At 37.2% G+C, this 72,089-nt stretch overlaps 2 protein-coding genes across 4 annotated transcripts; both read left to right on the top strand.

Moving 5' to 3' along the window:
- The first annotated feature begins 12,346 nt into the window (after positions 1–12,346).
- On the top strand, positions 12,347–26,297 carry IFI44L (interferon induced protein 44 like). Its single transcript, XM_043460882.1, has 9 exons — positions 12,347–12,456; positions 14,641–15,197; positions 15,696–15,744; positions 16,460–16,655; positions 19,646–19,798; positions 20,819–20,990; positions 24,673–24,773; positions 25,054–25,228; positions 25,383–26,297. The coding sequence occupies exons 2-8, from the start codon at positions 14,651–14,653 to the stop codon at positions 25,222–25,224; spliced, it is 1,389 nt and encodes a 462-aa protein (XP_043316817.1). The 5' UTR covers positions 12,347–12,456; positions 14,641–14,650; the 3' UTR covers positions 25,225–25,228; positions 25,383–26,297.
- Positions 26,298–34,738: 8,441 nt separating this feature from the next.
- Positions 34,739–51,709, top strand: IFI44 (interferon induced protein 44). 3 transcript variants are annotated; one of them, XM_043460881.1, is made up of 10 exons: positions 34,740–34,857; positions 35,095–35,191; positions 35,522–35,546; positions 38,234–38,270; positions 39,206–39,401; positions 39,563–39,709; positions 46,046–46,217; positions 47,453–47,553; positions 49,635–49,809; positions 51,407–51,709. In XM_043460881.1, the coding sequence occupies exons 2-10, from the start codon at positions 35,105–35,107 to the stop codon at positions 51,424–51,426; spliced, it is 960 nt and encodes a 319-aa protein (XP_043316816.1). In that variant the 5' UTR covers positions 34,740–34,857; positions 35,095–35,104; the 3' UTR covers positions 51,427–51,709. The 3 variants fall into 3 exon arrangements, with proteins under 3 accessions (XP_043316815.1, XP_043316816.1, XP_043316814.1); XM_043460879.1 differs by having other exon boundaries at positions 35,095–35,546; XM_043460880.1 differs by lacking the exons at positions 47,453–47,553; positions 51,407–51,709 and having other exon boundaries at positions 34,739–34,857; positions 35,095–35,546.
- The last annotated feature ends 20,380 nt before the right edge of the window (positions 51,710–72,089 follow it).

The raw sequence follows: 72,089 nt of genomic DNA, 5'->3' as shown, positions 1-72,089 counted from the left end.
CATGGTTGGTTGCGGGGCGGAGGAATGAATCATTGAACATTATCTAAATTCAGCCTGGGAAATGCATTCTACTGGAGTTTCTAAAAATCAGCTCACAGAGCAAGAGAAGAGAGAGAAAGAAGAGAGAAGACAGAATAAAGGGATGAACAAGCTGTGAAGTGACAGGCATTCCTAAGAAGCTCCTTTATACTAGTATGTCTAACAGGCAACTGAAAAAAACTACACATAACTATTTAACATCTAAGTTGGTACACTCAAAGTGGAACTTTTGGATCCATGGGCCAAATTTGATTTTTCCTGTTTCCCTTTGGCTCAGAAAATGACACCTTCATATGGTCAATTGCTTAAGCCAAAAATTTAGATTTTTTTTTTGTTCTTTGTTTCTCTCTTTCTGCCAGTCCCAGGTAGAATCCATCAGCAAGGCCTCCTGGCTTTACCTCCAAAATATTCTTCCTCCCTCTTCATTTACTACCATCCTGATCATCACCACCCTAGGTCCATCCATCATAACTCACTTGGATGTGTCACCTACTTTTGCTACCTTCCCTTGCCATCTGTCTTCTTCTCAGCATACATAGTGATGCTTTCAGACTATCCCCGGATCATATCTTCCTTCCGCTGAAAACCTTCACTGGCTCCCTATTATACTTGGAATGAAACAGTAACTCCCTGATGGGGTTGATTGATCCACACCAGCTCTGATCCTTGCCAACCGTACTGGCCTCATCTCAAACTTCTGCTGTTGCTCTCTGTACATTACTCTGATCTTCTTTCTCTCTTTCTCATCATGCTTGTCACTGCCTCAGATTGTTCTTTGATTGCTATTTTCTGTTCCTGCAACTCTTTTCTGGGTCATTTTTGTGGCTGGTTCTTCACAATTCAGGTCTTAACTCAAATGGTACTTCTTTAAAGAGGTCTTTCCTGTCTAAAGGAAGGCTTATGTAAAGTAACTCCCTGTAACCTACTACTACCTAAGTTTTCTTTTGTCAGCTTACCAGAATTTTTGCTATTCTGACATTAGCTTGCTTATTCATTTGTTCAATTACTTATTTTCCATTTTTCTCCCACTGAAAACAGAGCCTGAAGGCAGGAACTTGTCACATCTCAGCTTCTAGAAAGTGCTGAGCACCTTACTAGCATTTCATATATACTCAGTGAATGAATGATTGAATTCATGAGTGGACAAAATTATAGAAGGAAGTCCTCCTGCAATGCAGGAGATGTAGGTTCGATCCCTGGTCTGGGAAGATATCTTGGGGAAGGAAATGGCAACCCACTCCAGTATTCTTGCATGGGAAATCTCATGGACATTGGAGCCTGATGGGCTACCCTCCATGGGGATTGTACATATATTGTTTAAATATTTGTACAAAATCTTTAAACAGGATAACACCTAGAAAAAAAAAATCTCAGTGTTTACCCAAATGTCAGTTTAAGAAGTTAGAGATAGAATGTAGCTGATAAAAACACCTCAGTTGCCTTAAAAGAAGCTTATACTCTGTCCAAAACAGAGAAACAGACCCGAGGGACAGAGCAAGAATAAAGACTAGAAAGGGCAAAGGATGGGTTTAAATACTAGATTAAGATGCATTTTCTAGTAATTAGATTAAGAGCTTGCAGAAACATGTCCCACCACTGAATGACCACTTTTGAAGTAATCGCGGAGAGGCTTCAAGTTATATTCTATTCTGTAGATTTACAGATTTTCAGTAAAGAGAGTGCCTTGCTGAATCCTTCAAAGATAAACAGGTAAAATGCCTCAGAACACCAAGAGAACCTAGAAAACAGGCAGTGTCATAAGTAAAGGAGTATCGCAAGGGTACCCCCTTGTGGCAGGAGAACATGTATTCTAAATGAAGACTGTAACCAGAATTTGTTAAATCTTTCCTATCTTATACCCAGGTGGCGCTCAGTTAGTCAGTTCAGTCGCTCAGTCGTGTCGGACTCTTTGCGACCCAATGAATCACAGCACGCCCGGCCTCCCTGTCCATCACCAACTCCCGGAGTTCACTCAAACTCATGTCCAGGTGGCGCTAGTGGAAAGAAATTGCCTGCCAATGCAGGAGACCTGGGAGATCCAGGTTGGATCCCTGCATGGTCGGGAAGATCCCCTGGAGAAGGAAATGGCAACCAGCTCCTGGAAAATCCCAGGAACAGAGGAGCCTGGTGGACTACAGTTCATGGGGTCGTAGAGAGTTGGACATGTCTGAAGCAACCTAGCACAGTCATACCCATTATATTTGAATTATGAGTTAATTGTACCATATTCATTAATTTCATGTCATTATGTTTGCTTTTATTTCCTTTTCTCTCTTTTAAGCAAGTTAAAGAAATATAACACATATAGAAAAGTATACAAATTACATGTTGATAAATTTGTCATAAATTGAACATACCTGTGTAACCAGCACCCAGATCAGGAATATTATTACACTAACATCTACAACATTCCCCTCGTTTCTGCTTCTAGTCACTACTCCTGCAGGGGGGCCACTATTCTGATTTTTAACACCATAGGTAGGTTTTGACTATACTTGAACATTGATAGATCATTCTTTTCCCACCTGGCTTCTTTCACTTAACGTTATGTTTGTGGGATCCATCCAGGTATATCGTGTGAAGGTATCATTCTTTTGTTCTCATTGCTATACAGTATTTCATTTTGTGAATATACCATAACATATTTATTTGTTCTACAGCCAGTGGGCATTTGATGAGTTTTCAGCCTGGGATTATTACAAACGGCGCTGCTGTGAACATTCTTGTGCATTTCCTGTGACGGATAATGCATGGGAGTGTGCACAGTTGGTAGAACTGAGGAGTCACGAGGTACTCTATGTTCCGCTTTCACTGATATTGCCCACTAATTTGCAAAGTGGTTGTACCAGTTTATACTTTTATAACCAGAATTGCTATTGTGCCACATTTTAACAAACAATTGGTTGGTCTTTTTCATTTTAGTAAATCTGGTAGGTGAATAGTGATATCTCATTGTGGCTTTAATTTTGATTTTCTTGATGATTGATGAAATTGAATATTTTGTATACGTCTATTCACCATTTATGAAGCACTAATTTTTCTATTGGTTTTTCTCTTCTGATTTTTAAGTGTTCTTGAAATATCCTGGATATGAGTTCTCTGTCAAATATATGAATTGGAACGCTCCCATCGAAATTTGTGGGAAGTATTTTCATTTTTATTGGTGTGTCTTTTGATAAGAAATCCTCAGTTTTTAATATTTTTCACTTTATCAGATTTTATAGTTAGCTTTTTTTTTGCATTTTATTTAAGAATTCTTTATCTACTCCAAAGTCTGGCAATGTTTATATAATTTTTTTTCTAAAAGTATGATTGCTTTACCTTTCACATTTCAGATTTATAATCCATTTAAAACTGATTTTTAAGTATCCAAACCCCTATTGCTAACACATTTAGTAACTGGAATACAATGTTTTACAGTTTTTAAAAAATAATTTTTAATTAAATATTTTTAAAATTGGAAGATAATTAGTTTACAAAGTTTTTTTTTGGTTTCTGCTGTGCAAAAAGGCAAATCAGCCCTAAGTGTGTATTTACATCCATCCCCTCACTCTTTTTGTATATTTATTTTTAATTGGAGGATAATTACTTTACATTATTGTGTTGGTTTCTGCATTTCTGTCATATATCAACATGAATCAGCCAAAGGTATAAGTATGTCCCATTCCTCTTGAGCCTCCCTCCCACCTTCCACCCCATCCCACCCTTCTAGGATGTCACAGAGCATCAGATTGAGCTCCCTGTGTCATAGAGCAAATTCCCACTGGCTATCTAATATTACATGTGGTGATGCATATGTTTCAATGCTACTCTTTCAATTCACCCCACCTTCTCCTTCCCCCACTGTGTCCACAAGTCTGTTCTATGTCTGCATCTTCATTTCTGCCCTGAAAATAGGTTCATCAATAGTATTTTTCTAGATTCCATATATATGCGTTAATATATGATATTTGTTTTTCTCTTTCTGACTTACTTCACTCTGTAGAGTAGGCTCTATGTTCATCCACCTCATTAGCACTAACTCAAATGCATTTGTTTTTATGACTGAGTAATATTCCATTGTATATATGTGCCCAAATTTCTTTATCCATTCATCTGTCGATGGACATCTAGGTTGCTTCCATGTCCTAGCTACTGTAAATAATGCTGTGATGGACATTAGGGTGCATGTGTCTTTTTCAATTATGGTTTCTTCAGGGTACATGCCCAGTAGTGGGGTTGTTGGGTCCTATGGTAGTTTTAAAGGAAACTCCGTACAGTTCTGCATACTGGCCATATCAATTTGCATTCCCACCAACAGTGCAGGAGGGTTCCTTTTTCTCCACACCCTCTCCAGCAGTTATTGTTTGTAGAATTTTTTGATGTGGCCATTATGACTGGTGTGAGGTGTTACCTCATTATGGTTTTGATTTGAATTTCTCTAATAATGAGCAATGTTGAACATCTTTTCATATGAACATCATTCATATGTCTTCTTTGGAGAAATGTCTGTTTAGGTCTTCTGCCCACTCTTTGATTGGGCTGCTTTTCTGATACTGAGTTGAATGAACTGCTTGTATATTTTGGAGATTAAGCCTTTGTCAGTTGTTTCATTTGCTATTAGCTTTCTCTCATTCTGAGGGTTGTCTTTTTACCTTGTTTATAGTTTTCTTCACTGTGCAAAAGCTTTTAAGTTTAATTAGGTCCCATTTGTTTATTTATTTTTTAATTTCTGTTACTCTAGGAGGTGGGTCATAGAGGATATTGCTGTGGTTTATGTCCAAGTGTGTTCTACCCATGTTTTCCTCTAAGAGTTTTATAGTTTCTGGTCTTAAATTTATGTCTTTAATCCATTTTGAGTTTATTTTTGTGTATGGTGTTAGGGATTGCTCTAATGTTATTTTTTTTTACACACAGCTGTCCAGTTTTCCTAGCACCACTTACTGAAGAGACCGTCTTTTCTCCATTGTATATTTTTGCCTCCTTTATCAAAGATAAAGTGCCCATAGGTGCATGGGTTTATTGCTGGGCTTTCTATCTTATTCCCTTGGTCTATATTTCTGTTTTTGTGCCAGTACCATACTGTCTTGATGACCATACCTTTATAGTATAGTCTGAAGTCAAGCAAGTTGATTCTTCCAGCTCATTCTTCTTTTTCAAGATTGCTTTGGCCATTCAGGGTCTTTTGTGTTTCCATACAAATTGTGAAATTTTTTGTTCTAGTTCTGTGAAAAATACCATTGGTAGTTTGATAGGGATTGCACTGAATCTGTGAATTGCTTTGGTTAGTATAGTCATTTTCACAACATTGGGTCTTTCAATCCAGGAACATGGTATATCTCTCCATCTGTTTGTATCATGTTTGATTTCTTTCATCAGTCAGGGCTTCCCCAATGGCTCAGGTAAAGAATCTACTTGCAATGCAGGAAACACAGGAGATGTGGGTTTGATCCCTGGATTGGGAAGATGGCCTGGAGGAGGAAATGGAAACCCACTTCAGTATTGCCTGAGAAATCCCATGGACAGAGGAACCTGGCAGGCTAAGTCCATGGGGTCACAAAGAGTCAGACATGACAGAGCACTAGCATGGATGGATCAGTGTCATAGTTTTCTGCATACAGGTCTTTTGTCTTTTTAGGTAGATTTATTCCTAGATAGTTTGTTCTTCTTGTTTCAGTGGTGAATGGGATTGTTTCCTCAATTTCTCTTTCTGGTTTTTCATTACTAGTGTGTCAGAATACAAAGGATTTCTGTGTATTAGTTAGATATCCCGCAACTTCGGTATATTTAATGGTTAGCTCTAGTAATTTATCTTCTGCTGGCATCTTTAGGGTTTTCTATGTATAGTATCTTGTCATCTGCAAACAGTGAGAGTTTTACTTTTTTTAAATCCTCCCTCTGGAGCCTCACTCTCCACATCCCACCCCTCCAGGTCCTCACAGATAGTAGCATTATTTACATAGCCAGGACATGGAAGCAACCTAGATATTCATCCACAGATAAATGCATACAGAAGTTGTGGTACATATATACAATGGAACATTACAGTTGCTTTCATCTTTAGTGTTAGAGTATTAGTCAAAGTACTGTTTTTTGCAGTTACTTCAGTTCAGTTCAGTCGCTCAGCCGTGTCTGACTCTTTGCGACCCCATGAATTGCAGCACGCCAGGCCTCCCTGTCCATCACCAACTCCTAGAGGTTACTCAAACTCATGCCCATCGAGTCAGTGATGCCATCCAATCATCTCATCCTCTGTCATCCCCTTCTCCTCCTGCCCCCAATCCCTCCCAGCATCAGGGTCTTTTCCAATGAGTCAACTCTGCGCATGAGGTGGCCAAAGTATTGGAGTTTCAGCTTCAGCATCAGTCCTTCCAATAAACACCCAGGACTGATCTCCTTTAGGATGGACTGTTTGGATCTCCTTGCAGTCCAAGGGACTCTCAAGAGTCTTCTCCAATACCACAGTTCAAAAACATCAATTTTTCAGCTCTCAGCTTTCTTCACAGTCCAACTCTCACATCCATACATGACCATTGGAAAAACCATAGCTTTGACTAGACGGACCTTTGTTGGCAAAGTAATGTCTCTGCTTTTGAATATGCTGTCTAGTCTGGTCATAACTTTCCTTCCAATGAGAAAGTGTCTTTTAATTTCATGGCTGCAGTCACCATCTCCAGTGATTTTGGAGGCCCCGAAAATAAAGTCTGACACTGTTTCCACTGTCTCCCCATCTATTTCCCATGAGGTCATGGGACCAGATGCTATGATCTTAGTCTTCTGAATGTTGAGCTTTAAGCCAAATTTTCCACTCTCCTCTTTCACTTTCATCAAGAGGCTTTTTAGTTCCTCTTCACTTTCTGCCATAAGGGTGGTGTCATCTGCATATCTGAGGTTATTGATATTTCTCCCGGCAATCTTGATTCCAGCTGTGCTTCTTCCAGCCCAGTGTTTCTCATGAAGTACTCTGCATATAAGTTAAATAAGTTAAATATACAGTCTTGACGTACTCCTTTTCCTATTTGGAACCAGTCTGTTGTTCCATGTCCAGTTCTAACTGTTGCTTCCTGACCTGCATATAGGTTTTTCAAGAGGCAGGTCAGGTGGTCTGGTATTCCCATCTCTTTCAGAATTTTCTACAGTTTATTGTGATCCACACAGTCGAAGGCTTTGGTGTAGTCAATAAAGCAGAAATAGATGTTTTTCTGGAACTCTCTTGCTTTTTTGATGACCCAGAGTATACTGGCAATTTGATCTCTGGTTCCTCTGCCTTTTCTAAAACCAGCTTGAATAACTGGAAGTTCACGGTTACTTAGGTTCGTTCTTTCCCCATCCCCGCTTCAAAGTGGTTCCATTGAATCAGCAGTGGGGGTGGAGCATCCAGTCCACTTCTTTAGCCAGCATTTCTGACAGCCTGGCAGTGGGTCTCTGTCCACACTGTCTTGCAGTGGCCCTCCACCAGCCCTGAGCTCCATGCAGTTCAACAAGGGGCCCATCTATAGGCTCTCTGGCAGAGGTCAAGAACTGCCTCCTGTAGGAACATGACCCTCAGGAGGAGGTGGAGCTCAGAAGCTGGATCGAGGGACTCATCAGCCTGTCCATCGGCCCGACTTCCAGAAGGCTCTGAAGGACGGAATCATTTTGTGCAGAAACACAAGCAGACTCACAGACACAGAAAACAATCTCATTGTTGCCAAAGGGGAAAGGTGGGGGAGGGAGGGATAAATGAGAAGTTTGGGATTAACAGATACAAACTACTGTATACAAAAATAGATAAACAACAAAGATCTGTATAGCATAGGGAACTATGCTCAGTATCTTATAATAACCTATAATGGACAAAAATCTGAAAAAGAATATATTATATATATTTGTATAATTGAATCATTTGATTCTGTACACTTGATACTAATATAACCTTGTAAATTAACCATTTTGCAATTAAAAACACTAATTGTACTATACACTTTTAAAAAAGAAAAATAAAGTATGAGAATGAATCAAATCATCCAGGATGTGAGAGTGTTGATAGAGAAGTAAATGCAGGTTTGTTAGGGTTCCTTTTTTATAAGCAACAGTAGTCAGCTCTCATTGACTTAAAGAACAGCAATGTGTTACACGGATATCAACAGGGAAACTGGAAGTAAACTTGTCCAGGAGTCAAGGGAGAAGGGGCCCAGTCAAGCTCCTGTTATTGGAATAGTTTGCTTAGGACACATGCCCTAACTGCTTTAGGACATACATTGTCCTGCTTCTGGATTCAAAGTCCTTGGTCCAATTCTAAAAATGGAGAGTTCCCCCAAATGCCAGAGCATAAATTCCTGACACTCTGGCAGTGGGATTCAGAAATGAACAAATTGATTTAAAGAAAATGATGATTTACACATGAGTTGGAAGAATGAAAACTTAGGCTTCTTTTAAATATACCTCTATTTTATGCTCATGATTACTGTGAAAATTTTATTGTAGAACATTCTTCTTCATTTAATAATAAAAATGTTAAATGTACTTATAGTAAAATTTATAAAATTGATCATTTATCATACCATAGTTTGTGGTAGCCCCAAATCTGAAATTACATAAACTTTGTAGAGTTCTTCCTGAGTTTGACTATCATGTTTAAATCCATTCACTATTCATCTACAGTGCAGAATAATGAGAAATCAATCAATATGTAGTTTTATATTTAATCATAAGGAAAGGAAATTCTTAAATCATAGAAAAATATTTATTTTTATTATTTTTATTTTCTCAAAAAGATATTTTTCTTTAAATATGCTCTATCTTCCCTTTAGAAAACAGGCCACAGCAATCATGACTGGGTTCTTCTTTAATCTTGGGAGTTTCTAAATTGTCATGCATCTATTTCATTTAATTCATTCTTCAAATATACATTAAGCGGCTAAGGAAAAATAAGCAGAATTGGATACAAACCACAGAGGAGCAGAAAGAAAATCAAGGAAGGAAAAATGCTGAGGAGGCAGAAAATGGAGAAGGAAGGAACTATTAGAGGAGGAAGCAAATTAAGTAGAGTGGAGGGAAACCAAAATGTTCAAGGCAAGACAGTGCTTCTCAGTACTGTCTCAAGCGCATGTGAGCATGCTCAGTTGCTGCAGGCATGTCTGACTCTAACCTGAGTCTGTACCAAAAAGGGGCTGCAGAAGAACAAAGGAGAAGGAAGGCATGGCCATACCTTTCTGTTCCTCGAGAAGAGCTGTGGCTCTCTGGTTTTCCTGGCTACACTCAGTGTTGGGGATGCCTGTTGCTTTTAGAGCTGGTCCACTATTCAGCTACAGGAATAACTCAATTGACAAAAATCTTTGGCCATTTGAGTCTTTAAAGGCCTGAGTCTAAAATTTAGATTCTTACTCTAGGCAGAACTGGAAATTGTGTTTTTTCCCCCTGTTTGATTAACTTTTTTTTTTTTTTCTGAAGTGTAGTTGACTTGCATTATAGTAGTTTCAGGTGTTGTTGTTGTTTAGTCCCTAACTCGTGTCTGACCCTTTTGTGACTGTATGGACTGTAGCCCACCAGTCTTCTCTGTCCATGGGATTTCCCGGGCAAGAATATTGGAGTAATTTGCCATTTCCTTCTCCAAGGGATCTTCCCAACCCAGGGATCAAACTCATATCTCCTGTGTTTCCTGCATTGCAGGCAGATTTTTTTACCTGCAGAGCTACCAGGAAAGTCCAACACTTATATGAGGAACCTAAAAAATAAAACTATATACAAAACAGAAACAGACTCACAGACATAGAAAATAAGCTTGTGGTACCAGAGAGGAGAGGGATGGGAAGGTGGACAAAGTAGAGTTAGGGATTAATGGATACAAACTGCTATACATAAAATAGATACACAACAAGGATTTACTGTATAGCACAAGGAATTATACTCTTTATCTAGTAATAATCTATAATGGAATATAATCTGCAAAAATAGTGAATCACTATGTAGTGAAACTAACATAGTATTTTAAGTCAGTTATACTTAAAAATAAACAAACAAACAACAGATGAATGGATAGATGATTGAATAAATAAATAAATAAATGGAGGGACTTCCCGGGTGGTCCAGTGGCTGACTCCCCACTCTCAATGCAGGATGTTTGGGTTCGATCCCTGGTCAGTCAACTAGATCCTATATACTGTAACTAAGAGATCACGTGCTGTAACTACAGATCCTAAATCCCACAACAAAGACAGAAGATCCTGTGTGCTGAAACTAAACCCTGGTATAGCCAAATAAATATTAAAAAAAAAAGAAAAGGCAAAAAAGTGGTCAGTTTTATCTCAGTCTTATTCTCTGTGATAGTCAGAAATCTATGCTGGCCCCCTCTGACCTATATCATTGTGTAACTGACTCCCTTTGAGTGCAAGAGAGATCTGAAAATGATGGACTGTCACTTCCATGATTAATTTCTTGGCTTTAAAACAGAGATTATCTTCAATGGGTGGGCTCCATACAATCAGGTAAACCCTTAAAAGAAAGGGGCCTTCTCTGAAGGAGATTTGACATGAGAGAGATTCTCCTGCTGGCCTGGAGGATTCTGTTACCACCATGTCATGTAAGCCCCTGATGAGTGAGAAGACCATTGGCAAGAAACTGGGAGCAACCTTTTTGGAGCTGAGAGTGGCCTCAGACTGGCAAAGAATAGGGGACCTGAGTGTTACACTTTCTCAGAACTGAATTCTGCCATTACCTGAAAGAGCTTTTCCAGAGGAAGAGGAGACCAACGCTGGCCAACACCTTAGTGAGAGACCCTGAGGAGAGAATCCAGTTGAGCCATGCTGGTCTCCTGATCCATGGAAACTGTATGATAATAAATGCGAGTTGTTTCAAAGCCTCCAAATTTATGGTATTTGTTACAAAGCAAGAAACAACAGAAGAACTTTTGTTTCTAAGACATTCAGTTTTGATTGTGCCACCTCCTGCTTTCAGAGTGTGAATGTTGTCTTTCTGAAAAAAATTCAAGTTAAATAAGACTTTTTAGAACCCCGTGCTTCCCTGGTGGCTCAGATGGTAAAGAGTTTGCCTACAATGCAGGAGACCTGGGTTCAGTGCCTGGGTTGGGAAGATCCCCTGGAGAAGGGAATGGCTACCCACTCCAGTATTCTTGCCTGGAGAATTCAGTGGACAGAGGAGCCTGGTTGACTACAGTCCATGGCGTTGCAAAGAGTTAGACCCTACTGAGCGACTAACACTTTAAAACCCTGATCACCTCCCTAGCCTTGTTGCCTGCCAATCTGATGTCACTCCACTCCAGACAGACTAAAATAATTGGAGGTCTCATAACACTGCGCTCTCTGTTGCTTCGCTTCTTCCTTGTAATTCCTGTCTCAACCTAAACTTCGATCTTTTAGCAAGTATTTTACTAGTGCTCTAAGACTAGTAGGGCTTCTTTGGTGGCTCAGAGGGTAAAGCGTCTGTCTGCAGTGTGGGAGAGCCGGGTTCAATCCCTGGGTCAGGAGGAGTCTCTGGAGAAGGAAATGGCTACCCACTCCAGTATTTTTGCCTGGAGAGTTCATGGATGGAGGAACCTGGTAGGCTACAGTCCACAGGGTCGCAAAGAGTTGGATACGACTGAGCGACTTAGCTTCACTTCACTTACGACTAGTAGCGTGAGGCCACCATTATCCTGGTCCCCAGACAATCTCGTTCTTATTCCTCCTGTAGCCCTGGGCACGCTAACAAAGCTGTCGGTTTACCTGCCTGCCTCCCTGAGTACAAGGCACGGTCTCTGAGGGCGGAGGTTTTATCTTACTCAGCATTTTGCTTTCCAGGATCTGAGTCCATGCTGAATGAATGAACTGGTAAATGGGAAAAGAGGCTGCTCACTGCCTTACATAGGCATTCAGGAAAAGCCAAATTGTAATCTCTTTGTTCCAGTGCAGAGAGTCTGGGTTTGGAATACCAGCTGACTGCATTACTCTTACCAGTTCAATCACTTTGGGCGAAGTCTCTGAATGTCATTAAGTTTCATTTTCATACTTTGAGAAATATGGATGCTAGTAAAGTTTACTGTATAAGATTGAAGAAACTAGGAAAATGTATGTAGTCCCATAGATCAGTGCCAAATAGACAGTTAAATGGACAAAAAAATTTTAAACTATTAGTTTTATTGTAATTTCTTATTAATAATTGCGTTTCATGCATGCTTAGATGTGGGCTACTGAGGGACCAAACATCTTTGCACCTTTTTCTTGTGCTGAGCAGATCTCTCTTTCTTTTTTCTTGTTCTCTTTTTTCTCTAGGGAAAAAGAAACTTAACAGCAGTTGGCTTGCTGTTTCCTGCTCCTTTGCTGCTTGGGGTTTCACTTTCCTTTCTCAGGAACAGGAAGCCACTGATCTCAACAGAACCTTTGGTCTCCAAACCCTGGTTAGTCCATAAGTGTGACAGAGCACTTAACACTCCATTAATCCTTGTCCCATTCTGAAAAGCTGGTAAGTGACTTGCTGCCATCCAATGTTTCTTAGTTGTGGGCAAAGAAATTTGCCTGTTTTTCTTTCTTTGAAGAAGAGTTTCAAGTGAAATCCCTAGTAAGATCATGCTTTTCTCTTTTGTTGGTTTTGTTTTTTAATGAATATTTCAAATACAGGGAATACAGAGAATACATAAACTCTATTGTAATCTTACGCAGTTCTGGTTGTGATTTGCTTTATTAATAAGAATAGTTTTGTTTTCTTGACAACTTCAAGGCATTACAGATCTCACTGAAATTATTGATGAGTCTCTCTTATATTTTCTTCACTTCCCTTACTTCCTAGAGAGAAATTGTATCTAGACTTTGTCATAAATTATTGTCATGCTTGTTTTTATGCTCTTTTACTGTATATATGTGTGTATTTATTTATTTATTTATTTCTGAGAAAGTACTGTATATATGTGTGTATTTAAATGACCTCTAGTATTGCTTTGTAAATTAACAGTTTATTTATGATATCATACTAAGATTCTCATTCTCCACGTGTTTCTTTCCAGTCAATGTGAATTCTTTGAGATTTATCCGAATTGAGACAAATAGGTCTAATTCAGTTACTTCAATGCTCTTTAGTATTTCCTTTTATGAATATGCCAAAATTTGTACATCCAATCTTCTAACATCACCATAAACAATGATGCTATGCACATTGTTTCCAAAATGATGCATGCCCATCAGGACAATGTAAATATTCTTGAGTTTCTATATTCTGGTCATCTCTTTCACTGAACTTTTGTTTGATGTGAAATGATATCCCATTGTTGTTTAATTTACAGTTTCTTGTCACTAGAACTGTTGAACATTTTTTCATATGTTTATAGTCCATTTAAGTTACTTCCACTTGTGAATTTCTTTCAAGGAGCAAGCATCTTTTAATTTCATGACTGTATTCACCATCTGCAGTGATTTTGGAGCTCAAAAAAATAAAGTCTCTCACTGTTTCCATTGTTTCCCCATCTATTTACCAGTGATGGACCAGATGCCATGATCTTTGTTTTCTGAATTGAGAATTTTAAGCCAACTTTTTCACTCTCCTCTTTCACTTTCATCAAGAAACTTTTTAGTTCTTCTTCGCTTTCTGCCATAAGGCAAGTAAGATGGTCTGGTATTCCCACCTCTTTAAGAATTTTCCACAGTTTGTTGTGATCCACACAGTCAAAGGCTTTGGCATAGTCAATAAAGCAGAAGTAGATGTTTTCTGGAACTTTCTTCCTTTTTTGATGATCCAGCAGATGTTGGCAATTTGATCTCTGGTTCCTCTGCCTTTTCTAAATCCAGCTTGAACATCTGGAAGTTCATGGTTCATGTACTGTTTAAGCCTGGTTTAAAGAATTTCTTAGTATCTTCTTAATTTGACAGATGCATCAATGCCAAGTTTACCTCTCTGTATTCACTTCTTTTCCAAACCTTAGCCAATAACATAATTCTTTACTGCTTTGTTTTCTCTCCAATGCTTTCAAATATATCTATATCACAGTTATCCTTGTTTTTAATTGTTCTTATTGAAAGGATTGGCATGATGGCTAATGTTCTAGCCATCATGCACTTTCCTACCTATTAAATCCTCTCATGTTTCAATTTCTTTCTTTGTGCACTGTTTTCTGAGTTAATTTCTCACTTCTATCATCAAATTCATGGATTGGTAAAATATGCCCTCATTCCAGCCATCTATTTTTGTGAAAAAGTTTCTATTTGAACCCTGTCGTGAGCTTTGTCTATGGCTGTTTTTGCCTTATGCTGGCAAAGTTGAGTAACTTGGTAGAAACCACATTAGCCACAAATCCTAAAATTTTTACTATGTGTTACTAAGAAAAAGTGTGATAATCTCTGCTCTAATTCATTAATTTTTCTCTACTTTTAAAACCCAGTCTCTAGTTTGTTTTTCCTAATGACTTAAAAAAAATTAATGATATTTAAATGTCTAAATTATCTATTTTTCATATCTACCCATTAATGTTATATATATTAAAATATATAATATATATGTACATGTATATACATATGTTTGTATATATAGTTCTTTACACTCCAGATCCAAATAACATGCTTTAATTGGGTCAGCGAATAAAGAACTCACTGAAACTAGTATAGCAGAAATCACAATACTGTACTGCTCTCTGAAACTATTAAATTTTTTTCCTACTAGAAACAGAACAATGGCAGTGACAACCAGATTGACGTGGAATGAGGAAAGAAGTTTTCAAAAGCTGCTGGGAAATGTTTCTCTGAGACTTCTTTGTAAGTCTAGTGTCCATGGAGATGACATTGCAGAAATGCAGAATAGGTGCAGATGTCAAGGATCCACTATCACAGTGATTTATCATTCCGACAGTATTTTTGGTATCTTTATGCTTGGGCATAGTTCTGAACAGTCTAAAAGTTTTATAGAGCCAGATGCTTCCTTCTTTTTTTCACTTCAAAAGGATGAAACAATGGAAATGAAATCTGTATTTTTAAATTCAACAGTGACAAGTAATAGTAAGAGCCTGATATTTAATTTCTCTAGTTATGACAATAAGTTTTTATCTCTAAATTTCAGCAAAAGATGCATTAATATACCTAGATCTTTAAAGGAAAAATTAAGAGCAAAATCTGACTCAAATTTCAGCAAAAAAGGAGGAATTATGTTTTTAGAGGCGGAATTAAGAGGAAAATCTGACTCAGACTCCCCATATTTAGAATGTGAAGTTTTTCGAGTTGAAGGTATGTTAATTTGTACACTACTATGTTCTGATCCTAGTCTTTGTGTTTGGTAGCTCATAATTAATCTACAAGAACAAGAAAAAATAAGACAAGTGAATATCATACCACAAATTTTTTAATAACCTCCAAAATGAAAAATGGAAGGCATAAAGGTTATGGGGTTATCACCCAGAAAGTATAGGCAGCTTTGATCAAAGTAAGTTGAGAAGTATGAGTGAAGAGATGGAGACGGAGACAGAAGCCTCACTATTTTGACACGTGACACCTTTTGAGTCAGCCCTGGGACTCCTAGGCATAATTATATGAGTTTGCAGAGTGACTTTTACAAAGAAGATACTTTTAGCTCCTCTTAATCTCATTATGCTGCCAACCCTAATTCCTGACCAAACAGCTCAGCTGGGTTATGCAAAAAGACTCAATGCCCTATTTAGAAGTTAGACTTGGTCACATTTAATCAGACAAGCTTAAAAATTGTTATGCCATGTTTATTTCTTTTAGGAATTAAGGATGAGACAGGCTACATAAACAGGATAACAAGAGCCACACAGTAAGTTAGTTTCTTGAACTATCTATTACTCATTTCATTTAGATCAACTGTATAAATGGCACTGACGGTGAGATTAAAAACCATGTTACTTGGAGTGATAAAAATCAGTGGTCCTGACTTAATGTGTTGAAGACAATTTAGAACAGCAACAAAAACAAAACCACTACCAGCTGAAATTTTTAAGATCCACCTCATGGCAGTTTGACTTCATGTTTCACTATGGTCCTGCTAGATTCAAAGTTTTCCAGAGTTGAGATGACTATTTTAGATAATTCCTCTGAATCCTTGTTTTGAGAATCAAGTTTTCAGAGAACCTCAGAAAATTTTAAAAACAAAGTCCCCCCTCCCCACTTTATAGACAAACACCTGCATTGCATATATTTTATTTTTGTTTCCCCTTAATGTAACATTGTTACTGAAAATTCACTTTCAGTGTTGTTATTATTTCTTATTATACTTATGGGGTCTAAGGCTAATAGTTTAGAAATGATTTGGTTGCTGGTTAGTTTAACTTAGTCAGATGTAGATAAGTACATTTTCTTCAAGCACAGAATGTATAACCTTAGACCCTTTCAAGTTATATGAAAGAAGATGCTAATATCAGAATAATAAATAAGTGTTAAAACATGCTTTTTAGCAGGAAGAAAAGCTCAGCAGAATTATACTGTTCCTTATGGAAGTTTGGCTGTTGTATTTAACTACTGCAGTTTTCCAGGCACAGAAATAGTCTCCTAGCAGACGTCAGAGCCTACAGTCCCTTTGCAAACTTGGTTTCGGAAATCCGTATTCTCTTGCTGGGCCCAGTTGGGTCTGGAAAGTCCAGTTTTTTCAATTCAGTGAAGTCCATTTTCCAAGGCCATTTGACTCGCCAAGCCATAGTGGGATCCGATGTCACCAGCATTACTGAACAGGTAAGTTATTTCAGGATTTCCTGAGGATTTTGTTTTATAAGTTACAATTATGAGGTTTGTTAATTTCTTTGGCATTTTCTCTCGATAGCTTAACCTCCTAATCTGTGAACAATTAAATGCTAAATCAAATGTAAAACAGGAATAAAAATGGAATCAGAATTGCCCACATGAGTTATATTAGACAGAGAAGCTTTCCATTTTTATGGATATGAGCAGTTTTAAGAAGAATGCTTTTTGGTATTTGCAAAAAAATAATAAATGTTTAAAAACTTTGTAGAAATCTTTGTCCATTTTATTTGATATTTATATATTTACTCATGTCCCACATGGTTTTGCCTTGGGTTGAAATTATTTTCTCTTTTTTTTGTAATAAAATAATGAAAATTATGTATTGCAACACTTTTGCATTATATGAGATCATTTAATAGAAAATGCTCATGGGAAGCAAAACCTTCATGGGGTAAATCAGTTTACCAATGCTCCTATAAAGACTGTCTTATTTGTAAATAAATATATTTAAGGAAATAAGTACTAATACTATTTTTAAAACTGTTATGCTAAAGATCTTCGATTTATAGTGCAATATTTATCTAGAAACTTCCATTCTATGCTTGTCAATATTATATAATCAAACAAAAAGAATAAAGCGAATTAATAGAAAATGTCAAAATCAAGCTGTGTTTTTCTATGATTGCTAAAGTCCAATATTGTTATCTTGTGATAGAGAATATGTTGTACATTGTCAATGCAAAATTTAGCATAAGACAGTTATAGCTGATTTTAGTTTTATGTCATATTTAATAACTGAAAGCATTTTCTAATACTTTTAAGAATCACATCTTATTTCTGGATGCTGGCTATTCTCTATCCGCTTCAGTGGCTTTATTATGATATATGGGCCTAGCCTCAGGAGCAAGATTCTGCACCAGCAATTCAGTACATTAAGCATTGATTGAAATGTTTTTGTTTGCTAAATATTGTGTTGTAACAGAGACCTAAATGCAAATAACACTACAGTCCCTTTAATCAGGGAGCTCAGAGACCAATGTAGATAATAATCAAGTAAATACTATTCAGTGTGAGACATGCTGCAATAGTGGTACTCATCAGGACAGAATTTCTGTCTTCTTTGTATGTTGAAAACTCCAAAGACGTGCTGCTTTAAGGGAAGATGTATTAGATCCTGAACTCCAATTAGAATGCAAATACTATATACATTAAAGGAAAACAGGACAGCATATTTGTGAAGGAAATGGAATACTTTATTGCTCAGAGACCCTTCTTTCTGAAAAATTGAAGCTGTAAATAAAACAGGTTAATGGTTATTGGAAATATGAGTGTTGCCTATTGATCTTGAAATTTTACAATGTATTGAATATTATCTAACTCTAATGCTCCATGTAATTTCTTTCATGTTGAGGTACCAATAAACCCCATTCACTTAGATTAAAATCTCCAGTAGAATTGCTCTAGGCATTTTTATGAAGCCAAGGGTGCTTTGACTCCATCACAAATGACAATAGGTTACAGAGGAATTCTCTACTTCCTGGTTTGTGCTGAAAGAACTGAGTATTGTCTGGTGTCTCTGAGAAGCCCTTTTCTTTGTGATTCTTCCCAAATCTTCCATAGTTGAGTCTATGTTGAAAGTGTATTTGACCAATAAATGAAATTTTTTCAGAGTTATCCTAAAAAAATAGTCTTGGGATCAGATAGAGTGTGTCTAGAAAAGAAGCTTTGTTAAAGTGAAAAGTTAAAGTGAAAGTTCCTCAGTTGTTTCTGACTCTTTGTGACCCCATGGACTGTCCATGGAATTCTCCAGGCCAGAATACTGGAGTAGGTAGTCTTTTCCTTCTCCAAGGGATCTTCCCAACCCAGGGATCGAACCCAGGTCTCCTGCACTGCAGGCAGATTCTGCATGCAAAGTGCTCCTAATGCATGTCAAAATATAGTGGTTGTAAGCTGAAATTTTCTCATGGAACATCATATATGATTGAAAAGACAACTGAAAGACTTTCTTATTTATACTTGGATATTTGGTAGACATTTTGGGGAAAAATGCACGAAATGAAGGTATCACTTCAAGGATAACAACCCATAGTGTTTGTTGCCAAAGATAACATTTGAGCTAAAGAAAAAGAACATGAGGAAGCTTGAAAACTTTGAGCTTGAAAACTTAAGAACTTAAAGACTTATTTAATGAGATTAATGATGGCATTAACAAATATGATATTTTAATGTTGTAAAATGAAATGTGCCAATATTTGGAAGATCCAGATAAGCCAGTGAACCAATACTTTCAAATGACCAATGCATCAAGTTACAAAATCAAGGATGGATAAAAAATATATTCAAAGTGTAAAATAGATCAACAAACTTAATGTCATAGTTTGAAAGCATCACAGATTTCACATTGCAGGTAATCTTTATGGAATTATCACTTGTTCAGCTTTGATGTATTATTAATGAGCAATGTCCATATTCTCTAAAAGCTGTTAAATTAAATACTCCCTCCTTGCCTACTACCTGTATATGTGAGGTCAGATTTTTTCATATACTTCAACCAAAACAATATATCACAACAGATTGAATGCAGAGGCAACTATGAGAATCTTGCTGTTTTCTATTGATTCAGACATTAAAGAGAATTGCAAAAGGTAAATCAATCCCACTCTTTTCTATAATTTTTTGAAAATAGTTTTTTTCTAAAATTGTTAGATTAATATATAACAGGTTCATATTATATTTTTAAATAATTTAAAAACTATTAAAAATTTTTGTTTTAATTTCTAGTATGTTGCACATAAATAGACAAGACCCACATGAATAAAATATCTTTGGGATCCTCAATAATTTTTAAGAAACTTAGTTGATCTTGAAGCCAAAATGTTTGAGGACCACAGTAAAAGTATTAATGAGTTTTTCTTCTTCTTATTACATCTTAAAGGCTAGTTGAAGAGTGAACTTTTATATTGCTGTGTTTTGTTTTACAGTACAGGATATATTCTATTAAAGATGGAAAAAATGGCCAATCTCTGCCATTTATGTTGTGTGACTCCATGGGGCTGGATGAGAATGAAGGAGTAGGCTTATGTGTGGATGACATACCCCACATCTTAAAAGGGTGTGTGCCAGACAGATATGAGGTAAGAACCCTTCAGAGTGTAGAACATTTCAAATCATTTTCAGCAATGCTTTTCACTGATGTTTTAGCACATGCATTTTCAATTTTTATAAAGTGGTTTCAACACCAACCAACATTACTGTATTTTAAATTAAAAAATATTTATGTAAAGAAAGCAGATAACTTCTCTTATTTTCTACAGCATTAAGAAATATAACCAAGAGGCAAGATTTTACTCATATAGCTTCCAGAAAAAGGTCAGGAGGAACTGTGTTTATATTACTCTTTGCAATGATTCTAAAAATAGGAAAGGAGTAATATAATCTCTTGCACTTTTATAATCACTTAGACAAAGTATTGAAACGACTACTCTTTGTTGATATGTGATGTTATACTGAAGGTAAGCAGGCTTCACTACTTAATACAGCCTAAATACTTGATTTCAAAGGCTGGCTCTGCCACCAATTAGATGTGTACCCATAAGTAAGTTATATGCTTGTCTCTGTGAGTTTTGGTTTTTTTTATGTGTGAAATGTAGAATAATAATGCTGATCTCATAGGTGGCTAAGTAGATTAAATGAAAAGATAAATTCTAAGTTCTCAGAAAGTTAACCATTATTGTCACCTTTCTTTCAGATATTGGGTGCAATAAAATTAGCCTCAATTTCTAAGCAGTGATTTCCTTTTCCTCAATTGTGCTTTGAGATTTGAAGAGACTGAGATTTGAAGTTGCTTTTTAAAATAACAAATAACATTGTTTGTACTTTTCTGAAATATTTCCATTAATAATTAATTAAGTTGTAATTATAATTTTTTTTTTTGCCAAAGCAATGAAGTGGGTTGTATTTTTTTTTATATAATGATACCATGCTAACAGTGGAGAGGAAGTATGAAAGAATGCTATGAACTAATCTGGGGCAGGAGTATCTGGGAGAAGGGAAGTTTTGTGTTGGAGGTTAGTGGAGATCATGCTTGAAACATGAATTGTATCTGAAAGAATTCATCAGAGACTCTCTAATGTTACCTTATATTTCTATAACAGTTTAGTCCCCATAAACCAATTACACCCAAGCATCCTACTTTCATCACCTCTCCATCACTGAAAGACAGGATTCACTGTGTAGCTTTTGTCTTTGATATCAACTCTATGGACAATCTCTCCTCTAAAATGATGGTGAAGTTCAAGCAAATTCAAAAAGAAGTAATAAACTGTGGTGAGTTTCATTGTATTCATCAAAACATTTTTACTTTGAAATAAAGATACATTCACAGAAAATTGCAAAAAGAATACACCAAGGTCCCATGTCCCCTTCTTCCAATTTTTAGAGTCCCGGTTTGGTTGGTGGCAATAGCAGATAGAGATCATTCAAAGGCTTTACTGAAATCCTTAAAGACTAGAATGGCTGTAATTTTTTCATCATGTGTGATTTTCCTATGGCTAGATAGAGGAGTTACCTCCCTATATTAGGTGACTAGACCAGAAAGATTAAAACCAGGAGATACAACACTCATAATGTGTGTTATAGCTCTGTTGTTTTGTTACATGTGTAGATTCGAGTAACTACCACTACATACAGAACTATTCCATCGCCATAAAAGTCTTTGTCATGGTACCTCCCAATCCTCACCATCCTTAATTTTTGACAGCGATTAATCTTCTCTTCATCTCCATAAATTTTGAGAATGTTATACAACTAGAATCTCAACAGTATGTCTGATGTGAGGCTGGCTTTCTTCACTCAGTCTAATATCCTTTGAATTCCATAAAAGTTGTTTTGTATATCAGTTGTTCATTTCTGTTTATTGCTGAGTACTAATTCATGGTATAGATATTCCATAGTTGTTTTAACCGTTCTTTATCAAAGGACTTTTTGATTACTTCTGTTTTTTGGCTCTTGCACATAAAGCTCCTTTGAATATTAGTGTGCAGGTTTTTGTGTGGGTGTAAGTTTTATTTCTTCTGGGATCATTCCCCCAAAGTGTGATTGTTGGGTCCTATGCTAACTCTGTGTTTATTTTTTTAAAGAAAACGCCGAACCACTATTAAGGATTACTGCACATTTTATAATTTTACAATATATGAGAGATCTAGATTCTCTGGATTCTTGCTAGTATTCGCCATTATTGCTTTTTTTAAAAAAAAATTTAACTCTTCTAGTAGGCATATAGTGATAGTTTGCCATGGTCTTAATTGGCATTGCCCTAATGGTGGCTCACGCAAAGAGTTGACTCACTGGAAAAGACCCTGATGCTGGGAGGGGTTGGGGGCAGAAGGGATTGGGGGCAGGAGGAGAAGGGGTCGACAGAGGATGAGATGGCTGGATGGCATCACCGACTTGATGGGCATGAGTTTGAGTAAACTCCAGGAGTTGGTGATGGACAGGGAGGCCTGACGTGCTGCGATTCATGGGGTCGCAAAGAGTCGGACACGACTGAGCGACTGAACTGAACTGAACTGAACTGAACTGAATGATGGTTCAGCTGGTAAAGAGTCTGCCTGCAATGCAGGAGACGTGGGTTCAATCCCTGGGTCAGGAAGATCCCCTGGAGAAGGAAATAGCAACCCACTTCAGTATTCTTGCCTGGAAAATCCCATGGATGGAGGAGCCTGGCAGGCTACAGTCCATGGGGTCTGTATATGCCTTCTTCAGTAAAGGATCTCTTCATGTCTTTGACCTATTTTCTATTTGTACACTTTGGTTTTTTTTTACTGTTGAGTTTTAAAAGATCCGTAAATCCTAGATATGATTCAATTGTCAGATATATGGTTTGCAAATAGTTTCTCCCAGTGCTCAGCTGCCTTTTCAGTATCTTAGCAGAGCCTTTCGCAAACACAATATTAAAAATTTTGGTGAACTCCTATTTGTCAATTTTTTCTTTTAAGGATCATTCTTTTCATTTTGTGTCTAAAATCCTTCACCAAGCTTTAAGTCTCGTTTTTTTTTTTTTTTTCTGTTTTCTTCTAGAAGTTTTATAGTCTTATATTTTACATTTAAATATGTAATTAGTTTTGAGTCACTTTTTGTGTAGGATGTGAAATGTAGGTCAAGATTTATTTTATTTTTCCTATGGATATTCAGTTGCTCCAGGACCATTTGTTGAAAAAACTGTCATTTCTCAATTGTATTGCTTTTGTACCATTATCAAAAATCCATTGTCCTTACTTCTGTGCATCTATTTCTGGGTCTCTATTCTGTTCCCTTGATCTATATGTTCATTCCTCTACCAACATCACACAGTCTTTATCACTGTGGTTATATAATAATAAAAACTATAGGTCTTAAAGTGGGTAAAATAATTCCTTCCACTTTTTTCTTACTTGTCAAAATTATTTTATCTATTCTAGTTCCTTTACATTTCTGTAGGAATTTTAGAGTTATTTTGTATATTTCTACAAAAAAAGTCTTAATGGGATGTTGATTGTTTATTAGTTCTAGGAAGATTTTTTTTCATCATTAAATTCTTAGGATTTCATGTCATCTCAAATGGGGACAATTTTATTTCTTCTTTCTTAACTTGTATGTGTTTTATTTATTTTTACTTATCTTACCATCCTGGCTGGTACTTTCAGTTGAATAGTGATGAGAACAAATACCCTTGTTTTGTTTCGGAACTTAGGAGAAGAGATTCAATGTTTCACCACCTTAATGTCAATTAATGTCATTATAGTTTTTAATAGCTGTTCTTTATTAAGTTGAAGAAGTTCTTCTCTATTCCAACTTCTCTGATAATTTTTTTTTAAAGCATGAATGGCTATTGAATTTTGCCAAATGGTTTTTCTCTATAGATTGATATGACCATGGGAATTGTTTCCCTCTGTAGTCTGTTTATATCATGGATCATATTGACTGACTTTGAATCTTGAGCCAACTTTGTCTCCATAACACAAAACTCATGTGTTCATGGTACATAATTCCTTTTATATATTGCTGAATCTTAGTTGATAATATTTTATTAAGAAATTTGGCATCTATATTTATGAGGGATATTGGTCTGTAGTTTCGTTTTGTTTTTTTAATTTCTGTAGTGTTTGTCAGAGTTTAGTCTCAGGTAATACAGGTGTTATAAAATGAGTTGGAAAGTACTCTTTCCCCTTTCATTTTCTGGAAGGGATTGTGTAGAGGTTTTTTTTTTTTTTTTTTAATGTTTGGTAGAATTCTCCAATAAAACCATCTGGCCCTGGAGATTTCTTTTTCAGGGATTTTTAAAACCATAAGTTCAATTTGAAAATAGTTTTAGAGCTATTAAAATGATCTATTTCATATTAGATGAGCTGTAGTGTAGTTTGTAGTGTATAGTTTCATTCTATTTCACCTAAGTTGTCAAATTTATGAATGTAGACTTGTTCATAGTATCTTCTCATTCTTTTTATGTCCTTGGGGTCTGTAGAGATATCCCTCTGTCCTTCTTGGGAAAATAGCTGTTAGTAAAGTAGACCTTTGATTCAGTTACAACCAGTTATTATTTACCTTGATCTCTATGGTTTTAGGGAAAAGGCAAGGTCCTTAGCAGAACTGTGAAATCAGTGTACTTCACATTCACAGATGCTCTCACACAACTCTCCTTGCTTTCTCTCTTTCGTGGGGTCCTTTAGTCTTCAAGATCCAGCAACCACTTTCCCCCCCTGACCAATTTAAAACACACTGTTTGAATGGGATAGTAGCTGATTGCAATTTAGTATAATTTTAACTCCATTTAGAAATTGTCTCTCATGTTGGAAGAAATAGTTTCTCCCATTAGAAGAACTTCAGGTCCCATATTTAGATTTCTTGGGGATGTTGCATTCTCCTGATCTTAAATTTACCTTACAGAGTACTATTTTCACACATATTTAATTACCTTGTTGATACACTGCTGTTTATGATATAAAATAACTGATTTATCTACTTGATATAGGTGTAGCACAAGTAGCATTACTTACTAAAGTGAAAAATTGCAATGAAGTTCTTCAAGACAACTTCTTAAAGATGAATAAGGCTATGATTTCTCAAAGCCAGGTAAAGAATACTTTTTGCAACTAGATAGAATTGTAATAGTTTTATATTTTGTGTGTGTGTGTGCATGCTCACACTGCATATTCACAGGTAAATGAAGAAATGGATCAATTGGCTGGTTGATTGAAGTTAATACCCTACTTTAAAATAATAATCTGAATTATAATTATATTCAGAAAATAATATTAAGCCATTGTGTTTACTGTTTCTTTCTTAAATTATGTTTAAATTCAGTCAAATTTTAGATATAAGACTTACATTTATTAAATTCTTTTTTCCACAGATACAGAATGCCAACAGGAGACTAGGCATTCCTCTTTCTAGAATATTGGTGGTTGAAAACTATGCTTCAGAGAGGGAGATGGACCCTTTAAAGGACATTCTGATCCTCTCTGCACTGAAGCAGATGTTCCGGGCTGCAGATGACTTCTTAGAGGATTTGCATCTTGAGTAAACAGGTGATCTGGTCCCATCCTTCTCCTGTCACAAAGTTTTTGGAAAAACACTAAGCTATTTCTCAGTTGGATGGTTGGTACCCATCTGCCTGTGGTAGTCCTGACAGCCATGTAACAATATTGCTTTGTTATTACCCTTTTTATGTTTTGTTTCCAGATTCAACTGCAGGAATGTTCCAGCTCTGCCTCAATTGACTTGATTCAGACACTTGGCCCAAGCTGGAGTTGCCAACAGCCTCTTTGAGATTCTGCTTCTACTTGTGTTTTACTTTCTGTCCCGACAACATCTAGCTGATGGTTCCTTCTAAGATCGGTCATACCTCAAGTATAATGGCCAATCTTGAGCAGTAGTGGGCCGACATATGTCCTATTGCAAACCACCTTTCGTATTTATGCACTATTTACAAATTAATTTCTATGACACCTTTGAATATATCCTCAGCAAAGTTAACTGTTCCCTTACTTACTTGTCTTAATTGTTTCAACACTTAATTTAAAACTCAGTGTCAGTACTAACCCCACTGAGTATAAAATGGTTATAGATATCTGCTTCTCTAAATAGTGAGCTTTTCACGAAGCAGGGTTTGGATTTTGCTTATCTTTGTATTCACAGAAATTCACACACTGCCTGGAAGGGTGCAAGTGTACCTGCTATTAAGCATATCTCCCGATCTCCCCAGTGTGATAACATGTATTTAAAATTTTTTCCTTATGAAAAGGAAGACTGTGAGAGAATGAAATGCTGGAGAGAAATAAAGGAAGGAGAATGTATCACTTAACTCTGGATGAAAATATGAATTTAAGTTAATTAAAAGAAACAAGTGTTCCCAAGAGATTAACATTTCATTTCTGTGAGAAAAAACAAACATTTTTCCTTTGATGAACCTATGCCTGATTTTCATTGATGGAATTCCAAACCACCCTAGCCATATTTCCAAAGTAGAGTGATCAAATAAGGTTACTAGTGCAAGTTAATAATAAGGTTCTTTTATACAAGTACTCCCAAATGATTCTAAAGTTCACTGAATAGCTGAAGAAATTAGAACTATTAATAAAGAAAGAAGAAGAATCAGGTTTTCTCTCTTTTTACTTAACTCCTTTAAATTTCTGTCTTTTTCAAATGAATATGCTTTGGATCAATAGTTCTTTACATTATACAATCTAACTTAGAATTATTATCTTTTGGGGGAAGTCCTGAGTATTACAAGGGCAAGAATTCCTTCGAGATATTTATGGGAAAAGGAATATTTCCAAAAGCAAAGCTACAGGTGAAGCCATATTCTAATGAATGTCCAGAAGCCATAATTCAATGGAAGAGATGGATAGGTTCTTTGGAAAATATTTGGGAATAGAATGGTCATAAGTATTGAGGAGTAGAGCCCAAAGTAGATGTTGGGAACAAAATTAGAGTGGCAGACAGGATAGTTATGACATGGATGTAAGACACAACAGGTCTGGAAAGTAAGGTATGTTTGCCTCCATGTATTCTAGGGAGAAAAAATAGCCATGGCTATTGTTGGTTGGAAAAGACTGAAAGTGACTCAAGACACACCATTGATTTCACCAACTGTAGGGCCATACTTCATCCTTCTCCAGAGTGGAGTCAGCAAAAATCTGGGCAGAGGAAAGTTTTTCTAGATGTAAAATTAAATTCAAAGTGGAACTTTATTTGAAAGGATAGCATGGAATACTGTTATGAGGGAGAAGGAGATGCTGAAAAAGAAGGGAAGTAATGGAATCATGAACAGACTTAAGCAATGAGGGACTGTTTAGGTGAGCCAACATTGTTTGTAAATACTGAGGTTTATTCTTTTTTTCTATAAAGGGCAATGTTAGATAATTGATGTCACAATTCTGAATCCTCTGACTTTATACTACTTTGGGCACATTTAAACCTTCAGTGGAGCTAAATGTTTATTTGGAGTTTAGGCTGGAAAAGATTGGTGATGGCAGGGAGCTTCAAAAAGGGATAAACTTCTCTTTTGTCTGAGAGAGGACTTGCCCTGACATTGTAGATTCTGCTGATCTTTCTCTACCATCCTGAGAGACAGTAGGACCCACCATTTTGCTGCATTTTAGAAGCCATTCAGGATTTTTTAAACTTTACATAATTTGCAATTCATCTAGTTGTATAGTCCAGCCAAAATTGCTAAAATACTTCTTAGCAAAATAGTGCTAAGGGGCACTGTACATAAAACAAGGGGAAATATAAGGTAGAATATTGTCTTACAGTGAGAGGGATGTTTGTGAGACAGTTTAAGTATCAGTGCTAGAACCTTTGTGTGGTAGGTGGGGTAGGTGACTGAGTGGGTTGGGTTGTGGCATTAAAACATGCCACAACATGTTTCTTAATCTACATGTCCATCAACAGATTGATGGATAAAGAAATGGAATATTATTCAACCATAAAAGAAGAAAATTCTGCCATTTTAGACAAAATGGATGGACCAGAGTATCATGCTAAAAGAAATTAGTCATATAGGGGAGACAAATACTGCATAATATTACTTAAATGTTAATGAAATGGTGGTGGCCAAGGGCTAAACGGGAGGGAAATGAGACATTGGTTAAAGGATACAAAATTTCAGTTGTTGCTTAGAGAGTAGTTATTAAATATTTTCTCCACACATACAAGAGGGTAATTATTTGAGATGAGATGATGGGTATGTTAATTAACCATATTGTGGTAATCATTTCATAATATATGTTTATTAAATCATCATGTTGAACATCTTAAACTTACATAATGTTTTATATCAGTTATATCTTAATGAAACTTGAAAAAAAGTAAAAACAAAAGTAATTATTTCTGACAGAAATTTGTAGCATTGTACAAATTCATCCAGCATCCATCTTAATAAGAGGAGTAGTTATGGTGGGTGATGTGCAAGACTTTGTCTTCTTTAGAAAACTAATCTTAAAAGATTATCGTGTTGCTTCTTCATAAAAAAGGGAGGCTAATAACTAGTTTGACAAAACTGATTGGGGGACTCAAGTAAGCCTCAGATGATTCAAATACCAGCTGATGATTAAGCATCTTGTAGGGACATAACTCCATCTGATGCTAAAGTGGCCACTTCATAACAAGGCTGATCAAAGTCTTTGTGTTAGTTGCCCAGTTGAGTCTGACTCTGAGACTCATGAACTATTAGCCCACCAGGCCCCTTTGTCCATGGAGTTCCCAGGAAAGAATACTGGAGTGTGTAGCCATTCCCTTCTCCAGTGGATCTTCCTGACCAGGAGTCAAACCTGTGTCTCCTGCATTGCAGCAGATTCTTTACCTTCTGAGCCACAAGGGAAGCTTGATCAAAGTCTTAAGGCATTCCATAAAGCTGTGAGAATTTGGGTGTCCCCAAATCCCATCCTTAATGTGATGAATGTCTGGGCTAATTTATGGAGGAGAGTAGATAAAATACTTCTGATTTTTGCCCTCAATCTAAGCAAGATGGAATCAAGCCTACCAAACCATTGCAAAAGTTTTCTCTGGTGCTGGAGAAAATGCAGGACACTGGGGTCAGTCAGACAATAGTTAGGATAATAGTCAATATCTAGCCGCACACCCCTCACATGGATAGATTCAAGCTATTCCAGGCCCCAGGGAAGAAATTTTGGTGTAAGCAAAACTGCAAGTACAGATGGCAGGAACTCACAAGAGGCAGGGAAAAGACCAACAAGCTGAGCTCAACAGAGGTGGGTAAATCATGATAATTTTTTTAAACAATTTATTTCTTTGGAATATTTCATGAGAATGCCAGTCTGATATTAATAAAAAATGCAAAGAAAATCGCACATAGTTAAGTTTTTGAGCACATTTGTGTTCTATTTTGGTGTTATGTTGTAGAAGCAATTCAAATGTGAATGGATCACTATAATTTCAATAAGCTTACTATTAATAAGATAAAAATACAGATATGTTATTCTAAGTGTATCAGACCTTGTTCTGCCGGATAGGCAATCAGTGTTTCTATTCTCAGTGTAGATTTATAGAGGGAGAATTGTCAAGTCCCCATGGCTGAAGAGTCCAGGGAGAAAAAATAGCTCATCTACATAGTAGGGCTTCAGATATTTCAAATGGGTTGCACATGCAGCTAGAATAACCTCTTAAAATAACTATATATATATATATAGTTATTTGTATTTTCCTGTGTATATTTCATCCCTTATTTCTCAGAGTCATGCCCATTGTCTTCTTAAGAATTAAGATTATTTAGAAGAGGGGTTAAAAAAAACCCAAACAAATCTGAAACGGTGATCTGAGTTTTTTAAACTTCCATATAGACTCTTGGGAGTCCAGGCCATGAAAGGATCTGAACACAGAATTTATGGAATTGCTATGTACTAAAAAGGTAATAGAAGGACTCAGTTCTGTAGAAAGTACAAGGTAGTCACCGATCCTGGGAAGAAAGAGGGAAGAGACATTGGCCATAACACTGATGGAAAAATCAAGAGAAACAGAATCGAAGAGACCCAGAGGAAGGGTGTCATTAGCAAAGGGGGAAATTCTCAGTACCATGTGAAAGTTAAGATACTGACTAGAAGCCAGGGCAATGTGCCCAAAGTCTTCATTCCTATTTGAAGAAGTCCCACACCTTACAGAAGAAACTGTATGTGACAATCTTGTCAATGTGGCCTGTGAGCCTTTCATTAAATTCATTATTAAATGGCTTGATTATAATGATCTAACCTAGAGATAATCTAATCTGTAGATTATCCAATAGAAGGACACATTTCTGTTCTAAAATATGAGGCTGAGACTCAGGCTGTCTGAGGCTGTCTGAACGGTTGGAACATATCTTTTTATAAAGACCTGAGACACTCGAAATACTCCAAATATATAGGGTTGATCCTTGTTGCTAAAAGGACCAGCGGGAGTATGCAAGGGGTGGGGTGGAGGGGACACAAACACAGGCTTTTGGGCAGGATCTATCCCAACTCTGAGCTCATATTGAGCATGTATTAATATGCTTTTTTAAAGTCTCAAGGAAAGGAAAGCTGAGAATATAAACTTTTTGAAGGTGTTGATTCATTTAAATGACATAATTTATGAGCAAGTTCTGTCTAAGTTATTGGGTTATTGCCGAAGAATTGATGCCTTCAAACTGTGGTGCTGGAGAAGACTTCTGAGAGTCCCTTAGACAGCAAGGAGATCAAACCAGTCAATCTCAAAGGAGATCAACCCTGAGTATTCACTAGAATAACTGATACTGAAGCTGAAGCTCCAGTATTTTGGTCATCTGATGTGAATAAATGACTCATTGGGAAAGTCCCTGATGCTGGGAAAGATTGAGGGCAGAAAGAGAAGAGGGCATCAGAGGTTGAAATGGTTGGACAGCATCACTGATTCAATGGACATGAACTTGACAAACTCTGGGAGATGGTGAGGGATGTGGAGGCCTGGTGAGCTGCAGTTCATGGGGTTGTAAAGAGTCGGACATGACTGGGCAACTGAACAATAATGTGTGTGTATAGAGTGGGTAGGAGGGCAGGTTTGAAACTACATCTTGATAAATGCCAGTTCTACAGCATCTTTCAAAAGAATGTGAGGTTAGTGCTGACTACCAAATGATTTCTCCTGCCATCTCCATGTCTTGTTTTCTTTATTTTTACAGAGCTAAGCCTTATTTATTTTGGTTTCATTGATCATACAAGGAATGTGTCAAGTATTACCCTAAGATTCCCATCTTTCTATTTGAGCTGACAGCTACCTTCCAGGTGATATTAGACCCCTCACTCCAGTCTGAGTTCTTAAGGCAGTCTTCAAAATGGAAGAAGAGAGGATCTTCTGCTCTTATGAGCCTTTCAGGGAACAGTGGAACCTGAACATAGGAGAAGTTCAGACAGTGGTCACACTGCATTTAACCCTCACTAATTCAGAGGTTCGGAGAAGGCAATGGCACCCCACTCCAGTACTCTTGCCTGGAAAATCCCATGGATGGAGGAGCCTGGTAGGCTGCAGTCCATGGGGTCGCTAAGAGTCGGACACGACTGAGCGACTTCACTTTCACTTTTCACTTTCATGCATTGGAGAAGGAAATGGCAGCCCACTCCAGTGTTCTTGCCTGGAGAATCCCAGGGACAGGGCAGCCTGGTGGGCTGCCGTCTATGGGGTCGCACAGAGTCGGACACGACTGAAGTGACTTAGCAGCAGCAGCAGCAATTCAGAGGTTAAAGCGTCTGCCCGCAACTGGGGAGACCGGGGTTCAATCCCTGGGTCGGGAAGATCCCCTGGAGGAAGGAAATGGTAACCCACTCCAGTATTCTTGCCTGGAGAATCCCATGGATGGAGGAGCCTGGTAGGCTACAGCCCACGGGGTCCCAAAGAGTCGGACACGACTGAGCAACTTCACTTAATCTCTGAAAGCCTTTTGTTTTATCAAATAATCTCCACTCGAGGCTGCTCCTCCCATCACAGCTTTTCAGAACCCTTCCCATGTTTGTTTGCTGGAGTCAGCTTTAAAGTCTTCCTTATCATCAACAGCATATAAAGCAGTGGTCCCTGATGCACTGAGAACTCAGGACTCTCAGGACTGGCCAGTTTGACAAGAGGTCTTCTCTACTGAGCATGAAAATAAGGAAATGGAACTGCTTACCCTTGAGCCATTCACTGAGGCCAGGGCGGGAGGCCTCCCTCTCCATTGCTAGCACAAACCACAGCCTCACTCATCTCTGTGGAGACAGCTTCCCTGAAGATTCACTTCTTTATTTGCAGCAGAGCTACCTTCTCTAACAATTTCCACCCTTTCCCTAACAAGAGATAGTTGCCACTACCCTAATGCCCTCTGCCACAGTGAGATGAGACTTTTCCTCAAATTCCCAGCTCCTGAGAGACAGAGTGAGTCTTTTCAGATGTCTAAATGCAGGAGGCTCTGAAGGAAAGTATTCCACTATTTGATGGTGGAATATTTGATGGTCACTTTCTCATTCTTCACGTGGTTCCTGGGATAACTTACTCTTCTGGCTTTTCTCTTTTCTGGTAACACATTCTGAGTCTTCTTGGATAGACCCTTTTAATAAATATGACCTTTAGATACTGGGGACAGGGGCAGGTTTTGGTCTATAGGACTGCTCTCATTAATTTAAGGTCACTTTTAGCTTTCTAGATAGATAAGTATAGATATTGCTGCCATTGTTTTGTCACTATGTCATGTCAGACTCTTTGAGACCCCATGGACAGTGGCCCAACACGTCCTCTGTCCATGGGATTTCCCAGGCAAGAATACTGAAGTGGGTTGCCATTTCCTTCTCCAGATATATAGATGTAGATTTATGCTGATGATTCTCAAATTCAGTGTTCAACCTGGTCCTCTTTCCTAGTCTCTGATCTCATAAACCCAACTAGCTGTATTATGCACTTACAGATTTCAGTATAAGACAGAATATATGATATCCCCTCAAGAAATCTTCCAGTACACACATCTCAACAAGTGGTTCCATCATTTACCCATTCTCAAGACAAAAATCCGTGAGGGCCATTCTCCTTTGTCCAAAGGGTAAATTCTCCTTTGTCCTCCATTCCTGCTTCCCTCCCATCACAACCAGTCCTACAGTAAGTTCTCACAGCTTTTTGGTCATCCTTAAATGTATGCTGATTCTTACCACTTTTCATTGCTTCTCTCACTATCACACTAGGCTACGTGATCTTCACTTCGCAGCTGATACTGCAATAGCCTTCTCGCTGCCCTGTATTCTTTGTCTTTTTGGAGTGATCACTGACATTAATGCCTTCCACACCTACTTTACTGCTGCCATATCGCCCTCCTTACTACCGTCCAAGGTTTTGCTTGCCCTCCTCTGCCTACAACGCCCTTCCTCTGGGTATACCCAGGGCACTCTTCCCACCTTCACTCAGGTCTCCTCGCCAACCCCATCTCCTCAGCCACTCCCTTATTGTATGATCTAAGGTGGCAGATACCCCTCGTCATTCTTCTCCCTGTTATTCCCATTTATTTTCCTCACAACTTTTTTCTCTAGATAACATTTTTGTTGATTGCCTGCCTTCTAAAGACTATAGTTTTATGAGGGCAGGAACTTTGTCTTGTCTACTATATCCTTAGCCTCCAAAACAGTGGAGGCACATAGTAGGTATCTGATAAATATTGAAAGAAAGAATGAATGAAAGAATCTTAGTTCACAATGCAAATAGGAAGCTTACCTTGCATAGCTAGAGACTCTGGAGTTGACAGATAATTAATGGCTTTTGCAAAAGAGCATCTACTTGAGTGGAAGACCAGTGATCTTATGATGCTATTTTTCTTACTTTTATTTTCATGTTAATGAATTATTTAAATATATCTATGTATGTCATTGCCCTTAAAATGTGGCCAGGCAGTTTAACTGTATTACACACTTTTTTACTATACAGGGGAAAACAGGATAATATATTGTTTGGAACTTGTAGACTTTTTTAGCAGCTATAATAAGAAATAATTGAGATACATAAAATTGCACCTGTTGGAAGTATATAATTTGATTGGTTTTGACAAATGTATTTACCTGTGAAATCCCTATCACTCTGCTTTCACTTAGATTATGGTTCAAATCTTGGCTCTAGAATTTAGCAGCAGAGTGAATTTTGGTAAGTTATTGAACTCCAATAGTTTATTTATCTGAAAACTGTAGGCAAGATTGGTATTTTTCCCACAAGATTATTGAAATGAATAAATGAGATAACATGGATAGTGCCTTGTAAATAATAAGCATATGATAGCTTCTAGTACTTTTTTAGCTAAGTAAGTAATACCTAAAACTATCTAAAATATTTTTATTTTATAGTGCTTTTTAAAATAGAATAAAAAACTTAAATTCCTCTTTGGGCCAGGCAAACAATTAAAGATTTTCAGAACCAGAATTAGTGGATTTATGAGGGTAATCGGAAATTGAGTGATATAAAAATATTCAAACTTAAAATCTACTCCCATGCCCCATTCCCACCAAGAAAAAAAAAAAAAAAAAACAGAAGAAGGAAAAGAATTGTGTTGGCCCTACAAAACAAACCTGCACGTTGTGTTCAGCCTATAGAACACAGATTTGTGACCCCCAGCAATGTGGAATCAGAGAAGGGGTTTTAGTGTGAAATTTACATTATTCAGTGTATATATTACAAATGACTGGCTCCATTGAAGAGACAGTATTGGAGAGGAGGCAAACAGAAAATTAGAGGGACGAGTTAGGAAACTGTTTAAACAATCTACATTTGTTGGTTTAGAATATATTGATAGCAGAGATGAAGAGAAATGAACACATTTGAGATGCATGCTGGAGGTAGAATAGACATTGCTTTTTTTGTGTGTCCATATATAGAAACTGAATTGTCCTTAAAATTTTTTTTAAGTCATTAAAAAAGTAGTGAGCTATTAGGTTTTCTTCCTTCCGACTTCAATTCCTTGATTCTTCTAATATAATTTTTATATGGCTTTACTATCTAAAATTAGCTGGATCCCTTTATGCTTGCTTACTAGAGGAAGTGAGCACTCAGCCAACTGGGCTGGACCTCACTGTTTCAGTTTCCTTTTCCCTGCCTCTCCAAAGCCTCAAGGTTGCTGAGAAAGTTTTTTCTCCCACTTTGTGCCTGCCTAGCTGTCAGACAGAGCAGCTACCCTCAGCTTCAGCCCTTGAAGAGATTCTCCAAACAGGTAAATGATTTGTGGCTTTCCACTTTCCCTAGCCTCTTGCAAACAGTAGTCTTTTATTTTTTAATTAAAAAAAAATCATTTAGAATGAAAAACTAGCTAATGACTTTTCTTGCTATTTATTCACTCTCTGTTTACACATTTCATTTGTAATGCAAAGTAAATAAGAAGCATTAATGCAAACTTTTTGCCAGTGCAAAAATTTCAATATTTAATGGAAAATGTTTGATTTTCCACCAGATTGAGAAGTATGGCAGTGGCAACTCGTTTGACATGGAGGCAAGAGAAAAAGCTGCAAAATTACTTTGGAGAAAAGCAGTTTAGTCTTCTCTATAAGGCCAGTGTCCATGGATTCTCTACTAATAGTTTGCTTAAGATATGCTCTGAACAAGGACCCACTCTAACAGTGGTTTACAGTGAAGATCAGATTGTTGGGGCATATATGCAAAAGAACTATGGGGAAGGAAACTATCTAATCACTGTTTTTGTCTTTCAAGAGATTACAATTACAGAATGCAAAGTAGGACCATTTAAACTACGTATGTTGTTTGATGAAGACTATTATGGAAATCGTGAAGTCAGTATACATCTAAACAAAAAAACGATGCATTTTAGTATAAATACAGTGAAAAAACTTGGACTATCTCAACGTTATATTTCCTTCCAGGATTGTGAAGTTTTTCGATGTGAAGGTAGGTTTAACCAGATAACCCTTCACATCTGGAGGGTTCTAGCTGACCCATGCCTGTAAAGGAACAATAATTGTTTATACTTGTCCTTATCTTCAGGAGGCCCAGACTGAAAACTGGCCCCAAATTGTTTTCTACAACACAACCATGGTCAAAAGTTGCATATCTAGAGTTCTCTGGAGTGTGGGGAAGGGGTCGGGAGGAGGAGATAATGTGGAAGGAAGTGAGAGAGAGAACAGAAAGCAAACTTGAAGATTGTGAGACTGTTAGAAAGAAACCAGAGCTTGAACTTCTCTTGGCTGGTACTCGATGCTTTCTGCTGCAGTTTCCTATTATATCCATCATATCAAAAGACCAAAGTTACTTTACCCATTGTTCTACTAAGGACATAAGTTGTTTCTTATATTTGCTGTTACAACCAATGCTCCTGTATTATCTGTATGCATATGAGTACACAAAAATACTTCTTTATGGTAACGTCCTGATAGCGGAGTTGTTGTTTAAGAATTATGTATGTTTACATTTGGGCAGATGCCTTACAAAAGCTTCAGTTGTCTGTGCTACCCACAAAAGTGTTGTAGAAATGCCTGTTTATGTGCCAGATCCTGTCCTGGACTCTAGAATAACACTATGCTGCCTTTTAGCCTTTAGCTAGTTACATGTCAATATATCATTTTGAAATAAAGAAATGGCTTCCAGGTGGCTCAGTGATGAAGAATCTGCCTGCTACTGCAGGGGATGCAGGAGACTTGGGTTAGATCCCTAGGTCAGGAAGATCCTCTGGAAAAGGAAATGGCAACCCACTCCAGTATTCCCATGGATAGAAAAGCCTGGCGGGCTACAGTCCGTGGGGTCACAAAGAATTTGACACGACTGAAGTAACTCAGCACATAATTCTTAGTCAGGAACATACTGTTAAAGATATTCAAGCGAAAAATACCGTCCTTGTAGCAAATATCACTAGTTTATTTCCCAGGAGACAAGACTACTAGCATCTTTATAAGAAAATTAGACCTAGTTACTTTTTTTCCTTTCCCTGGTAAAGAGAGTGAATGTATCCAAGGTCAGCTGTTTTAACTTCTACCTCCCTAATTATTCATCCATAGTATTATATATAGTAGTAATTTTCTCCTTTTTATTTTCATGTAATATTCATTGTAATGAGTCCATCACACTATAAAAAAGATCAAGTCACTTTTGGTGACCATTTGGGTTTTCCAGTTTGGGGCTAGTACAAATAATATTGCTATAAATATTCTTGTATATGTCTTTTGGCTCATATATATATATATAATTTTTTTAAAGGATATAAGTATGAAATTGCTGGGTCATCAGGTATGTGTATATTCAGTTTCAGTAGATACTGATAAAGTTTTCCAACATTGTCATACCCATTTTCATTGCCACAAGCAGTGTATGAGACCTTCTGTCTCTAAAACTTTCCCCAAATCTTTTATTACTGATCTTGCAATTTGTAGCCATTCTGGTATGTAACTTGTGGTGTGACATTTTGTGAATTTGGCTTTTTTTGATTGGACTAGTTAGTAATTTATTTATTTCATATTTTACATTAATGACTATTTTGATTTATTCTTTTTCAATTTATGAATTTTCCTTTTTATTTTTGTTATATTCTTATATTTCTAAGATTTGTTCCCCTTTATTCTTTTGTTTCTATTTTCTGTTTCTTTCCTTCTTTCTTGTTATTCATGAAATATACACATCCCAAGGTTGATATTAAGTATTCATATTCTTATATTCTATACATTTACAATTTTGATTTTTATTTCCTTTTGGATGTTGAAGCTATATAAAAAGTGCTTTGTGAAATCCTAAGAGGTTGCCCTTCTCTTTGTTTACACTCATTCTTTTCTAGTTTTATTATATTGTCGTCGTTGAACACAGTCTTCACTATTTCTACCTTCGGTAATTTAAAGAACATTTCTTTGTAATCATGCATTTAGCTATATTTAGAAATGTTCCACACAGTATTATTCTTTTGTTGTTTAGAGTTACCAGCATCACTGCACCTAATCCTTCCAGTTTTAAATCCACCAAAAAAGAGTAACCCTTTCCAAGAAACAAAAGAATGCTGAGCCTGAGTCTCACTGGTTCGGTGAAGACCTAAGTCTGCCCTTGAAACCTTTACTGTGCGCTCATTGTTTATGCACAAGTACTACATTTCCTTCTGCACCAAGAAGAAAATCAATTGGATTGGAAGTTCTGAGGCCCAACAGTTGATAGTAGGTTTTAGAGAAAATCTGGTGCCTGTGGTTTTTTATTTGTGTGTTTTTGTACATTATCCCCTTCAGATCTATTGGATTTATGGAGGAGAAGATATTTTAGAGTATTTTGATTCTTTCCCTGGCCTGTCTATGCCTCTAGGCTTTGCTTCTCTAATTCAGTGAGGACCCAGCCCACATCTCTGGTGTTGGAGTGGACCACACACTATTGCTAAATAATTTGGTGAGAAAAGATCTTGCAGTGCCCGCCTTGAGTCCGGCTCTGGACTCTTCAAATGAAATACATTAGGGAGATTTCCTGTAATTTTCTACTTGCTTTTCACCATACTGTACTGTTCCTGCAGAAAGGCAATTTTTGTAATTTTTTCTAGTGACTTCATTGACATTCATTCAGTTCCAATCATTCAACAACCTGTAATCTTCATTATTCTTTGATTATTTCTCTAGATTTATTGGACAAAAGGAGGATGAATGGGATTACTGAGTAAGTCAATGTTTTTAATGCTCTATTATTCTGTTCATTATCTGAGACTTATTCTACTATCCTTTCCTCCTTTAAGTCTCTTCAGTCATGCCCAACTCTTTGCGACCCTTTGGACTGTAGCCCACCAGGCTCCTCTGTCCATGGGTTTCTCCAGGCAAGAATACTGGAGTGAGTTGGCCATGTCCTCCTCCAGAGGATCTTCCTGACTCAGGGATTGAACCTTTGTCTCTTATGTCTCCTGCATTGGCAGGCAGGTTCTTTACCACTAGCACCACCTGGAAAACCCTATTCTACTGTACAGTCTGTCAATAAAATTGGTAGTGTAAATTATAGCATATAACGTGTACCTCACAAAGAACAAACTGTATCTATAATTACAAAATATTTCATAATTTCAATGTTAAAGCAAAAAAAGCACTGAAAGGCATTTCTAATGTTTTTATATATTAAAGGGAAATTATTATTTGGCTGAATGTCTGTATTTTTGCTTAGAATTTTTAGAGCTACAGTTTTAACTATTTCAGGGCAGGGGTGGTTGGCAGGACGGGAATACTTATGACGAACTTCAAGAACATGTTAGAAACCATCTATGTCTATAAAACTTCAAAAGTCACATATTGTGTTGTGGTTTTTGAAGTCTATTATTGGTAATTTATCTTCTTGCTTAACATAATTGCTGTTTATTCCAAGATTTATATATACTTAAGTCCAAAAGGCTTTATGTCTGATTGGTTTTAGTTAAAACTGTTATTTTTACTTTTACTTCTTTTACAATAGGATTTGAGATAAGATAGTTTCATGTCTTTGTATACAAGTTGCTAGTTAGAAATAAATAATAACATAGAAGAAGAAAAGAGACTGAATTCTAGGAAAATTTATGGTAGAGTCTTATGATTTAACCTTAGTCAACTGTTAAACTTGTCTTATCTAAACAGGCTCAAGGAGAGCTTATTGTGTGCTATAAGAAATTACATACCATATGGAGGCCTGGTTAACAAAATTCGGATTCTGCTTCTGGGTCCAGTTGGAGCTGGGAAGTCTAGCTTTGTCAACTCAGTGAAATCTATTTTCCGAGGCCATGTAACGAACCAGGCTTTGGTGGGTTCTAATCCAACTGGGACATCTGAAAAGGTGAGTCCATGCTAGATCACTCAGCCTTTGCTTCTTTATTCAAGTTAACTAGATTTGAAATGTCTTTTGCTGATCAATTTAATTACACATAGAGTTCATTTCAATTTACAGTTGTTTTTTTTTTTTAATGAGCTCTTAAAGCTGCTTTTTTCCCTCTGCAGAACAGAACATATTTCATTAAGGATGCGAAGGATAACAACACTCTGCCATTTATTCTGTGTGACTCAATGGGGCTGAGTGAGAAAGAAGGCCTGGACATGGATGACATACCCTATATTTTAGAAGGCCATTTTCCTGACAGATACCAGGTATGATTTAGCTAATTATTGAGAATGTATAATTGATACTTAAAATGTTTATTTTTGCCCACAACTGACAATATCAGACTCTAGTGTGTTGGGATTTACTGTATTAAACTATACTTGTTCATGATCCTTTTCTGCATTTTGATATTTTATTTTATAAAGAATTAAAACATCCAAGGGGCTTGCCAGGTGGCACTAGTAGTAAAGAACCTGCCTGCTAGTGCAGGAAACTCAAGAGACCTGGGTTCCATCCCTGGGTTGGGAAGATTCATTGGAGAAGGGCACGGCAACCCACTCCAGTATTCTTACCTGGAGATTCCCATGGACAGAGGATAGAGTCCACACGGCCATGAAGAGTCAGACATAACTGAAGTCACAGCACACAGGGCATCCAAAGGATTCTTGTCATAGCTGTTGTAACCATGAACGCTGTTTCATGTTGGCTTGCTTTTGGTTGTGTGAAATAGAAATCTAACTACATCAATATACTCACGTGGGTGATTTTTCTTATGTAACAGGAAGTCTGAAGGTAGGCAGTTTTGGGCTAGTGTGGCAGGTTATTAATTTCGAGAGTCCTTCTGACTTTTGGTTCTGAGATCCCTCAGCGTAAGGCATAATGTTTGCCCTCCCAACCCCACACTCATATGTTGAAGGCTTAATCCATAACGTGCTGAGGTTTGAGGGTAGAGAATTTTGGAGGTGATTGGATCATGACAATGAAGCCCTCATAAATGTAATTAGTATCCTTGTAAGAAAGGACGCAACAGATGACCTCTCTAGAAGCCATATGAGGACACAGCAAGAAGGTGGCTCTCACCACACACCAAATCTACTAGCATTTTGATCTTGGATTTCCTAGCTTCCAGAACCATGAGAAATAAAGGTTTTTCTCTTTAACCTGTGACAGCAGGCCAGGATGGCTAAGACATGTAGTTTTAATCTTTGTGTTCTCAAGATGGTCATGCTAAGCACTGTCAATATTCCAGGCAAGAAAAAGGAAAAGATTAAAGAGAAGAACTACTTCAGTCAGCCTTTAAAAAAAAAACAAATTAACTTTCCCATTTATTTCTATAAACATTTAGATCTTAAGTTAATTATTAATTCATCTTGTTCCAAATGAATAGCTAAATGTGCCAACATTTTTCATTGAATGTCTTTGCATATTTTTCATTTTAAATATATGTATTACTTTTTATTCCATAGTTTGTCCTATTAATATATATTTCAATTCCTTTGTGATATTGTTTTTATTATATTGTCTAATTGTTTTAATTTCCATGGCAATAAATTGTGTCTTGATAACTCACTGGATACATCATTCATTATTCATTTCTCACAGATTTTTGACTATTTCATACATACAATTTTTCAAATGAACTTGTTTGTGCCTTATTTGGTTGTTTCTGTGTTTGATTTGTTGTTGCTTTGATTGGGATGATGTGAAAATTTTACATTGCATGTCAATATACATCTTTACACATCCAGTATTTTTATCCAGAAACAGAAAATACTTTATTTTTAAATTCATGCAAGGTTCTTTCATTCTTTAGTGTCAAGTTATCTTACAGAGGTAGCTAAGCTTATTTTAAAATATTCTTTAAAAGAAATATTTATTATAGAGAAGGTTAAACCTATGTAAAGGTGGACAAAACTATTTAACAAATTTTCATTTACATAGCTTCAACAATTTTTTTATTTATAGCCAATCTTGATTCATCTATGTCTACCCACATTCTTCTCTCCTGTATTATTTGGAAGAAAATATGAGAAGTCATAACATTTCACCCATAAGTGAATATGCCTTTAAATATATGTTGCTGTTGTTGTTGTTCATTTGATAAGTTGTGTCTGACCCTCTGGGACCTCATGGACTGCAACACACCAGACTTCCCTGTCCTTCACTATCCCCTGGAATTTGCTCAAACTCATGTCCATCCTGTCAGTGATGCCATTCAACCATCTCATCCTCTGTTGTCCCCATCTCCTCCTGCCCTCAATCTTTCCAAGCATCGGAGTCTTTTCCAATGAATCAGCTCTTTGCATCAGGTAGCCATAGTATTGGAGCTTCAGCTTCAACATTGGTCCTTCCATATGAATATTCAGGGTTGATTTCCTTTAGGATTGACTGATTTGATCTCCTTGCAGTCCAAGGCACTTTCAGGAGTCTTCTCTAGCACCACAACTTGAAAGCATCCATTCTTCGGCACTCCACCTTCTTTACCGTCCAACTCTTACATGCATACATGGCTACTGGAAAAACCATGGCTTTGACTATATGAATCTTTGTCAACAAAGTAATGTTTTTCCTTTTTAATATGCTGTCTAGTTTTGTCATAGCTTCCCTTATAAGGAGCAAGTGTCTTTTAATTTCATGGCTGCAGTCACTGTCCACAGTGATCTGGAGCCCAAGGAAAGAAAAATATATAACTGCTTCTATTTTTCCCCCCTTCTATGTGTCATGAAGTGATGGGACTGAATGCCATGATCTTAGTTTTTTGAATGTTGAGTTTTAAGCCAGCTTTTTCACTCTCCTCTTTCATCCTCATCAAGAGGCTCTTTAGTTCCTCTTTACTTTCTGACATTAGAGTGTTGTCATCTGCATATCTGAGGTTGTTGATATTTCTCCTGGCAATTTTGATTCCATCTTGTGATTCATCTAGTGTGGCATTTGCATAATGTACTCAGCATAGAAGTTAAATAAGCAGGGTGACAATATACAGCCTTGATGTTCTTGTTTCCCAATTTTGAACCAGCCTGTTGTTCAATGTCTGACCTGCATACAGGTTACTCAGTAGACAGGTAAGGTGGTCTGGTATTCCCATCTCTTTAAGAATTTTCCACAGTTTGTTGTGGTCTGCACATTCAAAGGCTTTAGCATAATCAGTGACACAGAAGTAGATATTTTTCTGGAATTCCCTTGCTTTCTCTATGATTTAAAGAATGTTGGCAGTTTGATCCCTGGTTCCTCTGCCTTTTATAATCCAGTTTGTGTATCTGGTTCACCTACTGCTGAAGCCTAGCTTGAAGGATTTTGAGCATTACCTTGCTAGCCTGTGAAATAAGTGCAACTGTACAGTAATCTGAACATTCTTTGGCATTGCCTTTCTTTGGAATTGGATTGAAAAAGGAACTTTTCCAGTCCTGTGGCCTCTGCTGAGTTTTCCAAATTTGCTGACATATTGAATGTCACACTTTAACAGCATCATCTTTTAGGATTTGAAATAACAGCTAGAATTCCATCACCTCCACTAGCTTTGTCTGTAGTAATATTCCCTAAGGCCTACTTGACTGCACACTCCAGGATGTCTGACTCTAGGTGAGTGACCACACTGTCATGATTATCTGGGTCATTAAGACCTTTTTTGTATAGTTCTTCTGTGAACTCTTCCCACATCTTGATCTCTTCTGCTTCTGTTAGGTACTACCATTTCTGTCCTTTATCACGTCCATCCTTGCATGAATTATTTCCTTGATCACTCCAATTTTCTTGACGAGATCTCTAGTCTTCCTGGTGACTCAGATGGTAAAGAATTTGCCTGCAATGCAGGAGACCCATGTTTGATCTCTGGGTGAGAAAGATCTCCTGGAGGAAGGAGTAACCACTCCTTTCCATTATTTCCTGGCTACTCTTTCCAGTATTCTTGCCTGGAGAATTCCATGCACAGAGGAGCCTCACAGGCTACAGTCCATGGGATTCCCAAGAGTTGGACATGACTGAGAGACTAACACTTTCACTTTTATTTGAATATATATATCTATTTAAAATTTGTTATTAAAATATATATATTTAATTTATATTTAACATGTCAAATTTTTTATATATGTATGTATATAAACATAAATATATAATATATACACTCATGGCACATATGTGTCTTTTATTAAATATAGCCATAATATGCTTATCACATCTAAAAGTTATACTTCTTCTTAATTTGCAAGCTATTACCCATTTCTCTTTATCATGCATCTTTTTTTTAACAATTTGTTAGAAACATTATTCAAATAAATCTCTCCAGCCTCTTTTAGTCTGTATGTTCTGCCTCTATATCTTCTGGTATTCTTCTTTGAAATTAATTTTTTAAGAAATCTAGTTGTTTGTTCTCTAGACTAACCTATAGTCTGAACTTTGCTGTTTGTTTCAATTGATGTGGGTTTCCAAAACCATGGAAAAAATTCCAAAACCATGCCTGTGGCATGTTTAAATTCAGCTTCTGCTTCATAGGTGGTGGTGTGTTCTTTCATGAAGAGGCATACAACTTTGGGTTTTGTCATTTCTCTAATATAGGTATTCATCAGTGTTCAATGTCTGGATCCTTTACTGCAGTGTGAAAATAGTGATATTCTCTTTCTATCACTCCTTCATTTCACATATGAAAGAGACACTTCCCCTCTTCTATTACTAGATTATTTAGTGGTAGAGCTTATATAGGAAAGGTAGAAATGTATGCTCCATTTTTTCTCTTTTTTACAAACTTTTGAAACAGTAAGTTAGCTCTTTGTATCTGCCAACAATTACCATTTATTATTTTATTATCCATATGAACTCATGAATTGAACATACTTGATATGTTTCTATTTACTATGTTTTTCTCCATTTTGATGCCAAATATACCATTTTTGACAAGTGGAAACCTCTACATTTTGGATACTAAGTGATTTTTTTTGACAGAAACCTGAAAAATTTTCTATATTTCTTATTTATAATATACTAGATATTCAAGCCACATTGTATATATTTCCAGTTCTAGATTTTAAATCAGTGATTTCTCTAAGGAGTCTTTGCTTGGGTCATTAGAACTGTTGATTGTTTCTTAGTTGGCTACTGGTTCTTGCCCTTTTCTGTAGACAAGGCTAAGATACCCACACACACACACACACACACATATATAATATATGTACTTATGATAAAATATATTTTGAATTCATGCAGAAACTTTCCATTCAAATTCTTACTTAATCTCTTCTATTTTACATAATCCTAAAGGAAATTAGCTCTGAATATTCACTGGGAGGGCTGATGCTGAAGCTGAAGTGCTAAAACTTTGGCCATCTAATGTGAAGGGCCTATTCATTGGAAAAGACTCTGATACTGGGAAAGATTGAGGGTTGGGGGGGGGGTGACAGAGGATGAGATGGTTGGATGGCATCACTGACTCAATGGACATGAGCTTGAGCAAACTGGGGGAGATAGTGAAGGACAAGAAAGCCTAGAGTGCTGCAGTCCATGGGGTCGCAATAAGTTGTATATGACTTAGCCACTGAACAACAATCTTACATTTGTATCTGATTTCTCCCAAGCAGAGAATCCCTATTCTTAAGTGCATCAGAGTTGGCAGAATATCATGTCACAACTCATTTGCTTTATTGCACATATTATTCACTGTGGTCTCAGAGCAAAATTTCTATTACTACTATGAACAATCTAATCATGATCATATTTAATACCAACATAATATAAACACAATCAAAGATGGAAACAACTTAGTCTTTTAGCAGATTTTTATATTCAATTTAGGAAACATGTAGCAGAAATATACAAATGACTATGTTTTCAAGTCAATCAAATTGTATATCTCTGTGTGGTTATGATCCCACTGGATATAAAAGCTTATTTGTTTAAAGTTAAGGATAGCTTTTAAAATTTAGTTTTATATTTATGTTTATCATCTATACAAGGTCAAATCTAGAAAAGAGGGTGTACTCAAAGAATCCATCTTTTCTCTGACTCATAAAATACATTCCTCTTCTTTTCTTGTAAGTACCCCATATAAAAATTTATAGTTTATTTGTGGTTTCTCCTTTCTTAGAGAGGTGACAGAATACTATATGTCATTGATGAATCAGATTTTTGCCACTACAAATAGTCCTGAAGTTAATAGCTTTGTATATATATCACTTTGTATTTTGCTAGTATATATGTAGGACAGATTCCCAGCAGAGGAATTGCTAGTTCAAGAGTAAACACATCCTATTTTGAATCACTTTCCCCCTTGTATTCTGATGATACCAGATTTCTTTCTGAATGCTTTCACTTCCACCTTTATCCACATTGCTGCTTCTATCGCGAATGCTCTCTACCATCTCCTTATTCCCTTTTTCAGACTAACTCCCCCCAACATTTTAGCTTTCTGAGTATATGACCCTTCCTCACAGAAGCTTTACCTGACCATGTGAAAGGACAGCTATCTAATTGCATAACAACTGTCTTCTCTACCAGATCGGTAGCCCTTTAATGGTAGAGACATGCCCGTTTGGTTCAGTTTCAGTCACTTGAACTGTGCTTGGTGCGGAGTGTGATTCATTGAATTAATATGTTGCTTTATGTTTACTTTACAGTGTAATTCCTTGAAACTAATGCCAAAAGGTATTGGTAACCATACAGGCTGCCCATTGCTGGAGGACAGAGTCCATTGCGTGGCATTTGTGTTCAATGCCAACTCTGTTGAACAGCTCTCCAATCAGATGGTGAAAAGGATCAAAAGAATTCGAAGGGAGTTGATTAAGTCTGGTGAGTCTCTTTCCACTTTACTTCTAAGACAATTGATTATATTGTTGCATAGTTTGGGGACAGGATGAAGAACTTAAGAAACTGCATATGTGAATGTGTGTGTGCTAAGTCACTTCAGTTGTGTCTGATTCCATAGGACTATAGCCCTCCAGGTTCCTCTGTTTATGGGATTCTCCAGGCAAGAATACTGGAGTGGGTTGTCACACCCTCCTCCAGGGGGTCTTCTCAACTCAGGGGTTGAACCCACGTCTCTTATGTCTCCTTCATTGGCAGGCGGGTTCTTTACTACTAGCGCTACCTGGGAAGCCCTCATAGGTGAATATTCCTCTGGCTAATCAGTGTGATTCAATCAAATTAATCCCTCACAAGCTGAGTGACTTTGTGCCTCAATTTTCTGATCTATAAAATTGTAGTGTAATCATAGAGCCTACCTCAGAGATTTATTACAAAGATTAAACAAATCAATATAGATGAAGAGGTTACTATAATCCTCACTGCCTGCTACCTTGGCATTCTAGCATGTGTTTATTTACCAAGAATCCTAAATTCCCCTTTGATTCTTAAAGGATTAGAAAGTGGAGAAGAACATTTCAGTAAGAAAAAGATGTAGGAAAGTAAGATGTTGAGTAGGGAGAGGTAGCATCAAGGCTTCGGAGAAGGTAAATAGGATTAGGGAATTAGGGTGCCTTAATAGTTTTTCTAGGCCCTGTTATTCACTGTTTGCAGATGAGCCAATTTGTCACAACTTTGATTAAGTTAGAAGCAGGGAATGATTGATTTACTTGTTCACTGAAATTTAAAAGCTTTCAAGGGTGATGTGCAGTGAGGTCATTGCTAAAATTCCATCTCCTTCTTGAGGCGTCTTTTCCCCCATCTTGTGTGTTAGAGTTCTTTTGGTTTTCTCTAATCTCCATAAAAACACAAATGTTTGGATAGGATGTGAAATCAATTAATAATGCTATTATAGCATACATTTTAGTTACCTCTTCCAAGAGGTGGTTTCTTTTGAAGTCTTGTCTTTTCCCATAGGAGGCAATGAAGGATATTTCCCCTATTAGACGAATTCCAAGTATGAATGAATAGTTAAAGGGGACATTTTTTGTGGGGGATATGGAATCTTCTCAAGTCTCTGGAATTGCTCCATAGATAGCATATTGCATAAATGATAGCTGATTAAGTGAAAAATATTGGTGTTGTCTTTAATAATAAAAATAATATGGATCTTTTTGGCATAGATGTGGTCCATGTGGTGTTGCTCACTCATGTAGATACCTTGGATCTGATTACAAAAGCTGACCTCATAGACATATACAAATGTGTGCCTGTGAAACTTAAGGTAAAGGGTGATGCCATTTTTAAACACATTTTCTGGGGTATTATGTCACTCTAATCACATATTACTGTGTATAAAAGTAAAAACAAACACCTACTAAGTTTAAGAAGAATTAAAACAATTGCTTGGGATAACTCAGGCTCATTTTCCAATTTTTAAAAATTAAATATATATTTATCTTTACACTGACACAGATATTTCCATTCATTACAACTTAACTTAGTTAGATTCTATTCAACTTATATCAATTACCTTGCTGATCAAGCAGATGTGACAGTCTCCAATCAAGTACAGAGGTAATAAAAATAATTTCCCTGCACTAAAAAAGCTTATAATTTTGTAGGAAGAGGTAAAGAAACTGGGGGAGGTGGTAGGAAAAGAAGAAATTGACAAAAGAATATGATATGATTGAGTGTGATAAACAGAAATGATTAAAAATAAAATGCTTTGAAAGTTTAGAGAAGGGAAAATAGTATATTAAAGGGAAGGGGAATGATTTCATTACTGGGTTGATCCTGAGGAGGAGCATTTCAGGAAGTGAAGGGACCAAAAGGGGAAAATCTGAGGCCCCGGGGACAGCATAAGTCAATGCATCAATGAAGCAAAAGGCAGTGTGTATGGGAAGCATGGCACTGTTTAGTTTAGCGGAGGGCTGAATCCTTGGAGTGGTAGAGTGAGGAAGTTACATTTGCATGAGATGATTCTATTAATTAGGTGCATTATATGGAATTGCAGTAATTTTTTTTGAAAGAGCAATGGTATGACCAAAGTTAAGCCAATAAAAATCTGCCACCCATGTGCAGAATAGATTGGAGTCGAGGGAACCTGAAGGTGGGAACCATAGGTGGGAGGAAATAAAGACAGTTAATATTTGTTGAGCACTATTGCTGCCTAGTGGCTTCAGTCATGTCTGACTCTGCAACCCCATGGATTGTAGACTGCTAGGCTCCTCTGTCCATGGGGATTCTCAGGGCAAGAATACTGGAATTGGTTGCCATGCCCTCTTCCAGGGGATCTTCCTGACCCAGGGGTTGAATCCGGGTCTCCTGCATTACAGACAGATTCTTTACCACTGAGCCAACAGGGAAGCCCGTTGAGCATGTGATGTATTTTCTTATTCAGTACTTTATAACAACTTTATGAGATGGGCACCGTCATTACCACGTTTGTTAGATAAGGAAACAGAAGCATACAGAGTAAAACAATTGCTAGTTTACTGATGGTGCTAGGAGGTGACAGAGTCCTATTTTGAACCTAGGAAGTGTGGTTCCACAAATAAACTACGCTAAGCCTGGATTAAGCATAACATTAAATTAGTCTAGTAAAACCGACTTATCCTGATCATAACCTTTAAAAGGAAACTGAAAGGGAACTCCCTTTCCTGGTGGTACATTGGATTAGAATCCACCTGCCAATGCAGGGAACTTGTGTTTGATCCCTGGCCCAAGAAGATCCCACATGTCCTGGAGCAACCAAGCCCATGTGTTGCGACTACTAAGCCTGAGCTACTGGAGCCTGCGCTCTCTAGGGCCCTCACACTGCAACGGCTGAGCCCCTGGGCTGCAACTACTGAAGCTTGTGTGCCTAATGCCTGTGCTCTGTAACAAGAGAAGCCATTGCAATGAAAAGGCCGCGCATTTCAAAGAGAGGGTAACCTCCACTCGCTACAACTAGAGAAAGTCTGTGCAAAGCAGCAAAGACCTAGCACAACCAAAAATAAATAAATAAAAATCGAAAAGAAATTTAAAAAGGAAATTAAAGGAAATGATAGATTCTAATATAAAGGTGTTAAAATGCTTGAATTTCAGTGTAGTTTGTATGAAACTATTAGGTACCTTTCACTTCTCATTCATATCGAATCTATTATGTGTATTCTAAATGAAAATTAGCAATGATGTTAGAAGTCGACTTGTGAAGTTCTCTAAGAAACCCCTTTATGGGGCCAGATCTCTGTCTCTACATTCTCCAACAGCAAAAGCATTGTCAAGTCCTTACTATATGTTAGTGCTTTCATAATTTATATTGACATAAAATTGTATTTTTCACTGTTTTAAGATTTTTGGGCTTTACAATCTCTATTGCAGCTAGAGGCAGTTCACAGAAAACTTGGATTCGCTCTTTCTGACATCTTTGTGGTTAGTAATTACACCTCAGAGTGGGAACTGGAGCCTGTCATAGACGTCCTGATCCTCTCTGCATTGAAAGAGATGCTGTGGGCTGCAGATGACTTCTTAGAGAATTTGCCTCTTGAGAACACAGGTAGATGTGCTTGATGGTGTAAAAGCTTCAGGGTGTCCACTATGTGGCTACTTCCAATTTGGGTGCATACTGGACCTACATTACTTCTTACCCATCTTGTCTTGTTTTAAAATGAAAATTTGAAATGATTCACCTCTGTCTTAACAGACCAAGCAGTATCCTTGTTCTCTTTTGTCAAAGTGGGCTTTGCTGCTTGGGACTCAGAAAAGGATTGACTCAGCATTGTTTCTGATCAGATGTGATCTTTGATTATTGGTCCTTCCTTGGAGCTTTATACTTATGCCTTTTTTTTTACTTGACTTTTCAATGGCTTTCCCTCATCAGAGGCTGTCTTAATGCAGTGTAATCAGTTCTGGGTAGAGGCGGGTGCTTTTCCTGTTTATGACTTCAGATTTTATTATTTTTTTTCAAACATTTAATATAGCTGTAATTGTAATCCTGATTAAATATCTCACATGATGCACAGTTCATAATGTTCATACATATTTAAACATATATACACAATATGCACTATAACACAAAAGAATAAGAGAATTCAAAAACTATTCAACAATTCTAGATCCAGATGAGTTGGGGTAAGCACACTGCTCCCTGTCCCTCCCACTTAACATAGCTATAAAGCCTGGGTTGGCCAGAGAGCTGCTATTTAAAGACTCCAAAAATTTAATAGTAAGTTGCAGATTAAGTGAAGACCCCAAAGAGCTTTCATTTATGCAGGTTTTTATCTACTGATACTTATTATATTAGAAATTAAAACTAAAAAATTGTTAAAACACAAGTTATATTCCATCAGAACTATGGAATATAGCTAATATTCCATAGCTATCAGATTAGTTATGTCATCACCACATATCACAAGCTTCTGGAAATGTTCACTGTGCATTCATATGAAAAAGAGTGAAAAGTGCAGGTAACATCTTAGTGATACAGGAAACAATTTTCACCACACTTTAAGAACAGCTTTATGACTTTATGTGTATTTCCTATTATCAACCTGTGGATAGTACATGCTGCACTGTTCCAATCAAAGATAAGGCAGGAGTTAACCTAAACTCAAATCTTATTTCAGTCTGTGGGAAATCAGAGTATCATATCTCTGGCTCTCTGGCTTGCAAACTCCTGGGAAACTATCACATTACTACGTTTGCGGTTCTGACTCTGCCATCTTAGTTTTTCCATTCCATCTCTTCCTCATGGGGCATGCACTCCCAAAGTCAGGGGTGACTTAGACCTCCCGTAGCCCAGTGTCTCTTCTTCCTACTGGTTGCTTTTCCCTGCTGCTGCTAAGTCGCTTCAGTCGTGTCCGACTCTGTGCAACCCCATAGATGGCAGCCCGCCAGGCTCAGCCATCCCTGGGATTCTCCAGGCAAGAACACTCTGGAGTGGGTTGCCATTTCCTTCTCCAATGCAGGAAAGTGAAAAGTGAAAATGAAGTCGCTCAGTCGTGTCTGACTCTTAGCGACCCCATGGACTGCAGCCTACCAGGCTCCTCATCCGTGGGATTTTCCGGGCAAGAGTACTGGAGTGGGGTGCCATTGCCTTCTCTGTGCTTTTCCCTAGATAACCCATTAAGAATATGTTCTTTTCCTTTACTCAGAGATCAGAAGAAAGAAATGATCAAGTGTGAATAAAGAAAATAAGCGAGCATGTTGCATATTAAAGCTTTTAATCTCATCATAGAAGAGTGAAAAGTGTGAAATGAGAAAATACGGGGAAAAGGGAAGCAGCTGAACCTGAGGGGGATATTTTATTTAAGTCTAGAATGAAATTACACATACAAAATCATAATACCTATAAAGAGGAACAGCACAATTTAAGTCACTAATCATACAAAAGACTAATAATTTCTTTAAAAATTATGTTCTGTATCTGTGAAAAATTAAAGTTTCTTCTTGTAAAACTGAAGTCTAACTTGAGTGTGTCTATACGTGTGTGTGTGATTTTGGAAAAGATTATTCTAACATGACTTGTCAACATCTTCTGACCTTCGCCCATGTTGTCTTAATTTTTGCCTTCTTATGTTATTTCTAAAGTGCTTGATTCTCTTTGGGTCTCTGTTAATCTATTCTTTAACCTAAAGCCACTTTTGTTTGAATATCTGAACACTTCTTCAAGGAGGTAGCAAATTAATATTACATAGAGATTTCATTTCATGTAGCAATGAAAATTAAAGAGCTATAACTATATACAACAGTATCAATAAATATTAAAAATATACTATTGACCAAAAGAAGAAGGATATGAATGAATCTATACATGATGAATAGATTTATATAAATCTCACAGAAGTGCTAAGTAAAGCAAAGGAAATGATGATCTTAAAAATGATGATGGTCATAAAAATGAAGATGGTGATTACATTTCAAGGTGGAGAGGGGCTCTATGTAATATACTGCAATTTATTATCTATTCTATTAATACTATTCATAGGCCTGGGGATTATCACCAATTTGGGATGATAATGGATAATGCTACTACAAAGATTCTTATATACATCTTTTGAGGCACATATAAAAATTGCCCCTAAGATGTATAACTGAGAAATTGCTAGCTCACTGGGTCTGTCTACATATCTTCAACTTCATTGGAAACAATCCAAAAGCCTATTGACTGGTGAATAAGTAAAAAGATGTGGTATATCCACACAGTGGAATACTATTCAGCAATAAAAAGAAGGAAATATTTGGAACAAATATTTGGAACAAATAAACCTTTGGAACAAGTCCAGAGGGAACAATTCATAATTTTGAAAACAAGATATGATCCTGGAGTTGGAAAACTGACCTCAAACTGTTTCTCAGCTGGTGTCTCAGAGTCACATGTTTTACGTATCTGGTGAAAAATCTGTAGATAAGAATATTAGTCTTAGTTACTGATTTGTTATTGATTACTGTTTCTTAATTCAGTTCAGTTCAGTTCAGTCACTCAGTCGTGTCCAACTCCTTGTGACCCCATGAATCGCAGCACGCCAGGCCTCCCTGTCCATCACCAACTCCTGGAGTTCACTCAAACTAATTTCCATCCAGTCGGTGATGCCATCCAGCCATCTCATCCTCTGTCGTCCCCTTCTCCTCCTGTCACTAATACCTCCCAGCATCAAGATCTTTTCCAATGAGTCAACTCTTCGCATGAGGTGGCCAAAGTACTGGAGTTTCAGCTTCAGCATCAGTCCTTCCAATGAACACCCAGGACTGATCTCCTTTAGGATGGACTGGTTGGATCTCCTTGCAGTCCAAGGGACTCTCAAGAGTCTTCTCCAACACCACAGTTCAAAAGCATCAGTTTTTCAGCGCTCAGCTTTCTTCCCAGTCCAACTCTCACATCCATACATGACCACTGGAAAAACCATAGCCTTGACTAGACGGACCTTTTAATCAATGGTTAATGATCATTTTGTTCTTTGGCCTGAAGGCCACATGAGTTATAGCTTAACTCCCCACATACTCTTTCATTCACAGCTGAAAGTATAATAAAGCTGGCTTGGATTCCTTTTCGGCACCTTCACCTTGGAGCGGTGTTGGTCCCCTGATCCTCGCTTTTATCCAAATTCTTGTGTCTCGTTTCTCATTCTCTCGCCATATCGCACTTTCGGAAACCCTGCTTGTTGAGCTGGTCTCTACAGGCAAGAACATAGAAAATCAGGTAGACTCTTTTATTTCTTTACCTCCCAAGGTGGAGGGGGTTTATGAAGAGTAAGTAGCCACCTGGTACCTCTGCAGGAGCTAAAAGTGTCCTTTGTTTTGATCAGAATGGTGGTGAAATGGATATTTGTTTTAATATCATTTTTAAGTTGAATATTTGTATTTTATGTACTTTCCTGCGTGTATTATATATTCCATTCTAACACAGAAAAAAATTCGTATCATAGAAAACTTTTGGAATTTGCAGAACTGGGTCTAAATCCCTATTATGCTGCATAATTTGCAATCTTTTAAAAAATCATTAATTTCCCCATCTTACAGATGAGGATGCTAACACTTTATTCATAGACATGTCATAAGCACTAAATTAGGTAATATACATAACTAAATCATTAGATAATATATGTATATACATAATTAGATAATATGTGTAACTACATTAATATGTATAATGTATAATATGTATATATGTAATTAATAATATATGTGAATTAGGTAATATTTATAACTACATTAATCATTAGTGTAGGCACTTAGAAACATAAACCCAGGTACTGAAGGACATTGCTAGTCTTATACTACAACAAACCAATAATCAACTATCAAACAAACCAATAATCAACTATCAATCTCTCTATTGTAAATTTAATTTTATTGTAGTTGAAAACAAAAGATTTGGACTTGGTAACTAATAAAAAATGAAAGAGACTTAAAATTGAATTAAGTTTTTTTTTCTTTCTTTTTGTTTGTTTGATATGCAGTTTTAAAGAAAATACACCTTTGGCTTTAGGAGCATACATCTCAGATTCAAAATCTGAAAACAGAAACAAACTAAATGATTGGGTCATTTCTGCCCCCTAGTGTTCAATGCTCTAAATGGAGAAGGTGGTAAAGGTTGAATTTGGAAGCTCAACTGAAAACTAAGGCTTCTAATTTTTTTTTTTTTAAAGGAAAACCATCACAACAGAAAAAAAATTTAAAATATAATTTTGTTAAAGGTATGCACTCTTTAAGTGGAAGATGATTTTCTCCTGGTGTTGAATATATGATAGCATTTGGGAATGCTGTGCTCTGTGCTAGAATTTTTTTATTCCTGGTGTTATATCAGACATTATTCATGCATGTTTGCAAACTAAGATGTTATTAGCATATACTATTTTAGCATGTTTAAATAGAAATTTGAATGTATAATGCTCAAGGCCTATGGTGATCAATAAACACATAAAATGGGAACTTTTGTCTTTTGCTTTAAAACAATGTTATTCCCAATTACATTACTTTTGGATAATGAGGTTCGAACCCACTTACACATGAGTCAATTTGTGGAGGCAAATTACATTCATGTAGAACAGAAGAAACATTATGCTTCAAGAGTCATGTTCCTTCAATTTATATTTGATTTAGCATTTGAATTTATATTTGATTTAGCATTATTCTATATGAGAGAAGAGTCTACAAATTAGTTACTATAGCACATTGCTCTAAAAACATGACCATGTGCCCTGGTTTCCTACCAATGCTTCTTTCAGAGATTTATGATGAATTCCTTTGCCTACACAGCATTATGTCCAAACTTCTCAGGATATTTTTCTTAATCTGGACATACTTGATCTCAAACACTCAAACAAGTGCTCCACTGAGTGACTTTCTCTTCCTGTTTTATGCATTGTCCCATATCCATGCCATTGTTTATACTTTGGGAAAGTTATTTAATTTCTATGTACCTTGTTTTCTCATCTGGCAAATGGGAATAATTATAGTACCTACCTTGGAGAATTCTTTTGAGGATTAAATAAAAGTATACTTAAAGTATATTTTGAAGTGTCAGAAACACAGTAGACAGTAAATGTTGTTGCAGTTGTTTAGTTGCTAAGTCATGTCCAACTTTTTTGTGACCCCAGCAACTGTAGCCTGCCAGGTTCCTCCATCCATGGGATTTGCCAGGCAAGAATACTGGGGCGGGGGTGCCATTTCTTTCTCCAGAGGATCTTTCAGATGCAAGAATCGAACCCATGTCTCCTGCATTGGCAGGCAGATTCTTCACCACTGAGCCACTAGGGAAGCCTAGGCAGTAAACAAATGCCTATTACTATTCATGTTTCCCTTCTGTAATATTTCATCTCGTATACCTCTCTACCACCTGTCAATCAGGAATTGATTTCTCTGTCATTTGCATTCTGCTGACTCTTTGTAGACACTGTTCAAGCATTATCACACTGTATGTTATTTAGCTACTTGGCCATGTATGGGCACACTGCTTTTTGTGGTCAGTTCACTTAGTACAGTTTCTGTGAATAATAGATGTTCAGTAATGTTTGAAGGAATAAAATGAAGACTTATGTGGATGTGAACCTGATTCCTGAAAACCCAGCTGAAAATAAGATAAAAAAATCTACAGCTGATTCTTGAGCAACACATGTTTAAATTGTATGGGTCCACTGACAGTAGATCTTTTTCAGTAAATATATTGGACAAAATTTTGGAGATTTGCACTGGTTTGAAAAACTTACTGATAAACCATGTAGTCTAGAAATATAAAAAAAGTGAAGAAAAAGTAGATATGTCATGAATGCATAAAATATATGTGTATATCCTAGCCTATTTTATCATTTATAGTCATAAAATACATAGAAATCTATTATGAAAACTTAAAATCTATCAAAACTTATGCATTAAAACACATAAAGACCATACTTGGCACCATTTATAGCCAAGAGAAACGTAAAAAAAAAGTAAAGAAATGTAGTATTAAATCATAATTGTAAAATTAGCTGCAGTCCGCACTGCACTACTGTACAGGCCCCTCTCGTTGCTGTTTAGGTGAGCTTAGGTGTTGTGAGGGTCTGTGTAAAATGCCACGTGATGCTAATCATCTCTGTATGTGCAGTTTCTCTCTCCAGTAAATTGTGCATCACAGTAGAAAGTGATCTTCCTCAGTTCTTGTGTGGTTTTCATCATGTTTAGTTCTATACCATAAACCTTTACTAACACCATGGGACCCATACGAAGTGCTGCTAGTGAGGTTGGAAATGCTCCCAAGAAGCAGAGAAAAGTCATGACGGTGTTACAAGAGGAAGTTTAATTGCTGGATACCTACCCTAGATGGAGGTCTGCAGCTTCTGTTGTCTGCCATTTCAAGATAAACAAATCCAGCATAAGGACCATTATAAAAACAAACAAACAAACAAAACAACAACAACAACCAAAAAAAAAAAACAAACCCCAAAAGGAAATCCATGAAGTCATAATTGCATCTACATTAGCAAGCAGGAAAACTTTGCACTTTTTGCAAAATACCTTTTTATCCTGTATTGAAAATGTTGCTTTTATGCAGGTACAGGCATATCTACAGACTAATATGTTTTGGAAAAAAGTGAAGTTATTATATGACAACGAAAGCCAAAGGAAGGTAAAGGATCTAAAGCTGTAGAATTTAACAGTGAAGGATGTTTGGTAATTTTAGAAAGATGTTGGCTTTAAAAATATCAAGATCACAGGAGAGGCAACTTCCACTGACCAAGAGGCAGCAATTTCCTGGAAAGAGTATCTCCAGGAATTATTAACATTTATTAATTATTAACATTTATTAATACAGAAGGGAAACAAGCACCAGGATTTAAGGCAAGAATGGATAGTCTAGCTCTCCCATTTTGTGCAAATGCAGTCAGGTTTATGATCAGAACTGCCTGTATCTATAAAGCTGCTAACATCTGAGCCTTGACAGGAAAGGATATACACCAGCTGTCCAGTCTTCTGGTTGTACAACAAGAAGTCCCGGACAGTGAGAAGTCTTTTTCTAGATTGGTTCCACTGATGCTTTGTCCCTGAAGTCAGGAAATATCTCACCTGTAAGGCACTGTCTTTTAAAGATCTTTTGATATTGGACAATGTCCCTAGCCACCCAGAACCTCAGGAGTTCAGCACCACAGGTGCTGAAGTGGTCTACTTGCTCCCAAATACAGTGTCTGAGGTTCAAATTCCAGATCAGAGGCTCTTAGGGACTTTAAAGCTCATTACACATGGTACTCTATGGAAAGGATTGTCAATGCTGTGAAAGAGAACTTCGATGGAAACAACATTATGAGTCTGGAAGGATTACACCACTAAAGATGCCATTGTTATTGTAAAAAAACCTGCAAAACCCATAAAGCCTGAAACAATAAGTTCCTGTGGAGGAAATTGTTTCCAGATGTTGTGCGTGACTTCTCAGGATTTATGACAGAGCCAGTCAAGGAAATCATGAAAGAGACTGTGGATATGGCAAAAAAAGACAGGGTGGTGGTTGCGAAGGGTTTCAGAATATGGATCTTGGAGAAATTCAAGAGCTAATAGACACCACACCAGAGGAATTACCAGAAGATGACTGAGTGCTTCTGAACCAGTGCCAGACAATGGAGAAGATGTACAAGAGGCAGTGCCAGAAAAAAAAAACAAAAACAAAAAAACTAACGTTAGACAAAAGTCAGAAGGGTTCTGACTTTTCAAGACTGCTTTTACCTTCTTTTATGACACGGATGACCCCTTCTATGATTTGGGCACTGAAGTGAATGGCAATGGTAGGAGGATTGAGTCTGTATAGAAACATTTTGAGAGAAATGAAAAGCGAAATCAGACAGAAGTTATGATATATTTCCATAGTTACACTAAGTGTGCCTGCCCCTCCTGCCGCCCTTTCCACCTCCTTTCCTTCTTCAGTCTCTGCTACTCCTGAGACAGCAAGACCAACCCTCCTCTGCAGCCTACTCAGCATGGAGATGGCAAGGATGAAGACCTTTATGATGATTTACTTCCACTTAATGAACAGTAAATGGTCATCATGCTGAACAGTTAATAAACTTATCTGTTGTGTATGTGAAAATCTAATAACTGTAGGACAAGAACCATAGGAGATATTTTTGTGTCATCATCATCGTCACCTAAGTGTTCACATTCTGTTAATTCCTCAAAATAATTTTTATGTCAGAGAGGCATATTTTGGGGTGACATATCCTGATTTCCTTCTGTTGAAAGAGGAAGCTGCTACCTCTCTACCTAGGCAGAGAGGACAATGTGGTGAGATGGTGTTACCAGAACCAAGAAGCCAAAGCTTTCTGGAGGAAAGCTACACTATAGTGGGAGCTTCCTGGTGAGAAACTGCACACAGTGGACTGTCCCATGGAAGCTGGAGCCATAAGAAGGACTTAGTTGCTGCTGGAGGTCACCCCCAAGGGCGATAAAGGAGCTGAAAAGCCCCCATCTCTGCACTACAAACAGCCTTCTAGTCTCTAGCTGGCAACTCCCACTGGCCAAACTCAGTCATAAATCAGAAGAGGTAGAAGCCTGGATGAAATAGTCCATAGGAATGGGCTTGTCTGAGGTGTGGAGTGGAATGGGATGCAAGCCTGAGGAACAGATCTGGAGGCAGAAGTGCAGCTGACCCTTCTTTAGCTTCTTTTCTTTCCTACAAATTACATTCCTATCTCTGGTTTTCTGGTTATTCCCAAACACAGGATGCACATTCATGCCTTTACTACTATTCCTGCAGCACAGAACAAAATCTCTATGCTTTTTGTCCTACTAAAATTTAACCAATTGTTCAAAGTCCAACTGGTCTACCACACCATTTAAAAACATTTCTCATACTGTCAGTTAAATATTATGTTCCATTGGTTCTTTATATAGCACTCTGATTATGCTTCTGTTGCAGCAGTAATTTTTGCCTTATAGTAGGGCTTCCCTGGTGGCTCAGATGGTAAAGAATCTGCCTACAATTCAGGAGACCTGGGTTCAGTCTTTGGATCAGGAAGATCCTCTAGAGAAGGGAATGGCAACCTACTCCAGTATTCTAGCCTGGAGAATTCCAGGGACAGAGAAGCCTGGTGGGATACTGTCCATGGGTCGCAAAGAGTCAGACATGACTGAACAACTAACACACAAAGTGTTTTATTTTCTCTTAATATTGAAACACATTTGGCTATTGCTTGATGAAAAGTTCCCATGGGTTCAACACTTCCTTTAGTGCTCAAATGAGTGTGAAAACATTGCCTAGTATGGTCTTACCTGTACTGACAGCTCAAGGACCCTGGTATATAGTCTCTCTTTCCAGACACCAGGGAGATCTTCTGTTAGCTCAGAAATGGGAGGAAAAGGACTTTCTTCCTGAGGCATGGAGAATTTGAAACTACAATGGATGTCAAGATTTTGTCCTCACTCTCTGGAGAATTCACCATCCTAGCATGATTCTAATTTGCTTAGGGGAAAAAAGTGCATTGAGTTTCTTTTAAAATATCATTTTCTCCTAAAGACAGAAAGCTTTCTACCTTTTTCAAGAAAGCCTGCAGAGGGTGAGATGATTTTCCTTTATCAGTGGTTATGGTTTATTAACACAAATATTAGGCTTGGTCAGTATCTGCTGTATCTGTATGTCAAACCACATATTTTCCAGTATATCAAATAACAACGTTCTCAGCATTGTGGGAGGAGATAAATTCACCTGTTTAACACCATTCTTTATTGAACATCTATGTACTGTAAACTGTGCAAGTGTCTTGAGAAGGGTCATTCTGCACAAAGTTTAGTCATGATGGTAGCTGGAAGGCAAGGCAGTTCTTTTCAGGGATGTGGACTGGGGTTGTTGAGGGCTCTTGATTTAAAATGACACAATTTAACTGCATCATAGCAATGCTAAGAACATGCATTTCAATATATCATTCTCAGTCATTCCAAGATCTCAGTATCTAGAAGATTGCAAATATTCTGTAGTCTCTGCAAACTTGAGATATTCTTCAAGTCTCAAGCTATAAGTTTTTTAGACTTACTCCTTTACTGTTCTAATTTTGCTCCTTCTCCATGCATATTTTGTTTTTAAAACATTTAGCAGTCATCTGGGCTACATTTTCTTTGCATTCCATATGCATGGAAAACATGCTTATCCTGAAAATCATGTAAATCGTAAGTTATAAGAATGGGCTCCTAGCTGTATTCAAGAAAATTGATTCCTTCCAACCTTCATGATTATTATTCATGAGAATCCCCACTGTGTAGCATATTGTTCCCAATTCTAGAGTTTGGGGAGTGTAGCATTAAAACGGGACTCTGGAAGCATACAGTCAACATTTTGCTTTGTTGTTAAGTAGCTCTAAGATTTAATTTCTTTACTTCTGTAAGACTTAGGTTTTTCATTTGTAAAGTTAAGAGCATGGACTTCACAAGATTAATTCTAAGCCATTTTCCAGGTCTGAAATTCTATGATATTATAATGATAAAAATCCTGATGTAAATATTTGCATATATGGGACAGGCAGTTAAAACTCTATAAAGTATATCCCTCTGATACATGAAGTTCTAAGCAATTAAACTTGATTTTGAAAGTATCTTCACTGTATGAGTGGTGGGAGAAATCTTTAAATAAAGACATTGGCCCCTGTAAGTTACGAACTTTTTCTGTGACTTTTCTCTTACCTTTTCATAGTTTTCTATTCAAAACAAGTTTTATCACCATTTGCAGCCAAGTAGAATCAAAGTAGGATATAAAAATCGATCCATGTTGATACCATTTTCATACATCATTTAAGATTACCACATGATGCACCAAATATCTATAATTGGTTCCAGTTTGTCATTTATGGGCTCAAAAGACAACACTCTATGTCCAGAGAAGTGAGAATGTCATTTCGTCACTTCAACCAGGTTAAGTCCGTGACTAAGAAGAGACAAGTTCATAATTGGCAATGAAAGCCGGGCAGGGAGCAGAGAGGAGAATCAGTCCATGGGGAGAGTGAGAAAAAGGCAGAGCAGTGGGAGAGAGAATGGGGAAACTGAGAATCTGACTGCATTGAGAAGGAATGATCTCTCAGGTCTCTGGGAGCTTCCACCTGGATCGCTGATCAGTATGTTGGCTCGGTCACTCTGTTCAGCTGCTCATTTCATGTTTTCTCTTTGTTTTCTTTTTCTCTTTGTTGCTATTAGTCACAAAATGAATTGGTTGCATTAGAGCCAGTATCAGTCATAAAACCACAATACATTTTATTTTCCCTGCACAACATTTATTATTGCTGTTTTCCCTTAATGTCAGTTATTGCAGAAATTTAGAATAATATACAGGAGTAAGAGGCTTTCCAGGTGGCTCAGTGGGTAAAGAATCTGCCTCCAATGCAGGAGCCGTAGTAGATGGGTTCAGTCCCTGGATTGGGAAGATCTCCTGGAGAAGGGCATGGCAACCCACTCCAGTATTCTTGCCTGGAAAATTCCACTGACAGAGGAGCCTGGCAAGCTACAGTCCATGGGGCTGCAAAGAGTTGGACACAACTAAAGCGACTGAGCATGCATGTGTGCACAGGGTTATGAAGCAAAAACTCACAATGGCTAATTGTAATCCATTCACTCTTTGAATCATCACTTATTAGTTTATATGACACTTCAGGGTAATTAAATCCCCTCACCAAAATCAAAGATAAGGAAAGTCATCAGTGCACAGTAAAACTAAGTTTGAAGCATCTGAATAAAAACATTGTTCACTTCGTTGTCTCAGGTGCCTGCCAAGAACTACATGAATATGTAAACAGTGGAGAATCAGGTAGCACCTTGGCACTATAAGTCATCAACAAAAACTGTCTGAGAGTTCTTCCTAAAAATGAATCATTAAGAAGGTTTGTGTGCATGTGTGCTCACTCAGCCATGTCTGACTCTTTGCGATCCCAAAGACTGTAGCCCACCAGGCTTCTCTGTCCATGGGATTTTCTCAGTAAGAATACTGGAGTGGGTTGCCATTTCCCTCTCTAGGGGATCTTCCCAACCCAGGGATTGAACCCATGTCTCTTATGTCTCCTGCATTGGAAGGCGGGTTCTTTACCATTGAGCTATCTGGGAATCCCTAAGAGTGTTTCCACCTTGGCTCAAATGGGTAACCCACTGTTCTAATGTGGTGTTTCCTCGAAGGAGCTATGGAAAAGCATAATAAAGGGCATTCATGCTTAAATATTCAATTGATTTTCCAATCTAAGTTCCAAAATTATTTAATGAGAAAAGATAGCCCTTTAAAAACCTGTGCCAGAACAAATGGATAAAAAAACGATTGGGGAAAAGAAACTCTAACCCTGACCTCACCCCATATGCAAACATTAACTCAAAATGAATCATAAAATTAATTGTTAGAGCTAAAATTATTAAATTTCTAGAAAAAAGCTTTAAGACAAAATCTTTATGACATTGAGCAAGACAGATTTCTTAATAGACTCTAAAAGCCGCATAAGAGAAAAAAATTGAAAATTGATTAGATCAAAATTAAAAAATGTTTTCTCTTTGAGGCACCTTGTTAAGAAAACCACTGAGAGGGAAAAAATGAAACTATATCAACAAAGTGCTGATATCAGGAAAGTAAACAAAGACTTTATCCAGAACACATAAAGGACTTCTACTCAAAGAGAAGAAAAACTTTTTAAATAGGCAAAAGGCTTGGCATATTTCACAAAAATGGCCAATAATCACAGAGGATGATCAACATCAGTAGTCATCAAGAAGATGCAAGTGAAAATCTTAGTGAGATATCCCTACACACTCACCTGAATGGCTCAAGTCAAGAAGATGAACAATACTTCCCACAAAAGATGTGAAGTAACTGAAATTATCATACCTTGTTATGGAAATTTAAAATAGCACTTAGGAAGATAATATGGTGTAAGTAAGTAAGTGTAAGTTGTTCAGTCATGTCCAACTCTTTGTGACCCCATGAACTGAAGTCTATCAGGCTCCTCTGTCCATGGAATTCTCCAGGCAAGAATACTGGAGTGGGTTGCCATTTCCTCTTCCAGGGGATCTTCCTAACTCAGGGATCGAACCCGGGTCTCCTACATTGCAGGCAGATTCTTTACCTTCTGACCAACAGGGAAGGCCCTTCTTATGAAATTAAACATGTTTTATGATCTGATACAGCAATCCCATTCTAGGTATTTATCTAATGTAAGTGATAACATATGTCCATACAAAGACTTGTACATTCATGTTTATTGTAGCATTATTTATAATAGCAAAACCCATCAACTGATGAATGGACAAATTGTGATATATGTACTATATCCATATACGATAGTCTATTTTATGACCTGACTTTACCATGGACTGTCCAGATGTCTCTCCGTGTGTGGTTGTGTGTGTGCTCAGCCTTGTCCAACTCCTTGTGACCCCATGGACTGTAGCCCACCAGGCGCCTCTGTCCATGGAATTTTCCATGCAAGAATGCTGCAGTGGGTTGCCATTTCCATCTCCAGGGTATCTTACCAACCTAGAGATTGAGCCCACGTCCTCCTGCATATCCTGCAATGGCAGGCAGATTCTCAACAACTGTGTCACCTGGGAAATTAGGCGCTATTTCTGGTTAAGTTTGTGGCTATTTCCGGAAGAGACTGGCATGTGAATTGATAGACTGAATGAGGTGCATTGCCCTCCTCAATATGGGTTGGCATCTTTCAATCTGTTGAGTGTTTCAATAGGATATAAAGGTAGAGGAAGGGGTGATTTGCCCTGTCTGCCTAACTAAATCCTGAATTAAGCTATTAAACATTTAAATTTTGAAAAGTAAACCCATCCACAAAGAAAACCCCATTCCCAGATGAATTCGTCAAAGTATCTTACATACTTTTATACACAGAATGGATAAAGTGGAAACACTTCCAAACTTATTTTATGAGGTCACGATCAAATTAATTTCCAAATATGTCAAAGATAAAACAGTAAAACAAAAGCCAATATTCTGCCAATATCACAGTATATCTATTTATATGTGTTTTAATTTTGCAATATATTGTAGTTTTCTTTGTACAAATTTAGGCCCCTCCTTTTTTTGCTAAATTTGCTCCTGTTTCATATCTTGATGTTCTAGCAAATGATGATAGTTTTTAATTTTACTTTAATATCTTTAATTGTGATTATTACAGCAATAAAATTGATTTTTGTATTATTGATGGTGTCCTATGATCTTGCTAAATTTATTTATTAATTTTAGTAGCTTTTGTATAAATTCAATGAGATTTTCTGTGTACATGGTTGATAATGTCCTTGACAAGTAAAGGCAGTGTTTAGTCTTTCTTTCCAATATTTATGCTTTGCCTTTATTATCAATCAATCCCCTGTCTGTCTGTCCATCTATCTGTCTAGCATCTATCTCTTTACCTGATTAAATTGGCTAGTTAGAACATCCATCACAAGATTGAACAGAAGTGAGATAGACATCCTTCCCTAAGTTATGATCTTAGCTAGGAAGATTTGAGCCTTTCAAGATTGACATTAGTTATAAGATTTTCAAATATGCCTTTTATCATGTTAAAGAAATTCCCTTTTATTCCTAGTTTTCAAAATTTTTATCACAGATGGAAGTTAAGGTTTTTCTTGTTTTCTCCCTGCATCTATTGTGATGATCACATGGATTTTTTCCTTTATTTTACTTTTATGGTGATTGATTTATTTTTGATTGTACAATTGATCATTCATTATCAATATAAGCCTTTCTTGGCCACTATACATTTTTCTGTTTGTATATTTATAAATTTGTGTATGTGTTTATGGGACTTTGGTGTGTAATTCTTTTTTCTGGAGATGTCTTTTTCTGATTTTGGCTCTGTTACATGAATTGGAAAATGTTTTCTCTTCAATTTTCTGAAGTGGTTTTTGTAGGATTGGTATTATTTTTCCTTAAATGTTTGATAGAATTTATCACTGAATCCTTCTGGGCCTCTCTTTGTGATAAGGATTTTGATTATAAATTCTAATTCTGTAATTGTTACAGGCTTATTTATGTTTTCTATTTCATTTTGGATATCTTTTCATAAGTCATGCCTTTCAAGAATATTGTCCATAGGCCAGCTTTATTGGCATTAAGCTGTTCATAATATTTCCTTATTATTCTTTTAAAATAGAACCAAAATCTACAGTGATGCATCTCTTTTTTGATTTTTCTTTTCTTTTTGGTCAATACAGCTAGATTTTGATTAATTTTATCAATTTAATCATTACAAAAATAAGCTTTGATTCTACTGATTTTCATTTTTGCTTTTCTATTTCTATTTAATTGATTTGTTCTCTTATTTTTGTTAGTTATTTACTTTTACTTTGAGTTTACTTTATGCTGTTTTTTCTCGGTACTTACTACTAGGGTCTTGTCAAGTTTACTAGTCATTGTTAAAAATCAGAATTTGGTTTTGTTGATCTCATCCATTATATTTTGTGTCCTATTTAACTGATTTCTGCTTTTACCATTATTATTTCTTTCCTTTTACCTCACCATATACGAGCTTACTCCTTTCTTGAAATAGTGATAGGTCTATTTTAGCTATGAAAGTATTACTTTTCTTGGAATCTGTTTCAAGTTAACAGACTTTTAATGAGGTTAATTAAAGAGTTTCTAGAATTTCCATGAATCAAAACATTCATTGACTACGACTTGCTTACAGCAAGGTCTGCCTTTAAGAAATCAACTAATCACATGTTGAAGTTTTCTACTTCCACATTTTTGGGAAATAAACATTCTATGGTCACTGAAAAGCAGGAGGAAATAATGAAGAGAGAAAAGTGGAGGTAATTCAGTTCTGAGTACTTTGGGGCTCAGTATTTGCATAAATATATGATAGAATAGGGCAGTTGATGGTACTCAACTGCAATTCTTATTCTCAATGGCAATTCTGAGAGTAGTTGTCATAGATTTATAGTCTCCCAATGGCATTTTACTTTCTAAAGATGTCCTTGGGACAAAATTCTGTTCTTATGTAGGTTATAGTTTGGCTTCTTCTGTCGCACACAATTAATTATATCTGCTACTGTAAAGTGCACTCTTTGAACATTCAGTGAAAATATACTTTATACTAGGAAGACATCTTCTGGGATTTCCAGCCTTAAGTCACTTTTTTGTTGGGATGAAGCAGACAGCTTTATCATTTGGCAATCCTAGTAGAAAGAGACTTGAGACTGTAAGGTAGTTAGAATAGAACAAAGAACGGTCAAAGGAAGGTCTGAGGACTGGAGTGAAGACCTCAGGTAGAACAAACAGCACTCCTGGCTAAGCCCAATTTGCATAGGGCAGGCCCAGGGGGAGGAAAAAACATAAAAGGAGGAGCCAAAGCGCACGCACGCGCTCTCTCTCTCTCTCCCCGGCACGCTGGTGTGCTCCCCCACTCTCTTCTCTTTACGTCTTTGGGTCAGCATGCCCTCACGCCTCGAGAATGGATTCTCTTGCTATTTTCTAAATATAATAGAGCTGTAACACTGACTTGTCTAAGAGCTATAACATGGTCTGTCCAAGACTCGAGAGCTGTGACTCGCTGAGGGCTTTAATGTCCGTCACTCCAAATCTTCGTTGTGATGAGACAGAACTGAGGAGCATACACTCGCTTGACAAGACCATCATTTCCTTTAAAAAGAGAGAAATAATAGCTCAACCTGTGGTTTTAAGAGAGTACTTTGCATCAGAACAAACTTCGTGTCTTGGAAAAAAAGTAATAAAAGTCCGATACAAAAAGAGAAGAATCAATGGATAAAAACAGCTATTGGAGAGAAACCAAGTCAGCCAAAAATAAGAAAAAATACAGCAAGGTGAGCTCTTTCTCTGTACCTTTTACCCTTTGAGGGCCTTGATGATTAACAGTTTTGAAAATCAAAGGCCAAATAAAAGCAGAGGCTTAAAGCTTGCTTTTAGTCTCACTGGGCTAGCGATGTAAAATAGAGGAGTTCAGAGATACCAAGGAACTCATCATTTCACGGGAAAAAATTCTGAAGAAAACAGAACCATGGAGAAGTAAAACCATCTATATGCTTGGCTTTTGCCCACATATTATTATACAATGAAGAACAACACCACTTTAAAGAATCTTAGCTTAACCAGATCTGAAAGAGACACGTGCACCCCAATGTTCATCGCAGCACTGTTTATAATAGCCAGGACATGGAAGCAACCTAGATGCCCATCAGCAGATGAATGGATAAGGAAGCTGTGGTACATATACACCATGGAATATTACTCAGCCATTAAAAAGAATTCATTTGAATCAGTCCTAATGAGATGGATGAAACTGGAGCCTATTATACAGAGTGAAGTAAGCCAGAAAGATAAAGAACATTACAGCATACTAACACATATATATGGAATTTAGAAAGATGGTAACGACAACCCTATATGCAAAACAGAAAAAGAGACACAGAAATACAGAACAGACTTTTGAACTCTGTGGGAGAAGGTGAGGGTGGGATGTTTCGAAAGAACAGCATGTATATTATCTACGGTGAAACAGATCACCAGCCCAGGTGGGATGCATGAGACAAGTGCTCGGCCTGGTGCACTGGGAAGACCCAGAGGAATCGGGTGGAGAGGGAGGTGGGAGGGGGGATCGGGATGGGGAATACGTGTAAATCTATGGCTGATTCATATCAACGTATGACAAAACCCACTGAAATGTTGTGAAGTAATTAGCCTCCAACTAATAAAAAAAAAAAAAATAAAGAATCTTAGCTTGTTTTCTGTGTATACACTTGGGGCTTTTCAATTCTTTGTTTGGACCTAACCTCCATAGACCACCAGAGTTGAGATTAGTAAGGGAAATACATAATATAAGCCCTTCCTGTTTCATATTTGTAGTTTAAGATGAACTAACACACCAAGGGAACATCAGTAAAGGAACCTCAAGATTCTTGAGACTAGTGTCTGATGATGAAGGGACTAAAGGTATGAGGAATAAAGAACAATAGATTTTGAGAGTGAGAGGCTTGCTGCATTGGTTCTCATGTTTTCCTTGGAAACCCTTTCACAGGTGTCTCAGGTTGGAGACACTACCTAGAACTTCTTAGCACTTCATCTCACTTTCACCAGTTGTGACCTTCAGGCAGGTGTCAGCAACCTCTTCCTGTAGAGGCCAGTTAGTAAATATTTGCAGCTTAATGGGTGATGTCCTTCTCTGCTACAATTACTGAACTCTGCTGGTGTATTGTTAAAGCAGTCAAAGACAGAAGGTAAGTAAGTGGGGATGGCTGTGTTCAAGTAACATTTTATTCATGGACACTGATAATTAAATTTCACATAGTTTTCATGCATCAGGAAATATTATTCTTCTTTTGATATTTTCTTCCACCATTTAAAATGTAAAAAACATTCTTCCCTTGCAAACTGTACAAAATTGGCCCATGGCTGCTGCTTGCTGATCCCTGTCTTAGAGCTTCAGGGTTTCCCTGGTGGCTCAGATGGTAAAGAATATGTCTGCAATATGGGAAACCTGGGTTTGATCCCTGGGTTGGGAAGATACCCTTGAGAAGGGCATGGCAACCCACTCCAGTATTCTTGCCTGGAGAATTCCATGGACAGAGGAGCCTGGTGGGATACAATCAATGTGGTCACACAGAGTTGGACATGACTGAGTGACTAACACATTAACGTTAACATGTTAATATCTTAGGGCTTCAAGTCCTTCTTGATATTCTGAATCCTCAGGAGACTCAGTACTGTTTTCCCATAACAACAGCATTATGGATCATATGAGATTTTGAGGAAATATTCTGAGGACGATCTGTTCCTGGAATCAGTTTCAGCCACTTAATAGCCACACCATCAAGGAAGAGATGATGGTTAGTAAGTTTCGTGGTTATTCTCAATTATTTCTACAGAAATAATTCACTTGATTTTTCTCTTTCTTTAACTGGCAGACTCTAAACATGAATGAGGAATGATTTAATATGATATGCTATTCCATTAAGAAGGGAATGTGGAATGAGACAGGATTTTTTGGTTGAAATTTTACAATTGTTGTAGTCCATGGGGTCGCAAAGAGTCGGATGTGACTTAGTGACTGAACAACAACAACAATAAATAATTTATATTCATGAACAAGTCTAAGACTTGACTAGATTCTTCCACACATGTTCAGGGGGACCATCAGTATGAAGTAAGTGACTGGCTGGTTGGCTGAAACAGCATTACAGAAACTGACATTTATCCTTGCTCTATGAATTGAACCAGAGAATGGTCTGACATAAGAAATTAAAAGAGAAAGATGGGGAAATGACAATAAAATAATAAGGCATTTGATAATACACTTTCAACTGTAAGATTGTTATAGTTCATAAATTTATATTAAATTAAAAAAACCTAGAAATTCATCCCCAAGATTATAATGTTTATCCAAATCTTTTAAATTCAGACAGGAAAGTATTATACATGCATGTTAGGTGTCTATAAGGACACTTAAGTTCCAAGACATGTTTCCAGCTTTGGAAAAGGAAAATCAAGGCTGATGTTTATAGCAAACTTGGGAAATGGATTTTCTTGCCCCTATCAGAAACTACACTCTGTTTCTTCCCTGAAAGAGTACTTCTAACAAAAGAATTAATTCTGCAGAGTTTCTCTAACAAAGAAAAGGCTTAAGATGAAACATACCAGAATGAGGTCAAGAGGTTGCTTCAGAGAAGATGTCTTTAGCAAGAAATGGGGTATTTGAGTGAAAAGACTCACTACTGGCTCCCAAATAAACATAAAATTGTCCAAGTCAAGCAAGAATTTTGCAAAGGCTATTAATTGAAAGGACCAGTAGATGGCATCAATATGTCAGGATAGACTTAAGGCTCAAGGAAAGAAAAAGGGCAATTTGGCAGCCCCTTACTTTCACGATCTAAGCTTGTACTGTTTACCTCTCTGATCCTATCTGACACTCTGAGTTACTGCTTCAATTTTATTCCACACTCAGGAAGGGTCCATGAGCACATCCTGGGGGACTTAGGACCTAAATGAAATGATGTGATCAGAAGAGAGTCATATTTACCATTATAATTTCCCTACTTCTGTCCCTATGCTCATTTTCCTTTCTTCCTGCCTCCCTTCCTTCATCTTCCCCTTTCTTCTTTCCTCCTTCCCTCATCTTCTCCCTTCATCCCTTCCTCTGAACCTCAGGTGCAAATATCTGAGCGAATTACATTCTGCTTACCATCATCACAGGTTGAAAATCTGTCTCTTTCTCTCATTTTCCTTCTTTCCCTGGACTTCCAAATAGATCTCCACATAGGTATTCAAGGAACATAGTTGATACCTACCCTTGACAGTATATGCACACATGTAAACTATGTGATGTTTGATGCATGTACATATATTTTTCATTTTTATGAATAGTAATATATCATTGATCTTTGTGTCCTGTTGTTTTCACTCAACACTCCATTTCTAAGAAATGTTCAAGCTGCTATTACTTCTGACTGCTAGCTATTATTATTCCATAGTATATATCTATTATATTTTACTTGGCTATTCTTTTAGTGATGGACAAAACTAGGTCTTGGTTGTTTGGGGGTAATCTATTTTTCTCTTTTCTTCTCTTAGGGCATGGTCAGACTTTAGAAAGAACACTTTGTAAAATGGCTTCCAAAAATGTGATAAAAAGTGAATGAAACTGAGGAAACAGTTGTTGGGAAAAACATTCTCAGTTCTTTCCTCTGTTTCTTTAAGCCTTCTAGAAGGGCTTTCTGATTCTCATTATTACTAATTTTTACATTTTTTACCAAGCGCAAGTTTAAAAACCAAGGAGATATTTATGTTCATTCTTTTTCTCTTGTTCAAACAATGTGTTTTAAAAAGAGAACAAAAATGAGAGTTTTAGGAAATTAAAATAACTGGTTCATGCTTTATAACCAACATCGTGGGTACTTCTAATCTTACTCTGCTCTACATATATAAAATGTTTTAATGGAAAATGCACATGCATTCTGCAGCATGAAGTATTGGTAAACTTCCCTTGCCAGATAGATGGGCAATACTACATGTCTTTGATGCTACAAATTGAATTGTGCTTCTCCAAATTTGTGTTGAAGTCCTAACTCCCCATGTGACTGTGTTGGACAATTTAAGTTAAATGATGGCATAAAGGTAGAATCCCAATTGTCTAGAACCAGTCCTCTTTTATATGAGGAGGAGACACCAGGGTGTGCTCTCTACCGCGTGAGGACCTGGCAGGAAGTCAGCCTTCTGCAAGCCAGGAGGAGGGCCCCCACCAGCATGTGACCTAGTGGCACCCTGATCTCAGACTGCCAGCCTCCAGAACTGCGAGAAAATGTTTCTGTTGTTTAAGCCACTCAGTCTATGATGTTTTATGATGGCAGCCTGGCTGACTAATGCAAAGGTGCAGATAATAAATATTTTAGGCTTGTGTGCCAGGACCAACATTACAAGGCTTATTCTGGAATGCCTAAGAGGCTGACAGTTGGCTGAGAAATCAATCACAAGCAGGATCCAATTATGCAAAACTCAAGGTGTTCCTGACAGTGTAAACAGTAAGTGCAAAGTCCTCAAGGTGGTGGAAGTGGCATCCTGCTTGTGGGGGAACAAGAGAATAGGGGCAACAGTGGGACCAGGGTCTGGCTTACAGCCTGGTATAAGAGTGTGTGATGTATGAAATAAGGCAGGCTAATGAGAGGGTGAGATCCTGGTGAGAATTTGGAAAGGAGCTTGGATTATAGTCTAAGGGTCGTGAGACAATTTTGCTGTGTGTGTATTTGTATTTCTTTTTGGAACACTTTAAAGACTGAAAGTAACTTCATCTGATTTATGCTGGAAAAATCACTTTGGCTACCTAATGGAGTGGAAGCTAGGAGTCTAGTTAGCAGGTAATTGCCGACCTGGAATATCGATGCTGGAAAGCATGGGTA

The sequence above is a fragment of the Cervus canadensis genome, chromosome 2, assembly GCF_019320065.1.
Source record: "Cervus canadensis isolate Bull #8, Minnesota chromosome 2, ASM1932006v1, whole genome shotgun sequence".
In the NCBI taxonomy this organism is placed as follows: domain Eukaryota; kingdom Metazoa; phylum Chordata; class Mammalia; order Artiodactyla; family Cervidae; genus Cervus; species Cervus canadensis.
This window is presented reverse-complemented; position numbering and strand designations above follow the sequence as displayed.

What these genes read in the sequence shown, in the direction of transcription:
- IFI44 (XM_043460879.1), top strand. Translation starts at nt 35,105, where the DNA reads ATGGCAGTGGCAACTCGTTTGACATGGAGGCAAGAGAAAAAGCTGCAA. An exon ending in TGAAGTTTTTCGATGTGAAG is followed by an intron (nt 35,547 to 38,233) that starts GTAGGTTTAACC and finishes TTATTTCTCTAG; the next exon opens with ATTTATTGGACAAAAGGAGG. An exon ending in TTTGCCTCTTGAGAACACAG is followed by an intron (nt 49,810 to 51,406) that starts GTAGATGTGCTT and finishes TCCTTTACTCAG; the next exon opens with AGATCAGAAGAAAGAAATGA.
- IFI44L (XM_043460882.1), top strand. Translation starts at nt 14,651, where the DNA reads ATGGCAGTGACAACCAGATTGACGTGGAATGAGGAAAGAAGTTTTCAA. An exon ending in TGAAGTTTTTCGAGTTGAAG is followed by an intron (nt 15,198 to 15,695) that starts GTATGTTAATTT and finishes TATTTCTTTTAG; the next exon opens with GAATTAAGGATGAGACAGGC. An exon ending in AGGATAACAAGAGCCACACA is followed by an intron (nt 15,745 to 16,459) that starts GTAAGTTAGTTT and finishes GCAGTTTTCCAG; the next exon opens with GCACAGAAATAGTCTCCTAG.